At 39.1% G+C, this 72,089-nt stretch overlaps 4 protein-coding genes across 6 annotated transcripts in view; 2 read left to right on the plus strand and 2 right to left on the minus strand.

Moving 5' to 3' along the window:
• LOC109205248 (serine hydroxymethyltransferase 3, chloroplastic-like) overlaps positions 1–3,494 on the plus strand; it is a 4,765-nt gene extending 1,271 nt beyond the window's left edge. For both annotated transcript variants that reach the window (XM_019367928.1, XM_019367930.1), the window contains exons 3-12: positions 181–376; positions 477–651; positions 738–855; positions 949–1,061; positions 1,160–1,282; positions 1,940–2,044; positions 2,215–2,301; positions 2,386–2,493; positions 2,748–2,820; positions 2,901–3,494. In XM_019367928.1, the coding sequence (XP_019223473.1) occupies positions 181–376; positions 477–651; positions 738–855; positions 949–1,061; positions 1,160–1,282; positions 1,940–2,044; positions 2,215–2,301; positions 2,386–2,493; positions 2,748–2,820; positions 2,901–3,175 (1,373 nt within the window). In that variant the 3' untranslated portion in view covers positions 3,176–3,494. The remainder of the gene's footprint in view (positions 1–180; positions 377–476; positions 652–737; positions 856–948; positions 1,062–1,159; positions 1,283–1,939; positions 2,045–2,214; positions 2,302–2,385; positions 2,494–2,747; positions 2,821–2,900) is intronic.
• A 15,332-nt stretch (positions 3,495–18,826) lies between these two features.
• On the plus strand, positions 18,827–20,733 carry LOC109205250 (anthocyanidin 3-O-glucosyltransferase). Its single transcript, XM_019367933.1, has one exon. The coding sequence runs from the start codon at positions 19,149–19,151 to the stop codon at positions 20,562–20,564; it is 1,416 nt and encodes a 471-aa protein (XP_019223478.1). The 5' UTR covers positions 18,827–19,148; the 3' UTR covers positions 20,565–20,733.
• On the minus strand, positions 20,577–28,907 carry LOC109205249 (serine/threonine-protein kinase MHK-like). 2 transcript variants are annotated; one of them, XM_019367931.1, is made up of 19 exons: positions 28,641–28,907; positions 27,569–27,804; positions 27,337–27,415; positions 26,013–26,081; positions 25,786–25,875; positions 25,430–25,568; positions 25,220–25,322; positions 25,073–25,125; positions 24,106–24,172; positions 23,706–23,814; positions 23,503–23,568; positions 23,352–23,420; positions 23,180–23,240; positions 23,000–23,104; positions 22,394–22,440; positions 22,223–22,268; positions 21,962–22,028; positions 21,308–21,458; positions 20,577–20,663 (listed from the first exon to the last, which is right to left on the minus strand). In XM_019367931.1, the coding sequence occupies exons 2-18, from the start codon at positions 27,721–27,723 to the stop codon at positions 21,329–21,331; spliced, it is 1,455 nt and encodes a 484-aa protein (XP_019223476.1). In that variant the 5' UTR covers positions 27,724–27,804; positions 28,641–28,907; the 3' UTR covers positions 20,577–20,663; positions 21,308–21,328. The 2 variants fall into 2 exon arrangements, with proteins under 2 accessions (XP_019223476.1, XP_019223477.1); XM_019367932.1 differs by having other exon boundaries at positions 27,508–27,804.
• Positions 28,908–43,985: 15,078 nt separating this feature from the next.
• LOC109205252 (putative quinone-oxidoreductase homolog, chloroplastic) lies at positions 43,986–50,109 on the minus strand. The gene is made up of 4 exons (XM_019367934.1): positions 49,959–50,109; positions 46,887–47,028; positions 45,065–45,156; positions 43,986–44,850 (listed from the first exon to the last, which is right to left on the minus strand). Exons 1-4 carry the CDS (start codon positions 50,022–50,024, stop codon positions 44,161–44,163), a joined length of 990 nt encoding a protein of 329 aa, XP_019223479.1. The 5' UTR covers positions 50,025–50,109; the 3' UTR covers positions 43,986–44,160.
• Between the last annotated feature and the right edge of the window lie 21,980 nt (positions 50,110–72,089).

The following is a 72,089-nucleotide window of genomic DNA, read 5'->3' on the forward strand; positions in this document are numbered from 1 at the left end:
GTGTCAGAGGAGATTTTCATTGAACATTTTTAGTTTGCTTTTTCATTTCTTTGCAAGGCAAAAACTAATCGGGGCTAAAGCCAGTCCCGTTGGTTAAATATCCCTCATGAACTTTTATGATGACATTTACTTTCTTAGACTTAATTCATCTACTCATGGTTGTCAACTGCAATTTTTTAGGTGCTAAGAGCAGCTTTGAGGACTATGGATTGAGTGAAGCTGATCCTGATGTTCGTGCTATAATTGACAAAGAGAAGAAACGTCAATTTAGGAGCTTAGAACTTATTGCATCTGAGAATTTCACATCTCGAGCAGTGATGGAAGCAGTTGGTTCTTGCCTTACAAACAAATACTCTGAAGGGCTTCCAGGCAAAAGGTGAACCTGATATTAATCATACATTTCTTCTTTGCAGAAAACTTGTCTTCTTTTATGTAGGTTGTTTAATGACAAATTTCTAGTTCTTAATTTGTGTCAGATATTACGGTGGGAATGAATACATTGATGAGTTGGAAACTCTCTGTCAAGAAAGAGCATTGGCTGCCTTTAGCTTAGATGGAAAGCAATGGGGTGTGAACGTTCAACCATTATCTGGTTCGCCAGCAAATTTTGCAGTCTACACAGCTGTCCTTAATCCACATGACCGGATTATGGTTAGTTTTAAATTGTAAGCAGTTTTTTATTACTAGTTTTTAGTTGCTGCATGGAATGACATTTATATTGTGCGATTGTACCTTAGGGATTGGACTTGCCTCATGGTGGCCACTTGTCCCATGGATTTATGACTCCTAAACGACGAGTTTCAGCCACCTCTGTTTACTTTGAGTCCATGCCTTATCGACTTGATGAATCTACAGGTAACAGTGTGCTACTTTAAGTCTTTAACATATTGGATTTGGACTGTTAACTAGAATTATTAGCTGATGGAAGTATGTCTTAACTCTAAACAGGTATTCTCGATTATGAAATGCTTGAGAAAACGGCGAATCTTTTTCGGCCGAAACTTATCATTGCCGGTGCTAGTGCATATCCGCGTGATTTTGATTATCCTCGTCTGAGAAAGGTACAATTCTATAATAATTGGATTTGTTATATTCATAACAACTTCTTGTTCTCTTTTTATTTGGCAACTAATATTGTGCTTCTGATATGTCCTGAAAGATAGCAGATGCTGTCGGAGCTTTCCTGATGATGGATATGGCTCATATCAGTGGGCTTGTTGCTGCCTCTGTGCTTGCTAATCCATTTGAATACTGTGACATTGTTACTACTACTACTCACAAGGTACTGTGATTCCTTGCCGAGCTAATAGTTTTGTGCTCAGCACATCCCTCCCTTCCCTGCTCCTTAAAAGAAATGTTAAATAGTTATATCAGTTGTATTTTCATTGGGCTTTTCTCTCTTTCTTTCTCCAATGCACTTCTGCTGTTAGATTTCCAAAAATGCGTTAAGTCTGTTTTTTCTCTTTTCAATTCTTCAAAGTAAAGATATAACAAGAAAAAGAATTCTTTAAAGTAAGAAATATGAGATTAGCCTGGTTTTAAAGTTATACAATAAGGCGGAGAATTAGGCCCTCCGGACAAGCGTGCTCTTTGAGTATTACAGCTTACAAAACTTTGCGCAGAAGTCCATGTGTGGAAGATGTTCTTATTATTGGTGGAACTGTAGTGTTTCTTCTTGCGAATAAATGATCAAAATCCAAATTGTACAGTGAACTAGATCGTTTTGCATAGGAAAGGAAAATGAAGATGTTGTGTTATGTCTGAGGAATGTGTGCTGCATCATGCAGTCTAAATTAACTTATAGATTGAAATTTTTTGGGAAGACTACTAACTCCATCTTTAAACTCCAATATTTTAGTAGTCACAGACAAGGTTTCTTGTGTGCTATTATATGTTACTATATGATGAACTATGGCCTAACTTGGACTTGTCCGTTCAGTCTCTTAGAGGTCCTAGAGGTGGAATGATCTTCTTCAAAAAAGATCCAGTTCTTGGTGTGGATCTGGAATCTGCCATAAATAATGCTGTTTTTCCTGGTTTGCAGGTAAGTTCATTTTTCTTTTAATTATCCATCCTTTTATTTTCCTTTTCGGAATAAGTTTCATGATTCCTAATACCTTACCAAAGATAAGAACAACTTTTCCCTTTGGACTCTATATTATATAATCTGGATTCTTCGAATTGAGCTAGCAATATTATTGTTTGTCTCTGCAGGGTGGTCCCCATAATCACACAATTGGAGGACTAGCCGTTTGTTTGAAACATGCGAAATCACCTGAATTTAAGGCTTATCAGAACCAGGTAGGAATTTTTGGCCTCTTTACCCAACACTGTCTCCATCTCTAGTGGAAATGTCACTCCATCTATTATGTATTTATCTTGTAGGTGGTCTCCAACTGTAGAGCTCTTGCAAGCCGGTTAACGGAATTAGGCTACAAGCTGGTCTCAGGAGGGAGTGACAATCATTTGGTTCTTGTGGATTTGAGGCCTCTAGTGAGTTTTCCGGGTTATACCTTTTCCATTTTCCTTTGCGTAAATACTCAATTATTAGGATGGACTTATATTTTGATGGTACTTAAGAAACTATCAGATTAAATTAGTAACATCAACGGCATCCTATACTAGTTTGGTTAAAGTAAATTTTCAGAAAAATTATGGTTAGTATTAATCTTTCTGCGCTGCTGGCTGTAAGCACCAGAATTATCTGATAAACTTGCATAGATTAACAGTGTTCATATGTCAATTAGGGAACTGATGGTGCTAGAGTGGAGAAAATACTTGACATGGCATCAATCACTCTCAACAAGAATTCAGTACCTGGTGAGTGTAAGCTTATACAGTTAATTGTCATTTTGGAAGTTCCTTTTGTATTTACACCGTCAAATAAATCGAAACTATAGGTGATAAAAGTGCACTAGTACCTGGTGGCATCCGCATAGGCTCACCGGCCATGACCACTCGAGGTTTTACAGAGAAGGAATTTGTAGCAGTTGCAGATTTCATTCACGAGGGCGTGCAAATTACTCTCGAAGCCAAGAAGTCTGTCTCTAGTACCAAACTCCAAGATTTCTTGAAGTTTGTTACTGCCCCAGATTTTAATTTGATTGACAAGGTGTTGGACTTACAAAAAAGGGTCGAAGCTTTCACGAGCCAGTACCCATTGCCTGGTTTATGAAGTGGTATTGGAAGGCCGAATTGCCTGATGATAATACAGCTTGCCGCTTCCTATTTCATGACGCCAAGAATTTTGCAATGTGCTGTTTAGGATGTTTTAGGATGATTCAATGCATTGATACCTATACCAGTTTGCTCTCTGAAAATCATCTATGTTTGTTCTTCTCCTGGAAAAATGAGCAGATTTATATTCTGTGTTGAAGCAAAAAATAGGAGTTGGGTGTTGTAAACAATTGAATTTCATCCGTCATACTTGAAAACTGCATGGATATTGTAGTTCAGTTTTGTCAGTCTATTGGAATTTTGAACGTCTAAAAAGATTCGTATGTGTTTTGAACTTGAAGCATTATTCCTGTTAATAGAAAAACTTTGATTAATACAAAAACTTATTAACAGATTTAAGTTGATTTTATAACTAATGAATTCACTGTTGTTACAAACTCTTCTGGATTGAAAATGTGAGTCGCAACTCAAACATAGTAAGAAAAGAAATTTAAAGGATTTCAAGTTAAAAAAAATAATCTATTTAGGTATCGTAAATGTGAAGCAACTCAAATACAGCAGTTATACCCTTTACCACGTTGAGATATAAGGCAAGGCTCTTCAATTATCTACAATTTTTGTTTGCTCGAAGTTCCACCAGTAGAGGGGCAAGTGCACAAATAACCTATTCTCATGGATGTTATTTAGATATTAGTCGGTATTTATTTTGTTCTGAATTTTAAAACTAAAAATTTTAGCTTCAGAATACTTTTTGTCCAAAATTTTGAACTGAAAACTGAAATTAACGACACACTGGTTAATTCTTAAATAGCAGGCCTTTAGGCCTCATTTGTTTGCACTTAATGGAGGTCTGAATCTAAACCATTCAGATCACACCCATTAAGTGTATTTGTTTTTAAAGTATGAAATTTTAATTATTCAGATCTTAATCATTAAGTGTGTATGTTTTTTTTACTTCACAGCCACTTAGGTCTGAATAGGTCTGTATGATTAAGATCTATAATATGGATTTAATTTCATTAAGATGTTATCACATATTCATTATTAACTACCGTCACCGCCTATCATTATCAACTATCACCATACTCAACTACCACACCACCACTACCACCTCCACCACCACCACGTCACCATCATCCTCAATCATAGCCGCCACCATTATCGACCATCACCACCCACTATCCCCACCACTCCGGCCACCATTATTCTCCCCCACAATCAACACTCATCCACCTCAACTACCACAACCGACCACCCCATCACCATCAACAACCACAATCGATACTGCCCATCATTACAACCTACCTCCACCAACCCACCACCTTCCTCAGTCACAACTACTACCACCACCCGCCATTATTAACTATCACCAACCACGCCACCACCATCCTCAATCATAATCGCCACCACTACCAATTACTACTAGCTACTAGCATGAACCACCATCATCAACCAAAACTACCACCAACCACCGCCTCTGTCGGCATTCACCCGTTAGCCATCACCACCAACAACTATCATATGTCAAAAAACTATATAATTTATAGAATATTAGATTAGTTATTTAATTTGAATTTTATGTTTATTAATTTCCAAATAAAGATAAATATTATATATTCAGATGTTAAAAATCAGACAGTCTTAATTATCTCTATTCAGATCTTAATACACATCTTAATATATTCAGATTCACATGTCTTAATCTTAATACACATCTTGATATTCAAATGTGTATTCAGATTCAGACGTCTTAAACTTAAAAAAAGAAAACATACGAGGCCTTAGAGTGGCTACCTGGTGTCATTTCTACCAGGAGATGGTCATTTGTTTGTAAATAAGTGACACTTCAAAAAAATTTAATGGGGGCATTTTCATTTTTTATCCACTTTTGGGGCCACCATTGAAGTTATATCCGTAATGAATAATATTTTGCAAAGTATACCTGCTCGGATCTTAAGTAGTTCAATCTCTTTAATGCAACTTCAGAAATCAAATATGAAGTTCTTCTATCTTTTAAATCCTCAGAAATTCAAACTTAAGTAGTTCAATCTATTGAATGCAACTTCAGACTTCGAATCTTAAGTTCTGAAACATAAACTTGTTCTTCGAATTTCAGCAATTCGATACCCGATTCAATGGTCAAATCTACTGCAAATGAGCTCAAATTTGAAACATAACTTTCAAATATCATAAAAGAACAAATCTCAATCATCAAATTGTCAAAACAACAACAAATTTAACAACCCGATTTTGCATCTAAGAAGAAGAAGTAGAAGAAGAAATTCTAAGCACAAAGAAGAAGAAAACAATATAGTAAAGAAGAGAAAAGTGTGTGTATCTGAAGTGACCCACAAATTAGATATCAGTTAAACTTTTTTTATTAAAAAGTAGGTACAAATTTAATGGGTAGCGTAAAACCGGATGTCACATGAAAATTTTACAATTTAAGTAAGAATTGAATTAAAATTTAAATGCCAGTTGCAAAATTACCTATATTTTAAATGGGTGAAAATCATTTTCCCCTCAAATATTCGTGTTAAAATTAAACTCCCTAACTTGAACTATAACCCTTCTTTTCATCAGGTCATCTAGGACCCGTTTGGCCATGAGTTTTGCCAAATATATTTGGGATTTATTTTCAAAACTCATGTTTGACCATAAATTTTGCCCACATTTTGGCAAAATCCCAAATCCCAATCCCCATTTTGGGAAATATGTTTTGAAAACGTATGTCCAAACACATTTTCTTCAAAACCAAACTTTACCCAAATCAATTTTTCAAAACTAATTTCGGATCTATGGCCATATGCCCTTTGACATTCTCACTCCACACTTCCATGTAACGTTATTTATAGAATTTTGCCCTTGAAGGTTGTGAAAATGTTTAAATTTGTCTCCATTAATAGTTAGAGTCAAACTTCTGCGGTTATAAGATTGATCCAAATTTGCCTCTTTATACTAGCAGCGGAAGCTTTCCAACATATCAGCCTTTTGTACAAGAGATGATCAAATTTGCCCTTGAATTATGCAAAAAGGTCCAAATTTGTCTTTGAATAACGAAAGACCCAGCTCTCTACTGTCACGACCCAAACCCCGATCCGGTCGTGATGACGCCTCTCGTGAAGACAAGGCCAGCCAACCAACCCATTTCGCCTTCTCAGAATAGATAAATATTAATAAACAGTTTAGCATAATTAGATAATCACAGTCTAAATAAGGATTTCTTTATTAAGTGCGGAATACAACCCAAACACAGCCCAAACCGGGGTGTCACAAGTCACGAGCATCTATCAGAATGTAAATCCACTACAAGGTCTCTAAAATACAAGACCGGAATAACGAACAAAAGAGAGGAAAATGGTGCTGCGAACGCTGGCAGTCACCTCTTTAACTCATATAACTCTGCCTCTGATCAGCCAAAACCCGCTACCGGGTGAATAGATACCTGCATCTGCACACAAGGTGCAGGGAGTAAAGTGAGTACTCCAACTCAGTGAGTAATAAGGGTAAATAACAACTGAGCAGTAAGAAATCACGTAAAACAAACCATCATGCTATACAGGAGCAGTGTAAAACCCTTTGAGAAAAATAGTGAAGCTGTGAAATCTTTAGAAATATCTTAGCTCAGTTTAAAACCTCTTTTGAAAATGACTTTTTCAACAGTATGCAAATGAATGCAATTCATATAGTGCAGATAAGCACAGAAGTCCGCCCCTCGGGCACCACACTCAATTAACAGATAATGTCAGGCAATCCAATAGATATCACATGAAGTAGCACAAACAACAGGTAAAGGCAAGCAAATAAGATAAAGTAAACACACAGAACAGTACTAGTACCGCTGCGTTGTGCAGCCCCCTCCACATATCGCTGCGGCGTGCAGCCCGATCCATTTATCGTCGACGTCGCTCACTGGGGGGTGTGCAGACTCCGGGAGGGGCCCCTTACGGCCCAAGCGCAATAATAAGCCATCTCGTGGCATTAACTAGGCCCTCAGCCTCATATCAAAATCAATATCATACCGTTGCGGCGTGCAGCCCGATCCCATACTCAGTCCAAAAATCACATAAGCCCCTCGGGCACAATCATATAGAAATATTCAGCCCAAACTTCATTAAAAATATTAATTAAGTTTCAAGTTTAAGAAAGGGTGGCTGAGTTTGCAAAACAGTATTAAATACTAGGACTGAATTCAATGATATGCACAAATGGTAAGAAACCAGTAATAACAATCCCTGAAGGATTCAATCTATTGACACGAAGCCCAAATATAGGAATCAGCTCAATTAAAATGATAATAAGTGAATTTCAGTCAAATACGCAGTATATTCATCTACCGGGACGGACTAAGTCACAATCCCCAACGGTGCTCTACCCCACGCTCGCTATCCGGCGTGCAAGTCACCTCAATATAACACTACGATGTGCAGATACGGGGTTTCAAACCCTCAAAATATCATTTACGATCATTACTCACCTCGAACCGGCGAAATCTCTAGCTCGCGACGCCTTTGTCTCTCAAATCGACCTCCTTGCGCGTCGAATCAGACCAAAACCACAACGAATACGTCACAATATGCCAATGGAACAATACCCAATCGAAGACAATCGAAAAATAGCGAAAATTTCGAAATTAGCAAAATCCGAGCCCCGGACCCACTTCTCGAAAATCAGAAAATTTAACATCAACGGACTCCTTATATCGCCACGAGTCTATACATATAAAGATTACCAAAATCGGAGTCCAAATGACCCCTCAAATCTCAATTTGAAATGTTAAAACTCAAGCCCTATTTCTTCCCCTTTTTGCTAAGTTTCCATGGATTTCAAGGTCAATTTCACAATAAAATCGTGTTTTTAGTTCATAGGGCTTACCTCCAATCAATCCCAGTCGAAATCCTCTTCAATTCCCGTCCAAAAGCTCTCAAGGATGCTCAAAAATGGTGAAAACAGGGCTTAGCTCGCGGATGAAATATTTATTAAAACCCTTTTGGCCAGCTGACATTTCTTCTATGCGAACGCGAGGGCCGTCTTGCGTTCGCGATGCACAAAAATTCCACTGGCCAATTTTTCCCTTCGCGAACGCGGTGACTTTAGCTGCTACCACTACGCAAACGCGAGCCTTATGCCGCGTACGCGAAGAACAAATATTACGGAACCTCAAATCCTCTTATGCGAACGCGGCACACGTCACGCGAACGCGATGCATACTCCCAGGGCCCTTCGCGAACGCGATGATCTATACGCGAATGCGAAGCACAAAGACTCATGGACCCAACTCTCTTCTACGCGAACGCGTGCTCCTCACCGCGAACGCGATGCTCCAGGACTTTCCCTTACGCGAACGCGGGCCTACCTTCGCGAACGCGAAGGCCAAATCTGGCCCGCACCTGCTGCTGCATTTTCTGCAATATTTTCCAACTCGAAACTCCCCGTTAGCCATCCGAAATCACCCCAAGGCCCCCGGGACCTCAACCAAAAGCACTAACACATACTAAAACATCATCCAAACTTGTTCCAATCATCAAAACACCTCAAACAACACCAAAACTATCAAATTACATCGGATTCAAAGCCTATGTTCTTCTAAAACTTCCGAAACACGCATTCGATCAAAAACCCAGCCAAAACACCTCCGAATGACCTGCAATTTTGCACACACATCACAAAATGACATAACGAAGCTACAGCAACTCTCGGAATTCAATTCCGACCCTCGGACCAAAATCTCACCTATCAACCGGAATTGCCAAAATACTAACTTCGCCAATTCAAGCCAAATTCTACACCGGACCTCCAAAACCAATTCCGATCACCCTCCTAAGTCACAAATCACCTAACGAAGCTAACCAAATCATAAAAACTCCGATCCGAGCTCATATACAAATAAGTCAACTCTTGGTCAAACCTTTCAAATTCAAAGCTTTCAACTGAAACTGTTCTTTCAAATTCATTCCAAATTTTCCTGAAAACCAAAACCAACGATCTACATTAGTCACAATACATAACACGGGGCAAGTCATGCCCGAAAACTGGTGATCAAAGTGCAAAAGCTCAAAACGACCGGTTGGGTCGTTACACAAGTTATAACATGATATATCAAAAACAATTCCTTTTCAGAGGAAAAAAAACTTAAGGTTTCGTTTATGTCCTAATTTTGGAAGAAAATATTCAAATTCAACTCATATATTCTACTGACTATTACAAAAGTATGAGGAAAAAAAACAGGAAGACAACAATCAATATTGTAGTTACAATTAGTGTTCGATAGATGCATTTTTTATTAGGATATTGAGCATGAAAACCCAACAAAGCTAACGAATATAACGCTGATGAATTAGCATTTTCTAATTCCTTATGCTATTCAACGGGAACACACATCATACCTACTTTTGAAATTCTACTCCCTATCAAGTTTTAGTTTTTAGATATCTTTTTTTTATAATTTTCAAAAAGTACACAATTACTTTAAAACAACTTACTGAAAATATATTTAAGAATACAAAAAACAAAGAGCGAATGAAAAGTGGTTGACAAGAGTCAATGACAATGATATTTTTCTCAAAAGTAAATACACATATAAAGATCCAAAAGTAAAATATTATATCAACATTTCCCTTTCAGAATGCAATTTTTATTGCATAATATTATAATTAAAGTTAAATTTACTAAAAATACGGATGGACTAATATATGAAGAATTTGAATGAAAAAAAACTATTTTCTTTAATGCTGAGAACAAATAATTAATTTGAATTAACTAAGTAATAGAAGAGTTTAATTTAATTATTTTTTAAAATCCATTATGTCAATAAGTTATTTTTCAGGCTGACAAAACTCTTAGGATACATTAATTTTGTCTACATAAGAAGAGCAGTGGTGGAGAAAAAACTAAAATAAACAGAGCAAAATTAGTTATAGCATAGTATTAAGAGTCAAATTGGTAAAAACGCCAAACTTGAAGTGATAAGGATAAAACAGTAGAAGGAATAAATATATATTCTATACAAGTTGTCATTAATTATTTTTATTATTAGTAGTAGTATTTGAATGTATTCATACCATATATTCATGAATACAACGTAATAATAGGTCTTTCCAATTGTTTAATAACGGAAAGCTGCTAACTTAACGGGATACACTCCTAATATAACTCCCTTAAATCAATTATAATACACAACATTATCAATCTAATTAATGAGAAGATTTATGAGACGCTAAACACCAAAAAATAGAGCATTCTTCATAGTTTCAGTCCCTCTTTTTTCTGATACAGTTCGAATTTTTTATTCTTTCTAAACATTGTTCGAGGTTCTACTCGGAATTGATACAAATATCTACAGAAATACTTTGAAATTCGATTTTACGTATATGAATACATCATGTATTTATGCCGGATACAACTTGTAATAGTAACCTACTGCCGGCATATTTCATAATAAACCTAGTGCTTGTATTCTGTTGTATCTAACAATTGTGTTCAATGTATTCAAGTTTATTTTTGTATTCACAATATTTTATTTATTCCTTATACATGGTATTACTGCTTTATTGAGTATATTTCATTAGTTGTATTCATTGATTTTCTATTTGTATTCAGAGTATTTTACTGCATTCCACTTCTATAACAATTAACCCACGACCCGGTTCATTTTATCCGACCCACCCGTATATCAATTGAAGAACACCCCAAAACAGATCGGTCCTCATTCCTTCCTTCAACCATGAGACCAAAAGTTAGGGTTATTCAAGAAAGCCTTCTCTTAGTCGATACTGCCGATTCAAGAATCAATTTTCTGAAAAGGTATGTTTACTCTGCGTAATATTACTTGTTTATCTCCCCACTATGTGTATTTGTCTTAGTTTATTATTAGGGTTTGATGCTCAAATCGTTTTGGGGCTTTAATGTATTTTGTTTTCTTATGTCTTAGTTTAAAATGTTATTTTCGACCTTTTTGTCTTATTTTCTTGTGTGGAATGTCTTTGCACGTGTTTTGTCTTAGTATTTTCTGAATTTTGTAAGCATTAAAGTTGGTGAGATATGATAATGTGGGGTTTCATTTGTTCCTTTTAGCTGTTTTCTTATCTGGCATATGTCTGTGCTGGGTGTGTTGAATGATGTTCCCTCACAACTGAAATCTGTGAATATTTGAAAAATCATAGAAGACATTATAAAGCTTATTGGTGATTCATAAAATGTTAGTTACTAAAAAAAAACCTCAGCTTACTTGAAAATCAACCGTTGGAGTACGTACATATATATATATATATATATATATATATATATATATATATATATATATATATATATAACTTTAGCTTATATTGATGATACATTTGTTGTACTTCATGTCAAATAATTGTGCTCTCAAACATCTTCTCGTTCTAGTTTTAAAAATTAAATATTCCATGGCTAAAGCAAACAAGAATGAGGACAAAGGCTCAGCTAGCTCTCTATTTATCAAGATAGAATAGCTCACACTATGGATACATGATGATATCCACTGGCTACAATTGTGAAATTAAATTTTATATGATATTTAGGACTTTGAATACAATAATAAAATTTTAAGATGACTATGATTGTGAAATTAGAATCCTACTAAACTTTTCTCTAAAGGCAAGAGAATCCATTGTAGTAAAGAAGTATTGTCTTTAGAGGCTGGCATCTAATAATTTATTTTAAGCAATCCACTAGGCAGGGCCTAGGGCTAGTTTTTATTTATAATAAAAAATAAAATAAGGTAGTGTGTTGTCTTAAGAAGTGTAAGACCGTAAGAAATGACAACTATATAGCTCCTATTATCAATTTTGAGCATGTTATACCTAAAATTGATATTACACAAAGAACTATTACTAAAATGAATTATAAAGTCTAAAATTTGAATAAAAACTAGCCACTTGCGTACATAGCCATATGAATCCAGTCCATGAGGCCCATAATCTTTGTGCTGGGCCCTTTAAACTCCTGTGCTCATCCGCTGATTACACAAATAGCCCATTATTTTTGCAAATTAAGCACTGCCAAATACTATTCACTTACACTACTTTCACGCTCATTTCTGCACAATATCCTAATGAGTTATGGTGATGTCTTTGCAATGAACCCATCTTGTGTTATCCTATTTTCGTGTCGCCTTAAGAAGTACCCCGAGTTTAGTTCAAACGTATCCAAAAAGTATTGCTAAAGTTACCTAGTGGATTGCCCTATGCACACTCGAATAAACAGTTACGTCAGGTACGTGCTGAAGATTAAGTTAGCACGTACATATTAGCGAAGATTTTCCTACTATGAGTATGTTTAAGTTAAATAAGAAATGTTTATACACGTGCACGTGTTTGAAACAACAGCAGGTTCGATAGCCTCTGACTTCCCAGGCAGTGTAAAACAACAACAGACATCAAAGAAAACAGGTGGTCGAACAAGTCCCTCTCTGAGAAATAATAACACTCCACTTGGTACAAATCTGGGAAACGCACTAAAGGAACTTAGTATCTCTAACTCCTTTGCTGCTTTAGTAAATGAACCTGTAGTGGATGGCATTGGGAAGAGAGTGCAGCAGATTGAATTTGAGGCAGCCTCAAAATTCTGTCATTCAAAGACACCAGACAGTTCTGTGATAATGAGATATACATGAAAATTCCCGAGGGATTTAGAATGCCTAACGCACATAATTCAAAGTCCCGGAAAATATTTTCAATCAAATTGCAAAGATCTTTGTATGGTCTAAAGCAATCAGGACGAATGTGGTATAATCGTCTTAGTGAGTATTTATTAAAAGAAGGTTATATAAATGATGTCATTTTTCCATGTATTTTTATAAAGAAAACAACATCGGAATTTGTTGTACTTGCCGTATATGTTGATGACATAAACCTTAATGGAACTCCTATAGAACTCCAAAAGGCAATTGATTATTTAAAGAAGGAATTCGAGATGAAAGATCTCGAAAAGACAAAATTATATCTTGGTTTGCAAATTGAACATTTGGCAAACGGAATTTTGTTCATCAATCCACCTACATAGAAAAGGTATTGAAACGGTTTTACATGGATGGAGCACATCCATTAAGTACTCCGATGGTTGTTCGATCACTTGATGTGAATAAGGATCCATTCTGACCTCAAGAAGAGAATGAAGAGCTACTTGGTCCTGAAGTACCATATCTTAGTACAATTGGTGCACTAATGTATCTTGCTAACACTACAAGGCCTGACATAACTTTTTCAGTTAATGTCTTAGCAAGATATAGCTCTCCTCCCACAAAGGAGACATTAAAATGGAATCAAACACATATTGCGGTATCGATAATATGGGCACGTGATACATATTAAATTTGAAGAAAAACTAGCCACTTCCATACATAGGCATATGAATCCAGTCCATGAGGCCTATAATCTTTGTGCTGGACGCTTGAAAATCCTGTGCTCATCCGCTGATTACACAAATAGCCCTTTTTCGCCAAATACAGTCCAATATTAAGATTTTTTTGAGAAAATATATTGCGGCAAATAGTGAAATTACTTAGTCAAGTTATAATCTTTTCTTTCGCATGATACAATACTCGTTTACTCACATGATTAAGCAATATACGAAATAATTAAGTTAGTGCTCCAGGTCCACAAATAGAATGATTGTAAAAGAATAAGAGTATGTTTAAGTTAATTGATTAAATTAAAAATAGATAATCAGCATCAAATTATGTTTAAATTAATTTTATAATAAGTTATCGCAAATCTCTATAGTCTAATATTTCCCTCTCTCACGATTTTTTTTTTCTTTTGACAAAATTTAAATTTACCCTCAATTATTCTGGGTGAATCATGTATATTTTAGTGCCCATTAAAAAAACTTCAGCTTCTTTGGTTGCATGGAATAGGATGTGTACACCTACATCAAGTGGGGGTTTAGGTTTGATTAACCTGCAATTGTGGAACAAGGCAGCTCTAGCAAAAATATGTTGAGATATAGCAAGTAAGCAAGACAGATTATGGATAAGGTGGATTCATACTTTCTATATCAAAGATAAGAAGTTGGAAGATATGGCAATTCCACAACAGGCAAGCTGGATGGACAGACAGATCTTAAGTGCCAGAATAATTCTACAACAAGTGCAAAATAAGCAGCATGTCAAAAAGAGTATGGTTAGTCAGTTTTACCTCCAGCTACTGGGAAATAGGCCTAGAGTCACTTGAAAGTGTCTGATGTTCCAAAACAAGGCTAGACCAAAAGCTATATTTAGAATGTGGCTACAATTGCATGGGAGACTCTTAACAGCTGATAGGTTGATCAAATGGGGGGTCACTGTGGATTCAAAATGCTCTCTATGTCAGCATTATGATGAAACCAGAGATCATTTGTTTGTAGAATGTTATTTTACCAAGGCAGCCTGGAAGAAGGTCCTACAATGGATGCAAAGGCAGGATGTAGTTCGAGACAATTGGGAGCAACATGAACAATGGATGATACACTGTGCCAAAGGAAGATCCTATGGAGAAAAATATGTAAATACAACAACATCAGCTCAAGGTAAAGGCACAAACGTATACACGGGAAATAGATATCACATCATAATGCATGCCCATCGTCCTCACCTGCACGGAAACACCCTTCGTGACATGACCTCACAATAACATACAAGCATAACAATATAAATGAAATGGCACGGCATCACCCTTCGTGCTTTTACTCTCAAATGATATGGCACGGCATCACCTTCATGTTTTTACTCTCAATAATATGGCAGGGCATCACCCTTCGTGCTTTTACTCTCAATAATATGGCATGACATCACCCTTCGTGCTTTTACTCTCAATAATGTGGCAAGGCATCACCCTTCGTGCTTTACACTCTCCCTCACATGATAATGTATAAACAATGGCACGTCATCACCTTTCGTACTTTTACTCTCAATAATATGGTACGGCATCACCCTTCGTGCTTTACACTCTCCCTCACATGATAATGTATAGACAATGACACGGCATCAACCTTCGTGCTTTACACTCTTCCTTACCAAGCATATATATATAACAATAACAAACAAGACAGGAAGCATAAATGACATCAGAGAGAGTGTTTTAACGGATATTCCAAACAATTCCCAATCACAACCTTCCAAGTCAACCATGATTCAACAACCCTCACGAACCGTATTATTCAAATTCTTCCACAAATCTCACAAATAATCCACAACACAATTATAGAGTCTAGTGTCTCAAGAATATCGACCGTAGCAATGTAGTAATGATTACGCATAGAGATGACCAAACTAGACACATAAATGTATTCTCAGAATTCTATCAAATTCGATCAAGTTATATTAGGCTAAGTCTTGATTACTACCATTTTATACTACATTCTTAATAATGGTAAATCAAGTAATACATGAAGCAAGGGAGTTACGTAATTCTACAAGATACAATTAGAGCACAATCTGCCCCCGAGCATGACTAACCCCGGCACATACATATATGCTCGTCACCTCATATATGTATCACCCCCGCATGTAGCAAACAATGACAAATAGGAGGAAAAATTCCCTCAACAAAGTTAGGCAAAATACTTACCTCGATTCGGCTAACTCAACACTCAACTTAGCCTTTTCCTCTACAAATTCGCCTCCGCTCAACTCAGTCTAGCCAATGACGACTTGAATACACCACACAATGCAAGAGAAAACAATTTCAATTAATAAAGCTATAATTTTTATTCAATTTCTAAAAAGTCAACAAAAGTCAAAACCCGGGTCCAAAGGTGGGTCTTGACTACCCATAGCCCCACGAGTCCAAATATGTATTTTGTTTTCAAATCCGAGTCTTATTCGACTCTTAAATCTCAAATTTTTATTTTTCAAAACTTTGACAAAATTCCCAAAATTTCCATAGATTTCCCATGAATTTGATGTTAAATCTTGTATAAAATCATGAAATATAGTTGGAAATTTATTAAAGATACTTACCCAATGATTTGATATGAAAATCCCCTCTCAAAATTGCCTCACCTCGAAGCTAGGGTTCAAAAATATGAAAAATGAAGCAAAAACTCGCAATTCTCAGCACTTAACAGGTTGCAGATGTCGCATTTGCGACAGGGGGTTCGCAAATGCGAAGACCGCAATTGCGAAAAACTCATCGCAATTGCGAATCTGAAGGATTTCTGCTGAGGTCGCATTTGCGACAAAAACATCGCAAATGCGAAGACCAGCCTTTGCAAATGCGGCTGGTTCATCGCAAACGTGAATAGCTGCCCAGTCGCCCAGGCTTTGCAAATGCGACCAGAACCAGAAATCAAAAACTATGCAAGAACATTCTGAAACTCACCCGAGCCCTCGGGACTCTCCAAATCAAATATGCACACGAGTCTAAAAACACAACACGAACTCGCTCGCGCGCTCAAATCATCAAAATAACTTCTAAAACCACGAATCGGACACCAAAATGCATGAAAATCAAACTAAACTTCAAGGATTTCTAGAATCACAACCGAGCATACGAACCATATCAAATCAACTCCGATTGACCTTAATTTTCGCACACAAGTCACATTTGACATTACGGACTTATTTCAACTTCCGAAATTGAAATCCAACCCCGATATCAAAAGTCCACTCCCGGTCAAACTTCCCAAAAATCAAACTTTCGCCATTTCGAGCCAAATTCAACTACGGACCTCCAAATCACAATCCGAACGTGCCCCTAAGTCCAAAATCACCCAATGAAGCTAACGGAACTGACGAAACTCCATTCTGAGGTCAAATGCTAAAAGTCCAACTTGGTCAACTCTTCCAACTTAGTACTCAACTCTCGAAGTTCATTCTTCCAAGTCGATTCCGGATAACTCGAAAACCAATACCGACGATTTACGCAAGTCATAATACATCCTGCGGAGATACTTGAACCCTCAAATACCGAGCAAAGTGCAGATACTTAAAATGACCAATCGGGTCGTTACATTAGTCGAGCCGTCAAATCACATCAAATAATGCTAAAAACATGAATCACGCCCCAATTCAAGCATTATGAACTTAAGAAATTCCAACTTCTACAAACAATGCCGAAACATATCAAAACATGTCCGATTGTCCTCAAATTTTGCACACAAGTCATATTTGACATTACAGACCTACTCCAACTTCTGGAATCGGAATCGGAATCCGACGCCGATATCAAAAAGTCCACTCCCGGTTAAACTTCCCAAAAAATCCAACTTTTACCATTTCAAGCCTAATTCAACTACGGACCTCCAAATCACAATCCAGACATGCTCCTAAGTCCAAAATCACCCAACGAAGCTAACGAAACCGACAAAACTCCATTTCGAAGTCGTCTTCACACAATTCTAACTACGATCAAATTCCTAGAACTTAAGCTTCCCTTTTAGGGACTAAGTGTCCCAATTCACTCTGTAACAAAAAACAAATCCTCTTGGCAAGTCACATAGCATAAAAAAATATAGAGGAAGCAGTAAATAGGGTATCGGGGCTAATACTCTCAAAACGACCGGGCCAGTCGTTCATTCTCCCCCTCTTAAAACAATTATTCATCCTCGAACGAGCATACAGACATACCTGAAGTGGTGAAAGATGAGGATAACGGCTGCGCATATCATGCTCGGTCTCCCAAGTTGCCTCTTCGACCGGCTGACCGTAGGAGGATGATACTTCTTGTACCTCTCGAGCCTGAGCTGCTCCTCTCCTAAAAATGATGCACTACCCTCGGGCCGAACTGGGGCTACTGGCGAGACTATATTAAACCTGCTTGTAACTGATAAGTACAGACGTCTCTGTACCGATATGCGAGACTATATTAAACCTGCTTGTGACTGATAACACCTATGAACCTAGAACTCTGTTACCAACTTGTCACAACCCAAATCTCCCTCCGTAACATGTCGTGACGGCACCTAGTTACATAGTATAAATAACTAGGTAATATTCATCAGGTACATAGAAACAGATTAATCAAATTTTTGCTAATAGAAGAGAGTCTTAAATTGTATTCATTGTCTTGTAAGTCGTGGTTATCAAATCTCCTAATTGTGTATCACATGTATATCCATGTATACCTGTGTGTGAAATACATGTGTTATACATGTTTGATACATGCGTCGCAGAAAAAAAAAAATTAAACTCAATTTTTACTGAGATTTTTGATACCAAACCACTCCAAATCACCTCCAATCTTGCTCAAGTTATGCATATTGTCTCATCTATATGTTTTCGACGAATTCCAACCATACTCATTGGGGAAAAAAAATCCTTTGTTGCCTATTTTTTTAAAATATTATTTATTATTGATAATGAATTTTAACTCCAAACTAATCTAACTCACCCTCAAACTTCGTCAAATTTTGTATATTGCCTTATCAATGTGTTTTTAATGAATCGCAATACCACCCATTGAAAAAGATCTTTTTTTCCTATATTTTATGAATGCTGTATATTATTGGTAATTTTTTAGGCTATTTTTGGTAGCTTGACTAAAATGACTAGTAGTGTCTTTTACACGTAACTTACAAAAAAATAAGCTATAAATTTAACACCTAAATAAATACTAGTAGTATTTAAATGGTACATAAGATATAAGAAACCTTTGTACCAAACAACTACTATTACTCGTTAAAGTGGCGGTCATTAAAGCGTCATTAAATGGTTATACTAACCTACAACAGAATACCGCAAGTCTTAAAATATTCGACACCTTGTCCACGAGGCCTAAAAATGCTCATCGGCTCACCATTCATTCTACCTACCATTCTACATCCTGCTTTTGTCCTGTGGCCTAGAAATGCTCATCAGCTCACCATTCATCTACCTACCATTCTACTTCCTGCTTTTTTCCTGTGTCTTTACTCTTTTTGGTCCTACTCCTACTTTGGCTTCTCCACGTCTTACTATATATGAAAGTTCCGATTATTTGCATAGCTAACACTACAACACACTCATAATTATACTACAGAATCAATCAATTATGGAGAATGAGAAGTCAAATGATGTTCTTCATGTAGTTATGTTCCCATTTTTTGCTTTTGGTCATATTAGTCCTTTTGTGCAGCTTGCTAACAAGCTCGCCTCTCATGATGTCAAAGTTTCTTTCTTCACCGCATCTGGCAATGCGAGCAGAGTCAAATCTATGTTGAATTCTGCTCCCACTACTCATATAGTCCCTCTCACTATTCCCCAAGTTGAAGGTCTACCTCCTGGTGCAGAAAGTACTGCTGAGTTGACACCAGTAACTGCTGAACTTCTCAAGGTTGGTTTAGACCTTATGCAACCACAAATCAGGACTCTACTCACCCATCTCAAACCCCATTTTGTTCTTTTTGATTTTGCTCAAGAATGGCTCCCAAAAATGGCTGATGAATTAGGGATCAAGACTGTCTTTTACTCTGTTTTTGTTGCACTTTCCACTGCTTTTCTTACTTGTCCTGCTAGAGTTCCTGAACCCAAAAAATATCCAACTCTGGAAGACATGAAAAAACCTCCACCTGGATTTCCTAACACCTCTATCACCTCAGTTAAAACCTTTGAGGCTCGAGATTTTCTATACATTTTCAAGAGCTTCCATGGTGGTCCTACTGTATATGACCGTGTACTCTCAGGACTCAAGGGTTGCTCTGCTATACTAGCCAAGACTTGTTCTCAAATGGAGGGCCCTTATATAGAATATGTGAAAGCACAATTCAATAAACCTGTTTTTCTTGTAGGACCAGTAGTCCCTGATCCACCTTCTGGTAAATTGGAAGAGAGATGGTCTAGTTGGTTAAACAAGTTTGAAGCTGGAACAGTCATTTACTGTTCTTTTGGAAGTGAAACTTTCTTGAAGGATGAACAGATCAAAGAACTGGCTTTAGGTCTGGAGCAAACTGGGCTACCTTTCTTTCTGGTCCTAAATTTTCCTGCCAATGTCGATTTCTCAGTCGAGTTAAACCGAGCTTTACCAGAAGGGTTTCTAGAAAGAGTTAAAGACAAGGGAATTATTCATTCAGGTTGGGTGCAACAACAGCATATATTAGCTCACTCTAGTGTAGGTTGCTATGTGTGTCATGCAGGGTTCAGTTCAGTGATAGAGGCACTAGTGAATGACTGTCAAGTGGTTATGTTGCCCCAGAAAGGTGACCAGTTTCTGAATGCAAAGCTGGTGAGTGGGGATATGAAAGCTGGGGTGGAGGTAAATAGGAGAGATGAAGATGGGTATTTTGGTAAAGAAGACATTAAGGAAGCTGTGGAGATGGTGATGGTGGAGATTGACAAGCAGCCAGGTAAATTAATTAGGGAAAATCAGAAGAAATGGAAGGAGTTTCTGTTGAACAAGGATATACAATGCAAGTTCATTGAGGATTTAGTTCAGGAAATGATGGCCATGGCTAAGGTTTCAAGTACCTAGGATATTTCAGCGTTCGTCTCACCTTTCAGTAGCAAGTGGCTACGGATAGTATAGTTGGCATTATTACAATGAATTGAGCATTTCCCAATGTACCTGTACCTGTACCCGCACCATGTCAAATTTTCACCATTAGGTCACTTGAAATAAAACTACGTAACTTTTTATTAAAGTATTGATTAATAACCTAAAAAAACAATACTGTACTAAATAACTTCCTAATAACAGATTATATCACATTAATAATATTGTCACATATAACTAAAATTCTTTAAATTTTAACCCAAAATGCAAATAAAAACGGGAAGAAGAGGAATCTGGCATGCATAAAATTTTCCATGCAGAAATTAAGGTTCCACGATTCAGTCAATGTTATCAGCAATCAGAAATTGGCTGTGAAATGCTATTAGCTTGTCAGATAAGGTGACGTATCATTTCTTTTCAGTTTGTTGCACAAATAAGCATATATATGCTCAAATCAAGACTGGTCTTTACTAGTTATATTAAAATAAAGAATAGTGATAGAGTTTCTTTCTCCTCGTCTTTGATGCTTCATACACAGCTGAAAACACATTTCAGCTTAATTCCCATATATTACACCAACTAAGCCACACAAGGGGCATGAATCATCTACGTTTTAGAAGAAAAAACTTCTAAGAATTAAAATAGGGATTGTGATGATCCGTAAAAGACAATTATAATTTTTTATGTGGGCAATAACATTTACAAACTACAACTGTACTCACCTAAACAGCTGAATCAGTTGCTCAAACACAATGTCTCTGCTGGAAGGAGGAAGACATGGCTAGAAAGGGGTGGTCCAAGAAGTTAGACTGCAGAGATGCCAAGGGGAATCCCCTCGATTGTGGTAATCCCGCAGTTGTGTGTAGAATTGAGCTGTCAAAAGATAAAAAGAATTTATTGTGTGCATCTACTGTTTACACAAGTACAGTATATGTTCCGCATTTTTCATATCATGTGTATGATTATTACCATTATCGTATTATCTTAACCTTCGATTTTATTACTACATGTTGTTTTCCTTGTTTCGGTTTCTCATTGCCCTGTTATTTTGTTGTTGCTATTATTCTTGTCTTCATCGTTTTCAACCTGCCTTCTTCACTATTGTTTCTCTTTTTCAACCTGCCGAGTATTGCTTTTCTTGAGCCAAAGATCTACTGGAGACAACTTTTCTACCTCCACAAGGTAGGGGTAAGGTCTGCGTACACATTACCCTCATCAGACCTCACACTGTGGGAATATACTGGGATATTGATGTTGGAAACCTTAGTAGTGTAGAAATTCGTAAAGAGAAGGAAGATGTATTCCTTTGCCGTACTCCATATATAGAACACTATTAAACAACCGACCGAAGTTTAATTAGAAGAATAGTAACTGACCTGAATGATGACGACTCCATTGGCACAGAGGTTTGATGGTGATCAGGAGGAAGCAATGACCCAAAAACTGTTAAAAAAGAAATTAAAAATAAAAGGGCATCAGCAATGATAACATTGAATATTAAGGTCTAAATGCTTAAAGAACAGAACCCAAAGATGTCCTGATGGGGTTATTATATGCAGCGAGGACAAGTCCCATAAATTTCTACAATGGTCAACACAATAAGGTATTAAAGATATCAAGAGATGTACACAACCTACCTGATTGCTGTAGGTGACCCTGAAAATCAGAACAAAACAACATATCCTGCCATTTGTCGCCAGAAAATTATTCAGGCCAATGTAACTGCTATGTGATCAGGAGCATCGTAAAAGAAAACCCTAAAAACAGTGAGTAAAGCTACTGAGAAAAGAAAACACAATACAACTTACCGTTCCTGTGCCTCGACTTCTACTTGTCATTTCCACCGGAAATAAATCTATATAACATGATCAAGGTAAAATAGTTTTAGAAAGGCGCAACTAGAAAGAGAAAATAGAAAAGTAAAAAATTTGAAATTTAAATTCAAGACAGAAACTAAATGGGAACAATCACTTCTACTTGAAACAAAAATAATCTCTGTCACTTGAAATAGAAGTTAATTCTAATGACAATGATAGTTTATTTCTTTAAGGATTTTTTTTTATTTGTGTAACTCTTTTTACTGGGAAATTTTTTTCATTTATTTTTCTTTTAAGGGAGTATGGTGGTGTAGGCATCACTTATAAGAGACAAACAGGGAAGAATGCACCAGTTATGATAAGATCCAGGATTAACATCAACCAAACTGCAATTTTTGTTAGCAAAGTTGACTCTTAGGCAGACATGTAAATGCAGTTTTTGCAACAGATTGAGTCACAGGCAGATGTGCATCGCAGCAAAGACATGAGACTGTTGCGAATTTATATTTCACGTCTGCAAAAGGTATCATGAAAAAGAAAATGGAAAGCATATTGCCCTGCAAGTAACAGGAATAATGAAAAATATAAAATACATACCCAAGCTAGGAGGACTTGGGTTAATTGCCAAAGTTAAACCAAGAAAATGATCATCTTTTTGTCTCCCAAAGTCCCAGAGGTTCAACTCAAGATTTGGCTTAGGTCCTGCAGAAACAGAGGTTAGCTTCACAGACTTGTTAAAGATAACACTAAGGCTAAAACTGTTTTGTGAGTTCTTACCACCATTGCTTAACTTAAGCTGCAGCGGATCCTCTAGTGGCTCAAGTATCCACTTACCAACCTAATTTATTAGCAAGCAGTAACTTATTCAACCATTACGGAAAGATGCCAATCATGCCGCTAGCAAATTCTAATTAGAGTAAGCAAATGACAAATAAGAGAAATATCTTACATGGAAAAAAGGGTGCTGCAAGCATTGTTCAGCAGTTGGCCTCCTTAAAGGGTCCCATGAACAGAGTTGCTATGATATGAAGGCATAAATTGTTAAGTATTTTCTAATTCATGGGAAAAATGGCAATATGGTAGAGATTACAAAGAACAACCTTGACCAAATCAATAGCTTCCAAACTTGCATTTGGAATGACATCAGACAGATTGACTGGTGAAACCTGCCAAAAAGAAAGGATAATAACAGAAGGAAAGAACTAATGTGTTAGTGCACACATCAGCATGCGAATGCACATATCAGTAAGAGAGATCACATGAAAATGGAAGGAAACTTGCAATAGGTTCAAGTTAGACTTACATTTAAATTACTTATATCAACCAATCGTGAAGCACTTCTCACTTCTGGGAAGATAGTCCAATCTGGTGGTCCAAGAATGCAGCATATCTTATACAATTGATCAGTTTCACTGACCATAGGAAAAGAAGATTAGAAAGCTCAAAATTTACAGTTCTCCAAATAATTTGACTTAATATTCAAATAAATCAAGCTTCAATTTACTAGCAGAAAAGAATCTTGCAACATCAGAATAATGCTGGGTAATTGACTATGAGAGTACTTCAAGATATATCAGTATCTCTTTAAATTTTCACGAAAGCAACAAGCATTCTAACTATATGAGGTAAAAAGAAGTCTAAGCTCCAAAAGAAGGAATATAGCACATCATTTTCACGTAACTAATTATGGGCCATGAGATTACCTTTCACCAGGGAAAATTGGGCACAAAGTGAAAAGTTCAGCAAGTATTGCACCAACTGCCCACATATCTGTGTTGGTTGTTTACATATGTTACACAATACCAATAACAAAGAATAACGGTATATAAGCAAGAAAACATCAAGGAACTATTCAAAGAAGCAACCAATAACAACAATTGACTGGTTATTTCTGCCAATTGTAGAGCTTATAAAAATGAGGCAAGGAACAGATTGCAGAACAAAGGGTATATACCAAAAGTAATTGCAAAACTAAATCAAGTTCAAACTCTCGAATACCAACTCAACTATCTACAAACTAGACCTTAATCATTAGTTTTGGGTGCCTGTGCAATTTTTTAGTTATACTCTTATTCTATGTGCCAATCAAACTAAGATTACAAAAAATGGGATGAAGGCAATAAGGTTGTACTAGGACAAGGTTTTAAGCGGAAAATTTGTTCCTTCCAGCTTTTATTATCCTAAGAAGCTATCACTTTCAATCATAACATTAATGTACTCGAGTCAGGCATTTTGAAATTAGTTCAAGGAAATTATTGGAATTGTCTTATTTATCTTCATATAACCTTCCAACTGATTAAAGCTTATTTAACCTTATTAAGAGCCGTGACAGCTAACAAAATACTATTCCAATCAAACTCACCGGTAGCCTTTATCTTGTTCCAGTATAAAACTTCACAAACGAATTTATGCCCAGTCATGTACTGAGAATTAATCTCAATAAGGCCAAATATAAAGCTACTGACAATAATATTCAAGATTGTAAACATTTTGCTGTTGATAAATAATACTCAAGATCAAGAACGTAAGCAGAGCACAATGGTCCAAGGCAATATCTGAAATAATCAAATTTTAGCTTCTAAACATACAGCATCTGGCTGGTGTCAAATAAAAACCCAGTGCATTACTCAAGAAGCCTCTGGAATAGAACAGTGAGTGGACAGTGCATACCAATGGCAGGTGTGTATGAAGAAGATTGCAACAAGATCTCTGGTGCTCGATACCTTTTAAACATATAAACACTCATCCCATCAGAAGCAAAATATTTAGTAGCACATGGAGAGGAATAATGCACTGAGAGTAGAGGAGATAACTCACCAACGAGTTGAAACATAATCAGTGAAAGGTGGCATTGATGACAGTTCTCTAGCCAATCCCAAGTCAGCAATTTTAATTATGTCATTTGTCACCAATAAATTCTCTGAGACAGAACAAAGTTTACTAATTAAGGTTCACACTGCCGCAAAGAAAAATATCCGTAAGCTGCATGAAATACAGATAATCATTTGATAGCTCAATAGTCAATACCAGGTTTCAAGTCCCGATGGAAATAACCATTTTTATGCATGTGAGCGAGTCCTTGCAGCACCTGCAACATAAATCCCCGGATCTCCTCCTCTGAGAAGGGTCTTTGTCGCTCTTTCATTGATTGGTAAAGATTACATTCCTAGATACAGGTCAAAGGGAGATACTAAAGAGGTTCACATCGACATAATATTTCAAGATTCTGAAGCTAAAAGCCACTTAATTTCTATAGTGACATAAATGCAGCCTATGTTAATTGAAATTGTTGCATTCACAAGTATTTAGAGATTTTACTGCAAAGACAAAGAGGAAAAAAAGCTAATAAAATAGAAATTATAGCTAAAAGTCTCAAATGCTACCATGTATTCAAATATGAAGAAAAGCTCATTGTTTTCCATCACAATCTCCTTCAGCTTGATTATGTTAGGATGATTCAATTTCCGAAGGGACTGCAGAGAGAAACACTAGAAAGTCAGTGAGACCAAGTTAATACACGTAAGCAACTCTAACAGTATTAAGCCTTGTTAGTCGACAGTCTTTTGTCAATGTTTCTAGTCAATTAAGTGTTGAGAACAAAGCCACCCACCTTTACTTCACGTAGATTAATGCATTCTTCCCAAAAATAGAACTTCCTCTTCATTTTCTTGACCGCAACCTGCAAAACATTAGTTAATCTAGCTAAGCTACATTCTTGGATAAGAAATAGCATCCTATGGAATTCCAAGCATACAGATATCCATATTGGGAAATAGTATACCTGTACACAACTAGACATAACTCCATCAGAAGTAGGGGAAGCAGAGACAAAATTAGTGGTAAGAAAACACTTGCTCATTCCAAAAGGTGAAGACAATAGAGCAACATCTCATCATCGTAGACAAGAAACCTAAGTTGCTCGGACTCGGGTGCAGGTGTCTGATATGGGTGCGGATCTAGAGGTTAGATTCTTCATCATCTAAAGTTTAAAATTCGGGAATACGAATCCAAGTATGAATATGGGTGTGGCGTTTCGGTTAATTCAAATATCTAAAATAGAGTTATAAAAATGTCTAAATTATGAGACACTAGGTGGAAAACTTACAAGGTATTCCGAGAAGGAGAAAATATTAATCAAGAGGAGAAACCGAGACGGAAATAAGAGGAAAAGGACTGACATAGAAATTTCTATATATAAGGTATTCCATTTTCTTCAATGTCACCCTAATTATGAGTCTTGCTAATTGTTACATGAAGGTAACATTTTTTTATCAGGTGGTTTGAACCTAACATGCCCATCAACTCCCAAAATGTACTACCCAAAGCTAGGCAATCTAGGAATTTCCATGTGTAATTACTGGTGCATATGAGATGCACCCATGTAAATGTATTATGAAGGAAACCAAGGACAAGTAGCAAAGTTAGTTCTACCATTACTTCTCAAGTCTTTGATATGTTAGGCGCTAGCGCTTAAACTAACGGGTTTTCATTAATTCAAGCACACAACTCCCAAACATGCACACACAGAATAACTATTACTACTACACTCAATCCAAAACTAGTTGAAGGCGCACAAACAACAACTTCTCTCAAAGATCAAGCTTCACAGTTAGGCCTAAATTTTGCAGAACAAGATCCTGGAACATGCTCTTATATCAACTACTCCCTCCATCACAAGAAAGAATGGCGGGATTCAAAGTAGGGGATCAACGCATCTACATATAAATGTCTAATCTAAATATTGATTCTTAATTTTTTTATTTGACAAGTACATATTAAGGAACAAATATTTAAAAATGTTTGAAACATCCTATTCAGACCATTTCTGAAAGAATAGTAGTGCTTTCCTCTTTGAACAGAGGAAATTAAAAAAAATGATTCGGATACATGGATAAATGAAACAGTAAATTTTAGTAAAGTAAATAATCACTTACAATCTCATATGTTTCCATATTCAGAGCCTTATATACATTTCCGCAGGTTCCATCTCCAAGCTCCTTCAATATTCTATATCTGGGATAATAAAGTCGCACATAAGAAATGGATAAATCACAAGGTTGAAACAACATTTAAGTATCTAATCGCCATCCAAACAAAGACCTTACTTTTCCATCTTTAGATTTACAAATGAGTGACAGACCAACTCTTGCTCAATGGACTTCTCACCTCTTGATAGAGGTTTCTACACTGTAAAAACAGTGCTCTTCTTGTTGTTGTTGACATAAATCAGGCTTTATATGTGGCATATGATACAGTATATTGTAAAAAATCCACTTCTCATTGAAAGAGTAATTGAAAATGAACTGAAAACTTATCAACATGCTTAAATGCAGCCTTCACAAGCTGCAAGCAGTGGTTATCATCTAAAAACAGCCACTATTTTCTGTCAATTCCTAGCATATCTGTCAAAAAATTCAGGAAAAAAAAAATCAATAGAACATAAAAAATCATGCTACCTTCAATCGTTTAAATAGATAAAAACTGCGGGATTAAACACGTAAAAGAGAAGCAAAAAGAACTTTTCTTAGTTGTCCGTTACACACACGGTGAGCCAGAAGATGACAGAAATGATAAAAGAAACAAGAGAGGTGATATGGTTAGGCTGCTCTTTTATACACCAAATGCTCTCTCCCCTTGATATGATCTTTTTATCAATAAAACTCGTGAACGTAATAATAAGCATTTAGGTATTCACTATTCCGTCAATGTTATTATGATTCTTTAGTAACATTTGTGCGCTATAAATAGAAAATCACCATTTCATGATCAAATTTGATTTTTGTTTGTTATCACTAAGAAAAAAGATAAAATGGAGAATCAATCAAATCAAATCATCATAAGGTCCAATTATAGGGCGTGTGTTACTACATATTCAAAAATACACATAAATGCATTGGTTCAAATTCAAACCGCTAGGGAACAAGTTAGGAAAATTGTATAGCTGTTGTCTGAAGATAAATCAAACAGCACATTTTAACTTAAGAAAAAAGCAAATAAAGCATCTTCGAGTCCAAGATTAGTATAATCGGCACTCTACTAATTCAAATCAGCAACAAGAAAAAAAGAGACGAAAAATGAGCTCGAAGAGATAAATACAAAATGCAATAGAATTCGCTCAAAATTTGCTAACTGTAACCACAAAAGAAGATTCTCGAGCCACAGAGAAAAGCCTATGATATATCATATACTCATGAAAGGAAGTGCAAATATAGAGAAATTTGGAAGAGATGAAACTCACCGGTTAGTGCAGGGGAAACGGCATCAACCTGGGAAGATGTAGAGAGAGAAAGTATAGGGAGAATTATAGAATATTCGAACGAATAATGTACCAGTGTTGTCGTTGAAAACAAAGAGGAAATATGAAGAAAGAGAGTAGAGAACAAGGAATTGGTTAACAGAGAGAGAGAGAGAGAGAGAGAGAGAGAGAGAGAGAGATGGTTTTGCTGGTATTTGGCATGTAACAGCAAAATTCGCTGAAGAAGCAAATAGTAGAGACAGAAACCAAAAAAAGATTGTAGGATTTTTTAAAGAGGAAATACTATTAATGTAGTGTGTACCTTTTTTTTTTTGCTCTGTCGAAATAGTTTTTACTGATATATTTTAAATTAATGAAAAATCGGCAAAAGATGTTGGGTGGATGTGGGAAAAAGATCCGTGGGTCCCACACGCGTAAGTTTACCCCATTGCCCCTTCTCCAGCTCATTTTTCTAGCTTATCCATATCTGTTTCTCTCTTATGACTAATTCGCCATGCTATCGTTTATCCAATTGCTCTTTTTACCCCTGGGAGCCTAGGATGTATTTGATACTCCCTCCTTTACAATTTATATGACATTAGTTGAATCCTCAAAAAATTTTAAGAAAAAATATACAAATTAAATTTATAATCTGGAACATAATATAGTATTTATGTGGCTATATAATATTAAAAACTTGTGACATTAAATTAAACATGGTATATCATTTGTGTAATTAAAATAATATTGAGAGTTAAATAATTATTGTTTAGCTTAGTGCTTAGCTGATTGTATCGCAGTTAGTAAGTAGTTAGGTTAACAATTAGTTATGTGTCAGCTGGTGCCAGCTCATTAGTTGGTTAATTACTAGATATTTTTCTTTTGTCTCAAATGGGTATATAATATAGTGGGCGTTTGGGCATAAGAATTGTGAAGTTCCAAAAAAAAAAATAAAAAAAAAAATTTCAAGTGAAAATGGTATTTGAAAATTAGAGTTGTGCTTGTACATGAATATAATTTCGGATTGTTTTTGAAGTTTTGTGAGTGCTCTGAGTGAAAATTTTGAAAAATAGCTTTTTGGAGTTTTTCAAATTTTCGAAAAATTCCAAAATACTTCTTCAAGTGAAAATTGAAAATTTTATGACCAAATACTGATTTCGAAAAAAAGTTAAATCTTTTCGAAAAAAAAGTGAAAAATTTCTTATGTCCAAACGGGCTCATAGTCATTACATATAATGAAATACTTTCCCAAATTAAGTTCTTCTTCAATCCCTTCAAGAAGATGGAAGAGATTATTAATTGAAGCTCAACTATAGCTCAAGTAGCATCTTATAACTGTAATTTGATATGGTATTAGAAGTTCTAATTCTTTCTCTTTCTATGTTCGATCTAAACATGCAAGCTTTATTTCAGTTCAAATCACTAAATTTTTGGAAATTCGTGAATTTCACTCAAAATCTGTTATGAACTCTTTTTCAATTTCATAAATCAAATTGTTTTGTCATGCCTATTATGAAAATGAATAATTCACTATTGAATCGAGTAATCAATCTATTGTTGACACGAGTATATATTCACCCCTCTGATAATTTCGGTGTGACGTTATTACAAGTTCCTTGTATAGAGTTGAATACTGATTCTAGAGATGAAGAGGATTGCGAGTATTACTGGCCAAAAATAAATAATATTTTATTAATAGAGAGTGTAAAAGACTCTCAGAATCATCGAATTAGTATGGGAAAGGCGCGATGATATGGTGACCTCAAAGATTTTGATTTTCTTAGCTAATGAAATTGCTGATAGTATTGAGTATGTAAATGATACAGTCGAGATACAGAAGGAACTTGAGGATTGCTATGATAAGACTAATGGTACAAAATTATGTCAAATTCGAAGGAAATCAATGACATGTCACAAGTAAATCTTAACATAACTGGTTATAATACTGGGATGAAGAAGTTATGGGAAGAGTTGAAAACTTTAAGTGCTAAAATCTAGTACAGATGTCAATGGAATATGGAGCCATGAGCATATACACAATATTGAACAAGTTTGGGACCGATATAATTTCTCATAGGGTTGAATGAAGTATACGCTTGTAACGATTTGGCTGGTCGTTTCGAGAGTTTTAGCCTCGTTCCCTCATTTACTGCTTCTTTTGCGCTTTATAGCTATTATATGACTTACCTGGTTAGTCAGTTCGGGTCTGGGGAGATTTCGGGGTGAGTTGAGACACTTAGTCTCATAATGGAAAGCTTAAGTTGAAATGGTTGACCGGATGTTGACTTACGTGTAAACGACTCCGAAATAGAGTTTTGATCGTTCTGTTAGCTCCGTTGGGTGGTTCTAGAGTTAGGAGCGAGTTCGGATTGTGATTTAGAGGTCCGTAGTGGAATTAGGCTTGAAATGACGAAAGTTGAATTTTTGGGAAGTTTGACCGGGAGTGGACTTTTGATATCGGGGTCAGATCCCGATTTCGGAAGTTGGGGTAGGTCCGTGGTGTCATTTGTGACTTGTTTGAAAAATTTGGGGTCAATCGGGCATGATTTGATAGATTTCGGCATCGGGTGTAGAAATTGAAAGTTTCAAAGTTCATTTGGCTTGAATCTATGTGCGATTCGTATTTCTGATGCTGTTTGAGGTGGTTTGAGGGTTTGACTAAGTTCGTATTGTGTTATAGGACTTGTTGGTATGTTTGGTTGAGGTCCCGGAGGTCTCGGGTATTTCGGGTGGTTAACGGATCAAGTATTGAACTTAAAGAATTGCTGAAGATTTGCAGTTGCTGGTGTAGTCGCACTTGCGGAATGGGCACCGCAGATGCGAGCTCGTAGGTGCAAGCTGGGATGCACAGAAGCGAAGCTTGGGTTGGTGGACTGTGGAGCGTAGATGCTTTCCGCAGGTGCGGACTCGCACCTGCACGTAGAGGATCGCAGAAGCGGAATTGGCTTGGGAGCCACTGGTCCGCAGAAGCGGAAGGTTTGTGCAGATGCGCACCCGCAAAAACGGGATATGGACTGCAGAAGCAGTTGGTCGCATTAGGTGATTTCCGCAGAAGCGGATAAGGGACCGCAGAAGCGATGCCACAGAAGCGGAAAGCCTGGGCAGAACATATAAAAACGAGGGTTTCGAGATTTTCACCATCTCTAACATTTTGAGCTCGGACTTAGGCGATTTTTGAGAGGGTTTTTGAAAAGATTCTTGAGGTAAGTTCCTTGTGCTCGTTTTTTATCAATAATCTTGTTTCCCCATTGATTTTCCCACCTAGTTTGTGTATTTTTTAGGTGTAATTTGGGGGTTGAGGCTTGGGATTTGGAGAGTTAATTTTGGGAATTTTGAGTGGCGATTTGGTGTCGTATTTTGATGAATTTGGTATGGTTAGACTCGTGGTTGAATGGGTTTTCGGATTTTATGACTTTTGTTGGATTTCATGATGTGGGTCCGGGGACCAGCTTACAGTCGATTTCGTATTTTTGACTTATAATCTCGTATTTTGTTGTGGAATTGATTCCTTTAGCCCGTGTTGATTGTATCATATTGTTTGTGGTTAGATTCTTGGCATTTGAAGGCCAATTCGCGAGGCAAAGGTGTGTTGGAGTAGAGATTGGCACGGATTGAGGTAAGTAACAATTCCAAATCTGGTTCTGAGGATATGAAACCTCGTATTATGTGTTTTCTGATTGGTTTGGAGGTGACGCACATTCTAGGTGACGGGCGTGTCGGCGTGCACCGTAGGAATTGTGACTTGGTCCATTCCATGGAACTATGAAGTCGAATAACTTGTTGTCAGCTATATGCTCTCCATGTGTTATAGAAATTTGACTGCAAATTATGTTAGAAATCATGTTTAGGCTATGTGTTGGTACTGTTGGGACCCACAGAGGCCACGTTACATGTTGAATTACCTGGTAATTGTTATTCGTACTCAGTCTCAGTTTTACTTGCATATCATATCTTAGTCTCTATTATTCCTTGTTGATACATCATATCATTGTTGTTTGGGCTGATTTTCATGATTTTTGAGAGCTCGAGAGACCGGAGAGGTTGATGACTAAGTGAGGTCGAGGGCCTGATTGTGAAGATGTTTATAGGATCCGGTTGCACGCCGCAACATATTTTATTGATTTATACCATGATTGGCCTGATATAGCGCTTGGGCTGAAGGAGCCCCTCTGAAGTCTATACACACCCTAGTGAGCGCAGGTACCTATTGAGTGCGAGTGCCGAGCAACTGAGAGTAATGAGTGACTGTGAGAAAATGAGTGATTGTGATGTTGGAGTGAATGGGAGGACTGAGTGATTGTTACTCTGAGAGGATTCATTTGATTTCCTTATTGTTGCACTTAGCAACCGTATATCACTGCTTTGAAATTTCTGAGAGATATTATATCCGGTTTTAATTGAACCTGACATGAATAAACTGATTTGACTTAAATTGCCGAATTTGAAAGCATGCCTATTTTCTCCTTGTTAAGACTACTGAAATTGAACTATAACTGTGTAGCTCGTCACTATCTTTAGTTCTTTATTTAGTCTTGTTACTTACTGAGTTAGTTGTACTCACGCTACACCCTGCGCTTCGTGTGCGGATCCAGGTGTTTCCAGATACGGTGAGTGTTGATACTCTACACAGTTGACCTTGGAGACTTCGAGGTAGCTGCCCGGCATTCGCACTCCTTGTTTCTCCTTCCCTATCTTTCCTTTTATTGTATTTCATTTCAGATTATCTTAGACAATATATTCCTGACTTGTGATCTTTAGATGCTCATGTACTCTGTGACACCCCGATTTGGGAGTTTTCCGCATTGTGTTTGGATCTTTCTATCTTGTTTATGAGAAGTTGTTATTTAAACTGCTTTAAAAATCTATTTTTGTTAAAATTATTGGAGTTATTCGTAAATATCGGCTTTCCTAGCACCACGATAGGCGCCATCATGACTGGTTATGATTTGGATCGTGACAAGTTAGTATTAGAGTCTAGGTTACATAGGTCTCACGAGTCATGATCAGGTTTAGTAGAGTCTTGTGGATCAGTACGTAGACGTCTGTACTTATCTTCGAAAGGCTTCCGAACCCTTAGGAAACTTCACATTCTTGTATTTTTATCGTGCGGATTTGTTGATTCCGGTAACTAAACTTCTGTTATTCTATTCTCTCACAGATGGTGAGTACACGTTCTACCGGACAGGATGGACAGCCACCAGTACCACCAGTTAGGGCCGCGAAAGGCCGAGGTCGCGGTAGAAGTCGCGATAGGGGCAGAGGTGCAGCTCGAACAACAGCGAGGGCAGCACCTACAGATTCACCAGTTACCCCAGTTCAGGAGCAGGTTCCAGTTGTGGATGAGCCAGTAGGCCAGCTCAGGCACCAACTGTGCATCGTGATTCCAGGCCTTCAGCAAGTCTTGGCTCAGATTCTGACCGTGTGCACCAGTCTTGCTCAGGCGATCTCTGTTCCGACCGCAGCAGCCACTTCTCAAGTCAGAGGAGGTACTTAGACTCCCGTCGCCTGTATACCAGAGCAGGTGATACTGGGACTCCAGACACCAGGGGCATTACCAGCCCAGCCGGTTGCAGCTGTTCAGGCCCATGTGGTCCCTGTGATGACTTATGATGAGCAGAGGAGATTAGAGAGGTTTGAGAGGCTCCACCCTCCATCATTCAGTGGGGTAGAATCGGAGGATGCCCAGGGTTTCTTGGACAAGTGTCAGAGGATTCTTCGTACGCAGGTGTTCTGGAGATCACCGGGGTCTCGTTCTTTACTTTTCAGTTCACTGGGGCTGCCTTCAGATGGTTGGAGGCTTATGAGAGGTATAGGTCGGTCGGTGCAGCACTACTAACATAGCAGGAGTTCTCCGTTCTCTTCTTGGAGAAGTTCGTGCCGCAGTCTCGCAGAGAGGAGCTGCACAGATAGTTTGAGCAGCTTCTTCAGGATGGTATGTTTGTGATGCAGTACGAGATGAGGATTTTTGAGTTGGCCCGTCATGCAATTTTGTTGGTTCCCACTGATAGGGAGAGGATCAAAAGGTTCATTGATGGCCTCACATATCAGATGCGGTTGCTTATGACTCGGGAGAGGGTTTCTGGTGCTACTTTTGATGAGGTGGTCGACATTGCTCGATAGACACAGATGGTCCGTAGTCAGGAGCGGGGTGAGAGGGAGGCCAAGAGCCTCGTGGATCGGGAGGTTTCAGTGGTGTTCCTTCTGGGGGTAAGTTCTACCACGGCCAGGGTCGTCCTTATAAGCATGCTCAAACGGCTCGTCCGGTTCACCGTGGTGCATCATCCAGCTATAGTTCATACAGTGCTCATCAGGGTCAGTCATCTCTTAGTGCCCTTCCAGCTCAAAGTTCGTCCCGTGCTCCATCGGTTCAGGGATCATCTACGCCAGGTCCTTCTACCAGTTATCCCGGTGCTCGGGCTCCCTTCAGTCCCCACCACTAGCGCCGGGGAGTTGCTTCGAGTGCGAAGAGTTTGGGCATGAGTGGAGGTAGTGTCCTCGTCGTTCGGGAGGTCCAGTGCAGCAGAAGAGTCAGGCTACGACTTCTACACAAGTTACTACACCACCCGCTCAGCCAGCTTGGGGTGGGGCACAGTCAGCTAGAGGTCGCCTTAGAAGGGAAGGCCGATTAGGTGGCGGTCAGGCTTGGTTCTATGGTATTCCTGCCAGACCAGATGTTGTTGCTTCAGATGCAATGATCACAGGTATTGTCTCAGTTTGCCACAGGGATGCCTCTGTATTATTTTCCCCTGGTTCCACTTATTCTTATGTATCATCGTATTTTGCTCATTATTTGGATATGCCCCGTGAGTCCCTAGTTTCATCTGTTCACGTATCTACACCAGTGGGTGATACTATTATTGTAGACCGTGTATATCGGTCATGTGTAGTGATCATTGGGGGTTTGGAGACTAGAGTTGACCTTTTGTTGCTTAACATGGTTGATTTCGACGTGATCTTATGTATGGATTTGTTGTCTCCATGTCATGGTGTTCTGGATTGTCACGCTAAGATTGTGACGTTGGTGATACTGGGATTGCCACAGATTGAGTGGCGAGGTTCTCTAGACTATGTTCCCAGTAGAGTGATTTCATACATGAAGCCCCAGCGGATGGTTGGGAACGGTTGTTTATCTTATTTGACCTTTGTGAGGGATGTTGGTGCTGATACCCCTACTATTGATTCCGTTCCAATGGCCCGAGATTTCCTGGATGTGTTTCCTGCAGACTTGTCGGGCATGCCTCCCAACAAGGATATTGACTTTGGTATTGACCTGGTGCCGGGCACTCAGCCCATTTCTATTCCTCCGTACCGTATGGCACCGGCTGAGTTGAAGGAATTATAAGAGAAGCTTCAAGAACTTCTTGATAAGGGGTTTATTAGGCCTAGTGTGTCACCTTGGGATGCACTGGTTCTGTTTGTGAATAAGAAGGATGGTACTATGAGAATGTGCATTGACTATAGGTAGTTGAACAAAGTCACAATCAAGAACAAGTATCCTTTGCCACGCATTGATGATCTATTTGACCAGCTTCATGGAGCGAGAATGTTCTCCAAGATTGATTTGAGGTCTAGGCATCACCAGTTGAAGATTCGGGACTCTGATATTCTAAAGACAACATTCAGGACCCGTTATGGTCATTATAAGTTCCTTGTAATGTCTTTTGGGCTGACCAACGCCCCAGCAACGTTCATGCATCTGATGAACAGTGTGTTTCAGGATTATCTCGACTCGTTTGTTATAGTGTTCATTGATGATATCCTAGTGTACTCTCGTAGCCAGGAGGAGCATGCCCAACATTTAAGGATTGTGTTGCAGCGGTTGAGGGAGGAGAAACTTTATGCCAAGTTCTCCAAGTGTGAGTTTTGGCTCAGTTCAGTGGCGTTCTTGAGGCACGTGGTGTCCAGTGAGGGGATTTTGGTGGATCCGAAGAAGATAGAGGTGGTTCAGAGTTGGCCCAGGCCTCAGCTACGGAGATTCAGAGCTTTCTTGGGTTGGCTAGTTATTATCATCGCTTAATGCAGGGTTTCTCATCTATTGCATCGCCCTTGACCAAATTGACCCAAAAGGGTGCTCCTTTTAGGTGGTCGGATGAGTGTGAGGATAGCTTTCAAAAGCTCAAGACTGCCTTGACCACAGCTCCAGTTCTAGTTCTACCTTCAGCTTTTGATTCTTATACAGTGTATTGTGATGCTTCTCGGATCAGTATTAGGTGTGTCTTGATGCAGGATGGTAGAATAATGCTTATGCTTCGCACCAGTTGAAGCCCCATGAGAAGAACTACCCTGTTCATGATTTGGAGTTGGCTGCCATTGTTCATGCATTGAAGATTTTGAGGCATTATCTCTACGTATGTCTTGTGAGGTGTTTACGAATCATCGGAGCCTCCAACACTTGTTCAAACAGAAGGATCTATATTTGAGGCAGCGAAGATGGTTGGAGCTGCTAAAGGACTGTGATATTAATATTCTGTATCATCCGGGGAAGGCCAACACTTGCATTCATATCTATTGGTGAGAGACCTCTTGCAGTTTATGTTCAGGCCTTGGCCAACCAGTTCGTGAGATTAGATGTTTTGGAGCTTAGTCGGGTTCTAGCCTATGTGATTTCTCGGTCTTCCTTGTTTGATCACATCAGAGAGCACCAGTATGATGACCCTCGTTTGCTTGTCCTCAAAGACAAGGTTCATCACGGTAATGCCAGAGATGTTACTATTGGAGAGGATGGAGTGTTGAGGATGCAGGGCGAATATGTGTGCCCAATGTAGATGGGTTACGTGAGTTTATTCTTGAGGAGGCCCACAGCTCGCGGTATTTCATTCATCCAAGTGCCGCGAAGATGTACCAGGACCTGAGGCAACATTATTGGTGGAGGAGAATGAAAAAGGATATAGTGGGGTTTGTAGCTCGGTGCCTTAACTGTCATCAGGTAAAATATGAGCATCAGAGACCGGGTGGATTGCTTCAGAGGATAGAGATTCCAGATTGGAAATGGGAGCGGATCACCATGGATTTCGTAGTTGGGCTCCCACGGACTTCGAGGAAGTTCGATGCTATTTGGGTGATTGTGGATCGGCTGACCAAGTCCGCGCACTTCATTCCAGGTGGTACTACTTATTCTTCGGAGCAGTTTGCTGAGATTTACATCCGAGAGATTATTCGCCTTCACGGTGTGCCAGTGTCCATCATTGTAGATCGGGGCGTGCAGTTTACATTGCAATTTTGGAGAGCCATGCAGCGAGAGTTGGGCACCCAAGTTGAGTTGAGTATAGCATTTCACCCTCAAATGGACGGACAGTCCGAGGGCACTATTCAGATATTGGAAGACATGTTACACGTTTGTGTCATTGATTTTGGAGGTTCATGGGATCAAATTCTGCCGCTCGCGGAGTTCGCCTACAACAAGAGTTACCAATTCGAGCATTCAAATGGATCCATATGAGGCTTTGTATGAGAGATGGTGTAGATCTCCGGTGTGTTGGTTTGAGCCGGGTAAGGCTAGGCTATTGGGTACTGACTTGGTTCAGGATGCATTGGACAATGTTAAATTCATTCAGGAGCGGCTTCCCACGACACAATCTAAATAGAAGAGCTATGCCGATAGGAAGGTCAGCCAGTTGAGGAGGCTACTTGGAAGACCGAGGGGGAGATGCGGAGCAGATATCCACACCTATTTGAGGCTCCAGGTATGTCTCTAGACCCGTTCAAGGACGAACGTTTGTTTAAGAGAGGGAGGATGTAATGACCCGATCGGTCATTTCGAGAGTTTTAGCCCCGTTCCACCCATTTACTGCTCTTTTTGTGCTTTATAGCTGTTATATGACTTACCGGGTTAGTCAGTTCGGGTCTGGAGAGATTTCGGTATGAGTTGAGACACTTATTCTCATAATGGAAAGCTTAAATGGTTGATCGGATGTTGACATATGTGTAAACGACTCAGGAATGATGGTTCTGTTAGTTCCGTTGGGTGATTTTGGACTTAGGAGCGAGTTTGGATTGTGATTTTGAGGTCCGTAGTGGAATTAGGCTTGAAATGGCGAAAGTTGAATTTTTGAAAGTTTGACCAGGAGTGGACTTTTGATATCAGGGTCGGATTTTGATTCTGGAAGTTGGGGTAGGTTCGTGGTGTTATTTGTGACTTGTGTGCAAAATTTGGGTTAACCAGGCATGATTTGAAAGGTTTCGGCGTCGGTTATAGAAATTGGAAGTTTCAAAGTTCATTAGGCTTGAATCTATGTGCGATTCGTGTTTCTGATGTTGTTTGAGGTGATTTGAGGGTTTGACTAAGTTCGTATTGTGTTATAGGACTTGTTGGTATGTGTGGTTGAGATCCCGGAGGCCTCGAGTGGATTTCGGGTGGTTAACGGATCAAGTATTAAACTTAAAGAATTGCTGAAGATTTTGCAGCTGCTGGTGTAATCGCACATGCGGAGTGGGCACCGCAGATGCGAGCTCGCAGGTACGAGCTGGGATGCGCAGAAGCGAAGATTAGGCTGGGGGACTGTGGAGCGCAGAGGCGGGAAGAATTCCGCATGTGTAGACTCGCACCTGCGTGTAGAGGATCGTAGAAGCGGAATTGTCTTGGGAGCCACTAGTCCGCAGAAGCGGGATTTGGACCGCAGAAGCGGTTGGTTACATTAGGTGATTTTCGCAGAAGCGGATGAGGGACCGCAGAAGCGATGCTGCAGAAACGGAAAGCCTGGGCAGAACATATAAAAACGATTTTCACCATTTTTAACATTCTGAGCTCGGGCTTAGGCGATTTTTGAGAGGGTTTTTGAAGAGATTCTTGAGGTAAGTTCCTTGTGCTCGTTTTTTATCAATAATCTTGTTTCCCATTGATTTTCCCACCTAGTTTATGTGTTTTTGAGGTGTAATTTGGGGGTTTGAGGCTAGGGATTTGGAGAGTTGATTTTGTAGATTTAAGTTCCTTACACTTTGTGTGTAGATCCAGGTATTTCCGGACACGGTGGGTGTTGATACTCTGCACAGTTGACCTTGGAGACTTCGAGGTAGCTGTCCGGCATTCGCACTCCTTGTTTCTCCTTCTCTATCTTTCCTTTTATTGTATTTAATTTTGGACTATCTTTGACAGTGTATTCCAGACTTGTGATCTTCAGATGCTCATGTACTCTGTGACACCCCAATTTGGGAGTTTTTCGCGTTGTGTTTGGATCTTTCTATCTTGTTTATGAGAAGTTGCTATTTAAACTGCATTAAAAATCCATTTTTGTTAAAAGTGTTGGAGTTATTCATAAAAGTTGGCTTGCCTAGTACCACGATAGGCGCCATCACGACAGGTTAAGATTTGGGTCGTGACAACGCTGTACTTCGAGAAAGTTTTCTCATGATGAATCCAATATGCTCAATAATACTAGCTTTTTTAATGATAATTCAAGAAGATCAATAAAGAAATTAGGCCAAGTAACCAATTTGGTTATTGAATCTACATTACTAAATGTGAATACAGCAAGTCCAAACTATTTCAGAACATATTATGCCCCAAACAATAAGTATAACTACACTAACAGATCTAGACCTTTCTATGACTATTACATAAGTGTTGGTTCCCAAAGTACATACAAAATATACAAGGCCCATAATAAAGTAACTCGAAAGCCGAATATCGAACGCACAAACACTTCGTTTAATCACTACCTAAGCTGGCAAAAATTTATTATCGGTTCAAGGTTATCAAAGAGTGGCGGTTGTGACTAGACTATTATAGCAAAAAATAAACAAATAATTAACTAACAAGAATGTAAGTATTTATGATTATGACTTAACCAATTGAGATGAAGATTCTAGGGTTGTGGTCAATTTATCAATCCTAATTACACCCTATTAATCCAAATTATCTATGGTTACTAGTTAACTGGACCATTTAACGAATAGTATGCTCCTGCAGTAATATTTGCCTATTCATAATATATCAATTATATATCCCTATGGTATTGAATCTATTATGCACGGATATAGTACGACATTCAACCTAGCCAGACTTCTAGATATTTCTCTATCTTAACCGCGGAATCTTTTTTCGATACGTGATTTCCAAAACAAGCCCTATTTAATTGTAGTCTAATCTAAAATGATAGCATAAATAACAGATAAATTGGTAGCTATAGAATTTACAAATTAAATAATAATTCATATTAACAAAATAGTAATCAACAAGTGTCAATAATTATGGCAACCACAAATGAGAATAAAAGTATTTAGTTACTCATAACGCGGTTTTCAAAATAATAGCTAAAATTCATAAACGAACAATGAAAGAAATGGCTGAACTCGTTGCCCTTATCTTGTGCTCTTTGTATGTCTACCTCAAAAGATGTGACCCTCCGTCCCAAGATGTTTCATGGATATTTATATGACATAGGTCATCTAGGAGGTTGTCTAATGCAATCCAATTCTGTTTGGAAATCACTGAGAGCGCGTCTAGGTCTTGCGCGATGCGAGCCCTTTGAACGAGCTGTAAATTTCTTTTTCTTTTTCTTTTTCTTTTTTGTCTTCTTTTCTCGCGCAGGCTCGCACAATGGACCTCATGTTACTGTTTTGAGTGAGCGCTGACTCCTCTGATTCATTTACTTCTCCATTGACACACATCCTTCGGGTGAGCTGCCTTCAACTCTTTTCATGTGTCTTCACTTTCCATTTCGCACGATTTCATCCTCTTTTGATCCACTTTTCCAAACTCATACCTACACTTAAGAAACATACAAGGAGTATAAATCACACAAATACTCATAAAATCTTCATCAAATCACACAATATATAGGATGCAAATATATCTAAAATATGTACTTTTTTTCAATTATCACCGCTCCACAGTTAAACTCTTTCTCGTCCTCGAACAACTTTAAAATTAATACACAATGTCAAGAAATAATTTCAAAATTCAATCAAGTATCACACTAATGGCATTAGCTTATATCAACGTTTAAAACCCAACATATGCACTATTGACACTTTTTCTCATGTTTTATTCATGCATTGATTATTTAAAACATTCGAGTAACTTCTTCTAACATACTAGCCTAAAAGATTTACTCCACATTTCATTCTACAAATTGACTAAAAAAGGTCTCACTAAGGGTCAACGTGAATTGTAAAATTATTTATTTTCAGATATACAAAAATTTCTCACTTTTAGCTAGGGCGAACTAATAAAGAAATAGTATCAGATCCATTAAAGTTTATTTGATTCACACAGTGTGGAGGCAAAAACTAAATATCAGAGACGTCTTCATGGAGGTTGCTTAGGCTTCAAAGCTTGAATTCATCACCGACTTGGGCTTGAACAAAGTTCCGTCTAGTTTTCTCTAATTTTAATGGGAAATTTACCTAGTTATACAATAATAGAAACTTATTTACCATTTTTCTATAGGTTTCTTAAAAATTATATTCTCTATCTATATTTACTACTTATATAAAAAACCTTAATAAAGAGAGTATCCCTTAAAATTAGGATGTAACTGAAATAGCCCTTTTCCCCATCCCACGTTACTACCCCCCCCCACCCACCCCAACCCTCGTATATATACAAAGCCCCTAAATCACGTTGCATCCCATTTTCATAAAGATTTCAAAAAATTCTTAAGCTTCATACAAATCAACCCAAATCTCTCCCTCTTCACACAATTTCATGAACATTATTTCCAAAATTGTAGCAACAAAGTATTCTCCATTGACAACCATTAAAAAATTTTGAATTCAATATTTGAATTTTACGGATTTGTGATTTGTTTAGATTGTGTGTTCTTGCAAACGATTGAGAATATACCTTGGAGTTTATATCTCAATTTTGAGGGAGATTGGTTAAGTTTAGATTTATTTTTAGGTAATATTTCAGATTGAAACTCGAAAAAAGAAGAAGTTTCAGAACTATATCATGATTGTATGATAATTGTATCACAATTGTATCAATATTAGGGTTTTATGAATTTTGTGAATTGTTTTGAATTGGGTGTTCTTGCAAACAATTGAGAATATACTTTTGAATTTATATATCAATTTTGAGGAAGATTGGTTAACTTTAGAGTTGGTTTTAGGTAAAACTATATCGAAACTCGAAGAAGAAAAGTAGTTTTCGAATTGTATTACGATTGTATGATAATTGTATCGTAATTGTACCGGATTTATTTCATAATTATATCACAATTGTATCAAAGTTGTATATGATACATCAATACCTAAAACAACACCTGATACAATGCCAATACAACTATAATATAATATTGTATCAGACTTTAAGTTTAGAGTTGTGATTGAAACTTGAAGAAGATGAAGATCAGAATTATATCACAATTTTTAAGAATTGTACCATGATTGTATCATAATTGTTGCAAAAATTGTATGATAATTGTATATTAGTTGTATATGGCTATGAGCAATTGTAAGTTTGTGTCCTATTTCACATTTGGATTTGTACGGGCAATTATCCTATTAATAATAATTTTGCTAGAGTTTAAGGATTTTTGAATTGTCCAAGATACTTGGTTAGCAAATGAATATTTTTTATATCGTGATATTTTCGTGTGTATAGATTTTTAACTGCACAAAAAAAATTTTTTGTTGCTATTCTGGAAAGCAGTCCCGTGTTATTGGAATTGTTAGATTAGGGATCACTTTCTTAATATTTTAAGAATAATAGGAACATAAAATTTTCCTTTACGACGTTATATCCAGTATTGGATGGTTCCAACCAAAATCATTCGACAATGAAGAAAAATTGCCAGCTTTTTGTTGAAGACGTACAACTATCAAAGAGAGAGAAAAAGAGATCTACTAAAGAAATTAGGATGCAAGGAATGAGGAGAAGAGAGAAAAAAGGAAAGGATATAATTAAATCTTTTAATTATATTAATGGGGTGAGAGTCTTTTAAGGAAGGAATATATATAATTTGTAAATAAAATTTAGATACTTTTTGAAAACTACAAAACCTAGAGAAAGTAGGTAAATTAGTTCCTATTATAGTATATATAGAAAAAATTCCCAATATTAATTGTTTTACTTACCCAAAAAAATCTTCAAGTTAAAACTGATGGGTCCATCCCATGGTCCATGCTTTGAGGAAGATGTTTTTCTTCCTTTGACAAAGACTACAAAGACTACTAATGTAGGCAGCTTTTATAGATTTGGCAGCCGACGTTTTGATTGTTCACATTGAAAAGTTTGAAGTTTCCATCTTTCATTTGGCGTCAATAATGACATCTACAGGAGTATTGAATCTCTATAAATCTGTATTTCTCTGGTCACTGATAAAATTTTGCTCCATCTATAAACCAGCCTCAACAGTATATGCAGGAATTACTTGAAACTGCAGGATTGGGAGGGAACAGAGAGACTACTCAGTAAAATACAAGTCATTAAACAACTCCCAGAGAAATAAAGATTTATCACACAACATACAAGGCAAATGAAAATTGTTATCGCTGGGTAGATTTACCTGTCATAATATACATGCCTCCCATACCTTTTATTACACACCTATATAACATTAACATCATTTGAAAGACTACTCTATGGCTCCACAATAATCTTTCCTGTTGCATGTCCATCAATGCTCCTGCTCCAAGCATCTTCAGCCTTGCTCAGGGGATGTTTGGAGTCGATCACTGTTTTAAGTTTCCCTTCCTTCACAAGCCTAACAACCAAGTCCAGGTCCTCCTTCTTGGGAATTAAAAGCAATGGCACCAACTGCTTCTTTGAGAAGGTTAGTTTCTTTACCGCATAGGTCCACATCGCACTAGGTCCAGGGGTAAGGTCAATGACCTTCCCTTTCGCACTTAAATTAGGCTCAAAGGTAGACCAAGGAATGCCTGTAGTACAGTGAATTACTGCATCATATTTTTGGCCTGATGGACTCTTAAGAGCTGCTCCCTCTGGGGTCTTGTAATCAAGAACCTCATCTGCTCCTAAGCTCTTCACAAAATCAAAGTTACGGGCTCCACAGGTAGCAGTAACATGGGCGTTACCAAGTTTCGCCAATTGCACAGCATAGTGACCGACACCACCGGAGGCAGCTGTAACTAAAATGTTCTTCCGGGGTCCAGTTCCATCGAGCTTGACCTCAGCAGGATTTACAAGGGCCTGAAGAGCTGTAACACCTGCAACAGGAAGACCAGCACCTTCAGCAGCTGATACTTCGGCTGGTCTCGGAACAGTCAAACTCTCCTTAGCCACCGCATATTCAGCCAATCCACCTCCATTCTGCATCAAAGCTCATGAAGATCCAACAAGCATAAAGGGTAGAACACCATATTATGGTTCAAAGTGAAATGGTTAAGCAAAAGAAGGAGAAATACTACAAGATAGGACAAGAGCAGATTGCTCTCGTCATGTGAGTCCACTTCCAAACAAGAGATCAGGAATTTGAGTAACTTGGAGGACTACTGTTGGCCCATGGAAAAAGAATCGGACTTACCAGGGTATTAAGCATAGCCACAACCTTGTCACCGACCTTGAAATCTTTTACACTAGATCCTACCTCTACTACCTCTCCTCCCACGTCGGTAGCTGTTATGATCAAAATTTGTTTAGAGCACCAAAAATCACAAGTATAAAATGTGCATATTGCAATGCATCAATGCAAGTACTCCCTATAATTAGATAAAAGTGAATTGGATTTGGGTGTAATTGAGTGTATTACACAGTTTGGTCTGTTTGTTTGGCCAAGTAATCACTTGGTTAGTCGGGAATCACTTGGTCGGTTAGATTTCAATATTTGATCAAATTGTTGCTATTCCAATAATAAATTCATTGGTATATTATTCTGAAATCTAATATACCTGATGTCCGTATCATTTCAACTCATTAATAATCTATCAAAATAAGAAAGCTCTTTTGTTCTTACAAATTAGCCTAAACCTATCGTAATACCTTATGATATTATTTACCAATTTATAATTATTTAATATTTTCAGAGACATATTTATTTTAAATACCTCATAATAAATTAAAATTAATATTGATATTTCTTATTTACATATATGTTTGTCACACGGTAAAACTAATATACAAATTAATCTGGAAAAAAGTTTACCATATAATGACAGTTGTCCAACCAAACATGACAGTGGGAATATCACTGTAATTACTTTTTGCCAAACAAGCAGTTTATTATAATTACTATACTGTGTAAATACCATGTAATTACTACCTAGTAATTACACATCTAGGTAATTTCACATGGCTTTCCAAACCGACCCTTAAAGATAATGGCCATGATGTCTTGAAGTTCAAGAGTTAACTTCCTGTTCAAGTACATTACCAGTAACAATAGTTGATGTTATTGAGCAAAGCTGATCTTTCTGGCAGCTTCACACGTTAGTTCCTTTTATTTTCGGAATCCAACCAGTTCAGATCAACTTACTCATTAAATGCTACACAAGCAAAAAAAAATCCAATTCTAACAACTTTATAACCTTAAATCCTTTGCCAATCAAATTCTTCACCTTTTCACGCCGTCATTCTTAATCTCTCAGATACTTAATACTGATTTTGTCTCCTACTCTGGTTTAAAAATTCATATTGTATAGCAGTATAGCTTCTATGTAAACCTTTCTACCACATTTCCTGCAATTCATGTTATCCCTATTGCTGTGAAATTTTTTGACAGGGTCTTCACTTTGTCCATACAGCTTCAAGATAAGTTGTTGACTAAAATATATTGCATGTGGATTTATATGTAAATAGTCCAAGAAGATTATTAGTATCCTGATTTTGAGTGTTTTGGGACCTCTACTCTAGGCAAATGCATACATGCCAGGAATGAGCTTTAAGATATATCATCTGCAGTGAAAGAATTGAATATCAATAAGCTTCTAAGCGAACTCTATCAGTTCCCTGAGTTAATCGCGATTTTTTTTTTTGTGTGTGCGCGAGCCTTGTATAAACCTAACAGCCAAGTACCAAGGCATTTTTGTTTTGTTGGCCAGACAAAACGGGCAATGAAAGAGTTGCTCAACGTAGGAACACCCATAAGAAATTCTCTATTAAATCAGCCCAGGGTTCTAGAAAAGGGAACAAGAAGACAAACTATTTTAAATTGTCAAAGGAGATGATTTTTGATAGGTAATACATAGTGTTTGAGAAAGCCTAGCCAAAGACTCTCATACTAAAGCTGATGCGAAAAACATTCAAGAACATGAAACACAAGGCAACCACTACCAAAATCAAAAATCACTAAAAACAGTGTGCAAGGAAATTCTGACAAAATTTCTGGATGTATTGATGATTGAACTTACTAGGAATAAAAGGAAACTTGGGAGGCAGAAGAGGACGAAGCACGCCCTTCTGAATTTTCCAGTCAACAGGATTTAAGCTTGTAGCCTCCAGTTTTAGCAAGACCTCATCCTTCTTCGGTGTAGGCACAGGAACTTCGACATGCTGAAAGAAGTAAAGACGTGCATACAATGGGAAAGGTTCTAATATTAGATGAAATCTTACCAGGAGTATATGAGCAGTCTCATTCGCAAAAGTGCTTAAAACAAATTACAGACAAAGGGAATAAGACAAAATAATATACGGGAAATAACAGCAATTCATTAAACAAGAACTGTATCTCCATAAAGACGCAAAATCCAAATGGTGACAAAAGAAAACTTTACTTAATAAACATCAAATGAAATTTTATATGTATACTACACTCAATTTTTCTACTCAAATGACCAATTCGGGGATATTAGTTACTAAAATACGGGTAATCACCTAGAAAAGGTCTTTCATGCTTCATGGTTGGTGAAGTTGATCTTTTCTTCCTTCATTTTCTTTTTCCTCAAAGTAACGCTCAATTTAGGAAGTTATTTCCAAAGATAGTACTTGTCTAGAAATAATAACACAATCAAAGCTAGAAGATATGCTACTTAAGAAAAAGCCATCTTAGACTTTTCAAAATTAACTTTTATTTATTAAAATATTTTAACAATCCTCCAAATCCCTTTGCCTTGAACCATGTATCCTACACTCCAATATCTTCCTATCATCCCATAGCCACAAATAGTGGGTATCTTTAGTACTCAATGGTTGTAGCTAAGAAATCTACTATTACAGAGTCTACTATATTTCAGAGTTATGATAATTTGGGCTTAGATATAAAATTAAGCAGGGGAAAGAGGATCTTTTGTTTCTTTGCAGGTTGATATGCTGGTTGGGAGGAACAGATAAAGGAAGGGAAACTAAGTGGGGAATAGTGAGAGAAGATTTTTAAAATGAGCCCATTTTTGAAGCTGCATGTTGTCTAGATTGAGATTTTTGTAAGGAAATGATTTTTGAATAGTGTTATCTTGGAAAAATAGACTGAGTTAGTTAACCTTGTTTTTAGTTGGCATTGGCCCGGTTAATTTGCAAGTTGCATTACCTAATCCTTATTTCCATACTAATTGACCCCATATATTATCACACCGACATTACCCAAATTTCAGTATATTCTCGTTGGTATTGTGGTTTGATAGTTTGACTTGCATTGACTGATAAAATTACACTTTGATTAAATATTTTACGTAGTTTCATGCTTAAACATCAATTTCCCCGGAAAGCATGCACGACCCTGTATGTATGCAGAGCTACGTAGCAGAAGGCATTTTTCAAGCTCTCCTTACAAATACAAGGAGAGAATGAATCTTTTTTCATTTCTCCTTTTTGTCGAAAGCAAATGTAAAATTGTTTTGTCAAAAATAGCACCCAAGCTGAACGCTACCCACTGTTGGAAAATCATGTAACTAATACTCCCTCCGGTCCACAATAAGTGACCAATTTGCTTGGCACACCCATTAAGGAAATACTAAATTCTAGACAAGAGTAGGTAGTATGACTAAACTACCCTTAATTAAATGTTGCAGCATAGTTAATGTGAGGAGTAAAAGACTTTTTAGGGATACGTACATGAGGATAATTTTGGAAAAACAAATTGAATTGTTTTTTGGTTATATAAATGAACACTTATTTTGGACCAAAATAAAAAAGCAAATTGGTCACTTATTATGGACCGAAGGGAGTAATTACCAAGTACATTCGCACGCGTGTATGTGTGTGTTGCACGGAGACATATCAAAAGGCATTTTGAGGCTATTAAGAGATAGCTCCTTTTTAGAATATAATAAAAGGTATCTGAGGCCTATCAAATCTTAATATCCCGGAAAGGCCAAGGCCACGAGGAAAATCCAAGCCCAACTCTACTGCTGTCCAACTACTGCCTTAACAACAGCTGAATTCTGAGGTTACCATTTCAGCACACGACTGAACTGTTGGATTAAACAGTTTTACTAGGAGAAAGACATGAGAGCAAACAAATTTAAGGGAATAGTAGGATATCAAGCTGCTTGGAATGAATCAGCCCTTTTAAGATTAATTAATAACTCTATAACATCATCTAAGAAATACAAGTAACTTTTGTTTATAGGAATTTATTCCATCTTAACCAAACCACCATTTACCATAATCCTACTTCTTTGTCATTACTTTTTTATCTGCTTAAGGATTATGGTATTCTGGAAATTCAAGAGCTTAGAAGACTCATCGCTTTCCCCTTAACTCTTGCACCTTCGCATTATGAAGTTCCACTGCATACACAACTGAAGCAGAAAATAAGCTGGATTATTCAACTCTTAAAATTTCCTCACCTAAAGTTTTATTATCTACTCAACCATGAAAATTCGAATACATGTGAGGATGGTTATCAAAATACATAGGACAAGAAGTAGGAAGCCTTCTAAAGTTTAATAGCATCAAAATAAAGCCCTTCTGTATGCTTCTGTTACTAGAGTATTTTAAATCCCTTTTTGTAAAAGCTACGAAGCAAAAACTTAATTTCCAGACCAGTAAACGGGAAATAATGATAAAGTATTATACTCAATTCTTAACTAATGGCAGATATCATCTTCTCACATCTAATTCTACGCCTTTTTGTGATACCCAATCCCCAACCAGAAAAGTTTCCTATAGAGTAGGTAATTATCATTTCAAAAATAATTTTTTCTCTTTAAACTTCAAATAAATTCAAGCATCCTGCCAATTTTAAATTTTGAGTCTTAAGAATACAATCGAAGAATTCTAAATTTCTAATGACGTAAGTTTAACAGTCCAAGGGCCAATTAAATAGGTTTAGACGACGGTCGTCATCAAGAGCCCTCTTCAAACAACTATTTCTGCAATTTTCTAATGAGAAATGAGCCTATTAAAATACCTAACTGTAACCATGTTGAAGACTCTGTCTTCAGTAACGTCCCAAAGAATCAATAGAATATGTAAACACTCAAAAATAGTAACTGATATGTCAAATGAATGCAAAAAAGGAAAGCGAAGAGCGGAAGTGAGAATACCTTCAAGCCAGCGGCACCGCCGCCATAAGAGTTGTATTGGAGAGCATGCATCACCTTCCCAGCCATATCAAAATCACGCCTTTGGCAAAACCTTTCTCTGAATTCGGGGAAGGAGCGAAACCAGCGAGGCGATGTAGTACTTCCATTTTATTCTTTAATTAATGGATATATATCGCCGCTAGCCTAATATCTTTTTGGGGACACGTGGATCGTACAGGACTTCTTCTCGAACTAAGAAAACTAGGTGGCATTTATTTCGAAAAATGATGAAATCTTTTTTTCTGGAAAATGGAAATAATCTCGGTAAAGTTATTAGAGCGAACCGATCCTAAAGACTAAAGACAATGAATGATTAAAAATAGTAGTACGTCACATCAACGAACAGATTTGAGAATGTTCCATTGTTCCTATTCTTGGATGGGATTATCCCATCAAAATCACTTTTATTTTAGGATGAATACACACGGAGACACTTAAAGTTTGCACGATTTTTCATTTAAATACCTGAACTTAAGGGTATTTCTATTGAGCATTTATACTATTCGAAACTTAGAGCCTGTTTGGCTTAGCTGATTTAGAGTAGCTGATAAGCATTAGATGCTGAAAAACATTTTTAAGTGCTTAAGCTGATTTAAAAAATAAGCAGTTACGTGTTTGGATAAAAGTGTTGAAATTATAATGAGGAGCTGAAGAACTGGGTATACCAAGAGTTTTGTTTTAAAAAGAAGTATTTTATGGATAGAATAGTAAATATTTTGGTCAAACCTAAAGTGCTTATAAGCTGAAATTTGATAAGTTAGGGGAGACCAACTTATGGCTTTTGGCTTATTTTTGGCTTATAAGCACTTTTAATTTTACCAAACGCGTAGATAAGCCAAAAAGTGCTTATAAGCCCGTTTGACCAGCTTATAAGCTTAGCCAAACACCCTCTTATTCCAATTGAGCACTTCTTTGACAATCAGCCAAACTTACAAAGTTTGTGAAATGCACTCAATACTGACGTGGCGAATGACGAATAAAAAAAGAACATATATTATTTTGAGTAAAAAAAAAAGGAAAAACTATGTTAAATCTATTTAATAAACAAAATAATTAGTGGTCTTGGTGTTCTTCACGATTTTTATGTGTGTTCTTATTCCAAGCACGGTTTTAATCCAAATTTTTAAGAGAAACTCCTCCAAATTTGTTATAACTTCAGCTAAAGATTCCCCACGAAGACCCGAAGACAACCCCAATATTAATTTTCCAAACTTTCATCAAATCAAGTAACTCATTTTAAACCTTCAAGCTTTTTAAAGACCCTATTAATGGTGGCTTTCATTTAGTCGCAGTTCTCTGCAACAAGATTTCAACAATTTCTTGCTTGAACCCGGGAATCTCAAATCCCTCCAAAAGCTTCTCCTCTTCCACATGATTCCCACTCGCCCAGATGATATCATTAAACCGGATGGAATAATCCACGAAATAGAACGCGTCTTGATACCCAAAATCAGTGCAACAAAATTTCAACAATTTCAGCCTTCTTCATTTCAGTTTTAATCAAGGGTGGAGAGAAAGAAGGGGGTGCAGCTGCTTCTCTCCGGCCAGCGATGACCCGAGCAAGATGAAGAGGCGGCTGGGTTGGAGTTCTGGCGGCTATGGTCTTGGAGATGGGTCGCTAGCCGCCGACGATGAAGTCCAGCGGCAGCGTGGTGGCCGGAAATCTCTTAGAGCAGCCTGGTTTGTTGCGGCGGCGGCTGGAGATGAGGAGATGTGGTGCAGCTGGTTTCTTAGGGTTGAAGAAGAAGAGAGGGGGGCTCGTTGGTTTTTTGGAGAGGATGAGGCCGCCGATTTCTCTCGCTGGATTCCGGCAGTGAAGAGACAACTGGCAGATCTGTTTTGCTTTTGAGGGAGAAGAAGAAGGAAATAAAAAAGAAAAAAATAAAAAATCTATTGATTGGGGTCTTCACGCGCCTATATCGGTGAAACTCACTTTATGTTCCAACTCAGCAAGAAGTGCTCAATTGGAATAAGTTTCGGGTAGTATAAGTGCTCAATAGGAACACTCTTGAGTTTAGGTGTCTAAATGAAAAAGCGTGCCAACTTTAAGTGTCTCCATATGTATTCAGCCTTTATTTTATTTAGGATAATAAGGTTACTTAATAATACCTTTTTGACTTAAAAAATAAAAGGCTATATTTGGTATATACCATATCATATTAAAATTTTATTTTTTATTAATAGAATTAATTTAACCTATGATCCAAGTAATTATCAAACTGTATACGGTCAAAATCAGGTGTCCCCGATTTTGTAGGCTCGAGGGGTCGCGTCGAGAACAAGTTTGATGTGGACCGGGCTCGAGCCCTATGGCAGAATACATGACTCGAAGATCGTAGTGCTCGATGAACACCGGGGTCGAATATTACCAACCTCGAGATAATACCGTTGTGGTTTTATAACAGAAAGAGCAAGATTCCCGCGGTGGCCCTAAGATCACGGCGTAAATTCCGAAACGGATTTGTACTAGGCGGTTAGACAACTGTATAAAAAGATTTTGAGTAATTAGAAATGTACCTTATTTAGGATTCCCCACTATATAAAGGGGGTCCCAATCATTTGTAACACACGAATCGTTGAGAAGAGAATATACATGTTTTACTTTCTTGCTTACTGTTCATCTGACTTGCCTTATTATTTTATTGTTCTTATCCACCTACCTCGAGGTTGCCATTGTTCAAGGTCGAGGTTTGCTTATACGTCGGTGTGACTTACCTTACTCTTTAAATTTATACATTAGATTCCTTGTTTATCAATTAGTATTGGATTAAATCACATATATTTAAAATCACAATACAAGTTTAATTGTTACTCGGATTTTAGGGTAAATAGTTTGGTGCCCACCGTGGGGCTAAGGATAATAGTGATTGTTTCAGTACTGATTATGATAACACACATTATTTTCACACTCGTTCTTGTCAACAATTTTTGTTCTCAGGTTGAATCATGTCAAACTCGCAAAATGCACCCGTACATGGCGATGATGGTCTTGGACTTCACGTGGAAAATGATAATGTAGTTGCTCCAGGAGCCGGTGTGCCACCGATTAACCCTGGGGAAGTGCCGATTGCAGAATCAGTCGATGTTAGTTCGCACATTGCTTTGAATGCGGATTCAGACGCGGACCCCGGAGGAAGTGTACGTAGGGAAGTCCGATCTGGGGGCCAAGGAACACAGGGTGTAGGAGACGGGGGAGTTAGTCTCTAGGTAATATTCGAAATGCTACAAGCTCAGCAGGTTGCTATCGCTCAGCTTCAAAGTCAACATAAAACTCCGAGTGTGGTCGAACCAGAAATCACTCGCCGTACTGAGCCGGTGCCAAAAAGGTCGAACAGTATTAGATCGGGGACTGATCCTGCAATTATGAAGATGCTCGAGGAGCTCACCAAGAGAATCGACTTGGGAGAAAAAAAATCAAAGATAACGACAAAAAAATGGAAACATATAACTCCCGTGTTGATCAAATACTGGGAGCACCCCCGATCTTAAAAGGTTTGGATGAAAAAAAGTTCTTGCAAAAGCCATTTCCTCAGAGTGCGGCCCCGAAGCCCATTCCTAAGAAATTCCGTATGCTGGATATACCTAAGTACAACGGGATGAGCGATCCTAATGAACATATCACTTCGTATACATGCGGGATTAAAGGAAACGACTTAAATGATGATGACATCGAGTCGGTTTTGTTGAAATTTTTTAGGGAAACTCTGTCAAAGGGAGCAATGATTTGGTATCACAACTTGCCACCGAATTCCATCGACTCGTTCGCTATGTTAGCGGACGCCTTCGTGAAGGCTCATGCCGGGGCCATAAAGGTCGCAACACGAAAATCAGATGTTTTTAAGATAAGACAGAGAGGTGATGAAATGCTAAGGGAGTTCGTATCCCGATTTCAAATGGAGCGAATGGAATTACCACCGGTCATAGATGATTAGGCCGTTCAAGCTTTCACCCAGGGATTGAATGAGCGGAGTTCGATAGCATCATGGTAGTTGAAGCAAAATTTGATCGAGTATCCAGCTGTAACTTGGGCGGATGTGCGTAATCGTTATCAATCGAAGATCAGGGTCGAGGACGACCAACTAGGAGCCCCCTCGGGTTCAGTTCATCCAAACAGATTGGCAGTTAAAGCCCCGAGGGATACCGACAGGGAACCAAGGTCGAATAGAGACGATATCAGCCATATTTCACAGATCGGAGAAACAATGGTCCGGGGTGCAACCCTCCACAAAACGATCGAAGAAATGATCGAGGGCAAAATTCTAGGGGGCTTATGAGTAAGAATGGTTTGGACAAACATACCGATCCCGCGGAAGCACCTTGGTTATCGGAGTATAATTTCAGTGTCGATGCATTTGGGATTGTATCAACTATCGGAAGGATCAAAGACACCAGGTGGCCCAGACCTATACAAACTGACCATTCTCAAAGAAACCTGAACTTGATGTGTAAATATCATGGCACGCATGGCCATAGGACCGAAGACTGCAGACAGCTGAGGGAGGAGGTAGCTCGATTGTTCAACGAAGGCCACCTTCGAGAGTTCCTCAGTGATCGAGCTAAGAATCATTTCAGAGAAAGAGACGCCAACAGAAAGAATGAGCAGGAAGAACCGTAGCATGTAATTCATATGATCGTTGGCGGGGTCGATGTTCCATAAGGGCCTATATTCAAACGTACCAAGGTGTCAATCACCATAAAAAAACGGACTCGAAGCTATGTGCCCGAAGGCGTCCTATCATTTGATGACGAAGAAGCGGAGGGAATTTCTTAATCGCACAACGACGCCCTGGTAATTTCTATTTTGCTAAATAAAATTCAAGTTAAACGTGTTCTAATGGATCCAGGTAGTTCAGCAAACATAATCAAATCGAGGGTCATAGAGCAGCTCGGCCTGCAGGACCAAATTGTGCCTACATATCGAGTCCTAAACGGCTTCAACATGGCAAGTGAAACAACGAAAGGGGAGATAATCCTACCAGTAAACGTGGCTAGGACCATCCAAGATACAAAATTCCATGTCATTGAAGGTGACATGAGATATAATGCACTACTCGGGAGGCCATGGATCCACAACATGTGGGCAGTACCGTTGGCCCTTCATCAAATGATGAAATTCCCGACAGTCGATGGTGTGAAAATAGTTTACGGGGAATACCACGCTATAAAGGAAATGTTTGCAGTCGATGAGGTGATGCCGATATCAGCGCCTTCGACCTCAAAAAAATCGAGCACCGAAGATAAGCAGATGGCCAAATAGCAATCACCATCACCAGCTTCGACCGAATCGGAGAAACAGGTAATCGAAGAAGAAGAAGAGGATTTACTTACTCCTCGAACTTTTGTTGTTCCCGAAGAATAACATGCAACTAAGTCAACGGTCTAAGAGCTGGACCAGGTGATACTGATCAAGCATCTACCCGAACGAAAGGTATACCTGGGAACGGGGTTAACCCCCGAGCTCAGCAAAAAAACTCATTCAGTTTCTTATCGATAACATGGATTGTTTTACTTGGTCCTATTTATACATGATAGGAATCCCACCGGAGATAACAACACACCGGTTAAGACTCGACTCCGGTTCAAACCGGTGAAGCAAAAAAGAAGGCTCCAGTCCGAGGTGAAACATACATTCATAAAGGATGAGGTAACTAAACTTCTTAAAATAGGGTCCATTCGGGAGGTAAAATACCCCGAATGGTTAGCCAATGTAGTCGTAGTCCCTAAAAAAGAGAACAAACTTAGAATGTGTGTAGATTACAAAGATTTAAACAAGGCATGCCCTAAAGACTCTTTTTCACTGCCTAACATCGATCGCATGATCGATGCCACGACTGGACACGAGATCCTTACCTTTCTCGATGCCTATTCCAGGTATAATCAAATTCAGATGAACCCGGAAGACCAGGAGAAGACCTCGTTTATCACTAAGTATGGAACATACTGTTACAATGTAATTCCCTTCGGGCTAAAAAATGTAAGAGCTACATACCAACATCTAGTTAACAAAATGTTCGAGGAACAGATAGGTAAATCAATGGAAGTTTACATTGACGATATGCTGGTTAAGTCCCTGCGCGCAGAGGACCATTTAACTCATTTACAGAAAACATTTGAGATCTTGAGGAAGTACAACATGAAGCTTAACCCAGAAAAATGTGCCTTCGAGGTCGGCTCAGGCAAGTTCCTTGGCTTCATAGTGTCAAATCGGGTAATCAAAATCAACCCCGACAAGATCAAGGCCATCGAGGATATCACCATCGTAGATAGCGTGAAAGCCGTACAAAGGCTAACAGGACGGATAGCTGCCTTGGGCCGATTCATTTCGAGGTCATCAGATCGAAGCCACAAGTTCTTTTCCTTACTCAAAAAGAAAAATGATTTCGCATGGACCCCGAAATGGCAGCAAGCATTGGAGGAATTAAAGCGAAACTTATCGAGCCCACCTCTGCTTCACACTCCGAAGGTGGATGAGAAGCTGTACTTATTCTTGGCAGTGTCCGAAATATCGGTAAGTGGTGTGGTAGTTCGAGAAGAGCAAGGTACGTAGTTTCCTGTCTATTACGTAAGTCGGACTCTAGGAGATGCTGAAACTAGATATCCACACTTAGAGAAATTGGCACTTGCATTAATAAGTGCATCTAGAAAATTAAAACCATATTTTTAGTGTCACCCCATATGTGTACTAACCACTTATCCACTCTGAAAAGTTTTGCACGAGCCCGAATTATCGGGCCGGTTGGCCAATTGGGCCGTCGAACTTGGCGGGTACGATATCGAGTATCAACCCCAAACGACCATCAAGTCTCAAATTTTAGCAGACTTCGTGGCCGATTTTAATCCAACCCTCGTACTCGAAGTGGAAAAGGAACTTCTACTAAAATCGAGTACATCATCGGGAGTATGAACCCTCTTCACGGACGATGCCTCGAATGTGAAATGGTCCGGGCTTGGCATTGTTTTGAAGCCACCAACATGCAACACTATTAGACAATCTATCAAAATTCCCAAGTTGACTAACAATGAGGCCGAGTATGAGGCCATGATTGCAAGTATCGACCTAGCTAAAAGCTTGGGGGCAAAAGTCATTGAAGCCAAGTGTGATTCTTTATTGGTGGTAAACCAAGTAAACAAAAGCTTCGAAGTTCGGGAGGATAGGATGCAAAGGTATTTGGACAAGCTACATGTGACCTTACACCGCTTCAAGGAGTGGACTCTAGACCATGTACCTCAAGAACAAAATAGTGAGGCCGATGCATTTGCAAACTTGGGGTCGTCGGTCGAATATTATCCCGGGGACTGTCGTCCAATTAACGAGATCTGTGGTCGAGGAAGCTCATACCGAGATAAATTTTACAAGTTTGACTTGGGATTGGAGGAATAAGTATATTGAGTATTTAAAAGATGGAAAGCTCCCACCGGACCATAAAGAGTCGAGGGCCCTACGAACCAAGGCTGCCCGGTTCACATTGGATGAAGATGGAACCTTATACAGGAGGATGTTCGATGGACCATTAGCGGTATGTTTAGGGCCGGGGGATACCGATTATGTCTTACGAGAGATCCACGAAGGCATTTGTGGAAACCACTCCGGCGCCGAGTCTTTGATTCGCAAAATTATCAGAGTAGGGTAACTAGGATAAAATTAAAAAAGACACTAAGGAGTTTGTTAGAAAATTTGATAAATGTCAAAGGTTTGCACCGATGATTCATCAACCCAGAGAGCAACTTCATTCAGTCTTGTCCCCATGGCCTTTCATGAAATGGGGAATGGACATCGTCAACCCTCTACCAACGCCTCCAGGTAAAGCTAAATTCATTTTGTTTATGACTGACTTATTTTCTAAATGGGTGGAAGCACAGACTTTCGAGAAGGTTAGAGAAAAAGAAGTTATAGACTTCATCTGGACCACATCGTGTGTCGATTCGGGATACCTGCCGAAATCGTATGTGATAACGGGAAGCAATTCATCGGCAACAAGGTAACGGAGTTCCTCGAAGCACACAAAATAAAAAGGGTCTTATCAATGCCGTGTCACCCGAGCGGAAACGGACAGGCCGAATCGACAAACAAGACTATCATTCAAAACTTAAAGAAAAGGTTGAACGACGCTAAAGGGAAATGGAGAGAAGTTCTACCCGAGGTTCTCTGGGCATATTGAACGACATCGAAGTCCAGCACGGGGGCAACCCCGTTCTCTTTAGTATATGGCTCCGAGGCCTTAATTCCAGTCGAGGTCGGAGAACCCAGTGCCAGATTTCGACATGCATCGGAGGAATCAAATCATGAGGCTATGAATACTAGCCTCGAGCTATTAGATGAAAAATAGGAAGCTGCACTTGTTCGGATGGCTGCACAGAAGCAAAGAATCGAGAGATATTATAATAGAAGAAGCAACCTTCAACACTTCGGAATCGGGGACTTAGTTCTAAGGAAAGTCACCCTCAATACTCGAGACCCAAATGAAGGGAAACTAGGCCTGAATTGGGAAGGACCATACCGAGTCATCGGAGTCATCGAAAAAGGATCTTACAAACTTGGCACGTTGGAAGGCGAACAATTTCCAAACAATTGGAATTTATCGCTACTCAAACGATATTATTGCTAAGGTATGACCTTTTCCCTTTTTCCATTTATATTTGATACTAACTTATTGCACGTGTTCGATCGAAGACGTCGAGAGAACCCTTCTACACGAAGACCTTAGGTGATAGATCTTAAAGACTCTTGCCTTATGTTTTGATGATCTAACAAACTTACTGTTGAGAACCAGATAGGGAACCTGACCTACTTGAACTGCTGTAAGCTTTAACGGATTCCAGCTAAAGGTCAACTGCTACAGCTTCAGGAGCTGGGAACCAAAACAAGGACCTGATGCACTTGTCGTTTCCTCATAGCAGTACAAAGTCATTGGGACACAGCTGGAAATGAAGTGACTGACGACACTGTTTCTGCCGCACTGCACTGCAGTGTCCGCCCACTCATTCTCTAACCAAACAAAGTACTCACATCACTTCAAGTGATGTGATCAAGATGTACCCACAAGGAGCTTTATACAAAACATGACTGGAAGGCTTCTGTTTCTCATTCAAGTCTCTTGCAAAGATAGAAAAATCAATCCTCACAAGCTTGAAGAATAAGGTTGTACACTACTACGGACCAGTTCCTAAAAAGATAGATTGTTGTTGTCCTAGTTGAGTTGTAACCTTGTTATTGTACTTACTGTATCTCCTAAACTGCTTACCTATAAGCATTTTGATTAGGAATCCTCTTGTAAATCCGTAAACTCCTTGAGTTTATGTTGTGACTAGATTTAGTCATAAGGAAAAGTCTTTGTAATCGTAGAGTTACAAAGTGGCTTGTGGTGATAGCATCACAAGTTTGAAAAAGCCTATGTAACTAGGATAGTCACAAAGTGGCTTGTGGTAAAGGTACCACAAGTTAGTTGAGTAAATCCTTTGCAATAGGAAGTATTGTAAAGTGGCTTGTAATAGGTAGATTACAAGTTAGTGAAGTTAAAAGCCTACAGGTGTAGGTCATGATTTTTTGATCTCCTTGTGGGGGATTTTTCCACGTAAAAATCTTCTGCCTCATTTACATACTGTTTTATTAAGTACTCTCAGTAGAACCTTATAGAGGAACAGGTACTCTACGATTTGGTGGACCCATACAAACTAATAATTGGTATCAGAGCGGGTTCCTCCTATCAGGCTAACACCTAAGAAGGATCCTCATGGCTGCTCCACTAAATTTTGAAGAAGGTCAATCCACATACCAACCTCCAAAGTTTGATGGAAAATGCTACTGGTGGTGGAAAGCTAGAATGCACGATTTCATCATGTCTGAGGACTGTGAGCTATGGGATATCATTTGCGATGGTCATTACGTTCCAATCAAAGTAATAGATGAATTTCCTTTTTCAATTGAAAAAACTAGCAAAGAATACACTGAAGAAGACAAGAAAGCTGTGGAGAAAAATTTTCGTGCCAAGAAAATTCTAGTATATGGAATGGAACCTAAAGAGTACGACAGAATCTCTACCTACGACACAGCAAAGGAAATATGGGAGGCTTTGCAAACAACTCATGAAGGAACTACACAAGCAAAACAACATAAACCTAATACTTGTGATAGTTTCATGATGGCAGCTGAAGGCGAGAAGATTGGATATGACTCAACGTTAGCTTTGATGGCTCAATCAGATGATGATGAAGACAATGGCGACAGAGAGGTAAACTTCAGGGATGTTCAGAGAAATCTCAAATCCTATTCTCCAAAAAAACTCATGTGTTTAGCTGATGTTTTAATAACTGCCTTTTGTAGTCTTGCGGAGGATAGGGATTCCCTAATCTTAGAACTAGAAGAATTTGAACGCACTAGAGAAGACTTAGTGGCTGCAGTTACTGATCATAAGAAAACCACTGAAACTCTTAGAAAAGAAAAGAACGATTTGTTGGCAAAAATTGCAGACCAAAGGGAAACAATAGTAAAACCATCTACTAAGTCTAAACCTGAAAGTTCTGTAGGAGGAAAAGAGATAGCAAGTGAGGAATACCTTAGGCTTGAAGATGAGGTGAAAGCTTTGAGATGTAGGATGAATGCTGAAATTGAGAAAAACGAGCTCCTCCAAGCAAATCTAGAAAAAGTAATGAATGATCTTGAAAGGTCTCTAAAGTGGACCTGGTCCTCCGAAGCTACCACTGGCTTACTTACAAATGATAGTAAAAAGAGGCAGGGAGCAGGGTTTCAAAGGGAGAAAACTTCTCACAACCCTCACAGTAAGAGAGTCACTGTATCTGATAACTGGCATCATACCCAATGTGGGAACACTGGGCGCTTTAAGGAAGGTGTCCAAGCCAAGAATCAATCAGTTCAGAAAGACAAAGTGGCTGCTGAAACCGTGACCACAAAAGAGGAACCAGGTTCCACTCACAAAAAATGCACATTACCTGCATGGACCAAGAGAGCTCTTATTCATCCTCTTGCTTACTACAAGGGACCCAAACTTGTTTGGGTTCCTAAAACTAACTCCTAAATCTCTTGTGCAGGGAACAGTGAAAGGAAGCGGTCAACAATGGTTCATGGATAGTAGATGTTCAAAACACATGACTGGGAACACCACAAACTTTCTTTCAATAAAAGCCCTGCAAGGAGGGAGTGTATCCATTGGTAATGGCAAAAAGGAGTACATTCTTGGAGTTGGAAAAGTTGGGAAGTCACTCACTCACTCTATTGAGAATGTGTACTATGTCAATGGGCTTAAGTACAGTCTCCTGAGTGTTTCTCAAATTTGTGATAAAGGAAACAAGGTGGAATTCTTGTCCAAAATATGTACAGTCACTGACCTTGTGACCGGTGAAATAGTACTGGTGGCCAAAAGATACAAGAACATCTATGTTGTTGATTTTGAATCTTTACAGAGTGGTGATCTGAGTTGTCTGAAGGCTGTTGACGATGATGTTGAACTTTGGCACAGAAGATTGGGCCATGCAAGCTTTTCTCTTCTGAACAAACTAATTCAGAAGGACCTGGTCCATGGTCTGCCTGTGTCACAATTCAAGACTCAAAAGGTCTGTGATGCCTGTGCTAGAGGAAAACATGTTAAGTCCTCCTTTAAGTCAAAAAGAGATGTGAGCACCACAAAGCCGCTCGAGCTCCTGCATATGGATCTGTGTGGACCTATGAAGGTGCAAAGCAGAGGAGAGATACATTTTCGTGATTGTGGACGACTATTCCAGATTCACATGGACTCTGTTTCTCAGAACAAAAGATGAAACTGTTGAGGTATTTGTGGCCTTTGTGAAGAAAATCCAGGTAAAGATGGAGTCTAGAGTTGTTTGCATCAGATCAGATCATGGAACAGAATTTGACAATGTCAAATTTTATGAATTCTGCAATGAAAATGGAATCACTCACAACTTCTCAGCTCCCAGAATTCTCCAGCAAAATGGAGTAGTAGAAAGGAGGGACAGAACTCTGGAATAAATGGCAAGAGCAATGCTGATTGACAGTGGACTTGCAAAAAATTTTTGGGCTGAAGCTGTCAACACTGCCAGCTATTTAGTGAACAGGTGTATGATCAGATCACTTCTGAATAAGACCCCTTATGAATTGTTGAATGGAAGAAAACCCAAGCTGACTCATCTAAGAACATTTGGATGCAAATGCTATGTTCTCAACAATGGAAAGGATCAGCTTGGTAAATTCGATGCCAAGAGTGACGAACGAATATTTCTTGGGTACTCTTCTCAAAGCAAGGCTTACAAGATATATAACAAGCGGACTCAATGTGTTGAGGAGAGTGTCCATGTTATCTTTGATGAATCTTATCCATCATGTGAGGAGAGTGCTAAGGAAGATCAAGATGGAGAACCCTTACTTGTTCTTGGTGAAGTCATTAACATGACAAACGGAAAGACATATATGATGAGTTAAGTAAAGGAGCCAAATGAAGACAATGCTGCCTCATCATCAACAGAACCAAGCACCTCAATCACAACCACAGAAGCTGAAGAAAGGGTGGTTGATGCAGTTCAGGGAACTCCACTAGCACCTGAAAGAAGGATAGAGGAAAATCAGCCAAACATACTTCCCTCCTCTCAGAGTGAACCTCAGGCGTCTAACTGGAGACACCAAAGCTCTCAACCTATAGACAACATCATCACTCCTCTAGACTCTAGAGTACAAACCAGGTCAAGAGCTAGAAATTCACTAGCCTTCTCAGCGTTTCTCTCCCAGATAGAACCCAAAAACATCAAGGAAGCTTTGAAAGATGCAGACTGGATTACAGCCATGCCAGAAGAGCTGCATCAGTTTGAGAGAAACAGCGTGTGGCACCTGGTACCCAGACCCCCAGATAGAACCATTATAGGAACCGGGCGGGTGTTCAGAAACAAGCTTGATGAACATGGAATTACCACAAGGAACAAGGCGAGGCTAGTTGTCCAAGGCTACAATCAGGAGGAAGGGATTGACTATGATGAAATGTTTGCTCCAGTGGCTCGGATGGAAGCTATCAGAATTCTAATCGCTTTTGCATCTCATATGGAATTCACCTTGTTCCAAATGGATGTCAAAAGTGCATTTTTGAATGGAATCCTTAAGGAAGAAGTCTATGTGAAGAAACCCCCAGGGTTTGAATGTGATGAGCACCCTGAATATGTGTTCAAGCTGGACAAAGCTCTGTACGGGCTAAAGCAGGCTCCTCGAGCTTGGCATGAAAGATTGTCAAAATTTCTCTTAGAAAATGGTTTTAAGAGAGGGAAAATTGACAATACTCTTTTCTTAAAGAAACGAGGAAGGAACCTGCTCATTGTTCACGTTTATGTTGATGATATCATTTTTGGGGCAACAACTGACTCGCTGTGTGAAGAGTTTGCAAAACTTATTGGAAGTGAATTTGAAATGAGCATGATGGGAGAATTGAACTTCTTCTTGGGTCTTCAAGTAAAACAGTCCCCAAAGGGTACTTCCATTTGTCAGCAAAAATACATCAGGGAACTTTTGAAGAGGTTTGACATGGAAGCATCGAAGTTGATAGACACTCCCATTGCAACTGCCACTCGACTGGACATGGATAAAGCTGGAACTCCTGTGAATCAAACAATGTATAGAGGCATCATTGTGTCTCTCCTCTATCTCACTGCCAGTCGACCTGATATTGTTTTTTGCGTGGGGCTGTGTGCAAGGTTTCAATCAAATCCCAAGGAATCTCACTTAAAGGCTGCTAAAAGAATACTGAGATATCTCAAAGGAATGCAGGACCTGGTGCTGTATTATCCATCAGGTGACAGTTTCAATCTAATTGGGTATCCTAATGCAGACTATGCAGGTTATCTTATGGACAGAAAAAGCACTTCTGGAATGGCTCACTTCTTAGGCTCATGTCTTATCTCTTGGGGTACAAGGAAGCAAAATTCAGTGGCTCTTTCAACAACTGAAGCTGAATATGTAGCTGCAGCATCCTGCTGTGCTCAACTTCTGTGGATCAAGCAACAACTAGAGGATTTTGGGGTACTCACTGAGAGTGTGCCCCTCCTATGTGACAATACTAGTGCACTCAACATGGCCAAGTATCCAGTTCAACATAAAAGGACAAAACATATTGATGTGAGGCATCATTTCCTTAGAGATAATGTGGAGAAAGGGTTGATATGTATGAAGTTCTGCAGCACAGAAGATCAAATTGCAGACATTTTCACCAAAGCACTAAGTAGGGAACAGCTTGAAAGAAACAGAGTAAAGCTGGGAATTTTGAAGCCAAATTAAAAACCTGATTCCTCTTTGGCTGGCTCGTATCCTTAAGAAAAATTGGCTCAAAGTGTTTTCTGGCCCTATCTAACTCACTTCAATACCGTTGCAGGTAAACACGCATGATGAGCATAGAAGCGATAGATGCAGTGCATGACTGATAAAAGAGGATTGATACTTTTCAAAAAAAAAAATCAAGAACCAGGTTCTTGTACCAAAGGTTAGTAGCTTTGTGCATCGTTTTAATACACATCTTAAAAAGGGTACAAAAATACAACTGCCATGTCATCAACTTTTCAAATCCTGTTGTCACGTCCCTTCAATTCAAAACGTTGCATCTCCCTCTGAAACATCGCAATTCTCCATGCCCAACCGCCATTTCAGAACTGGTGCCTATTCCTCTCCCCTCATAATTATCCTCTCCTTTTAAAAACCCTCTCCACTTCTCTTCCTAACCATAAGTCCTACTCTAAAAATCACCCAAAAGAGAAGGATTGTCACACCACTTCTTCCAATGGCTGAGAAAACTTCCGATCTTTCTGCCTCAGCTATGACTGTTACTGACCCATATATGGAACCTCCTACTTTTACTGAGCCTTCATTACCCTCCAACACTCCTGTGACTGAAGTCATACCTTCCCTAGTCTCCCAATCTCTTCTTAACTCATAAATCCTTGAAACTACCACTCCGTTCTCCCCATCGTCTGTTGTTCCCACCAGTTAAACCCTAAGTGGAGAACAAGGTCACAATACTGAGTTCACAGAGGGTTCTGCCATAGTTATCGTCGATTCCATGGTGTGGAAGCATCGGTTGAAGAAGAGAAGGATGTCGTAACTGTGTTTGTAGTATCCGCTGATGGGATATTGCACAAAATTACTTCCCAGAAAAATGAGTCACTCAGTGTGGGGGAAGAAGGGGCCATTATGGCTGTTGAAAGGGATGCAGTAGCAGATACTACTGAGGCACCACATGAGGAACCTGATTCCTCTCCGGAGAACCCAAGTCAGTTCTCTCAATGTAAACAAAGGGTTGCCTCCACCCCTAAGTCTGAAATCAAGCGACCTACTACTCAGACTTTAAGTCAAAGTGGCCTACGACTCTGCTCTCCAAAAGAGCAAGAAGAGTAGTAAGAAGAAAAGACGAAAGTTGGTAAAGGATGGGGTACCTGTCAATTATGAAGCTATTCCTGTAGTGGAGGTGGAAGAGGGAACTCCTGAGGAACCTGGTTCCCTTGTTAGGCGATTCTCGAAAAGGGCAGAGCATGGTGCGACGGAGAAAGGGTCAACATCCAAGTCCAAAGTGAAGGAGGCAGTGAGTGATGAAGATATACTAATCAAGTCCAAGGGCAAGGGGAAAGTCAGTGGAGAAAAGTTTAGGAAACGCAAGTCTGAAACTATTGAAGAACCCAGTTCTGGGAAGAAAGCAAGAAGTGAGGTCAGCCTTGGGTCTGAGCGGCTAAGGCATCAAAAAGTGCTGCTGGGTCGTACGTTTGACCCAACAATCTTTGAGATGGCCGGAATGCGGCAAATTTTGGAAATGCTTGAGTTTCAACAATGGGTGCATCTATTCCACATTGATGCACCTAAAGTGTATGAGGAGGAGCTACAAAGTTTCTTCGCTAGTCTCTTTCCAGTTGATACTGACCATGTCTGTGCTTTGGTCAATGGGGTAGATATCGTCTTTGATGTGAAATTACTTGGCGAGATTTTGAACGTTCCTACAGTTGGGGTGTCGAGTGTGCGAGATGTTTGTCAGTATAACTTCAGAAATGCAGTGGTGAAAGACAATGCTAATCAGAAAGGGGACCAGATACATAAGAAAGCACTACTTCCTATATATCAGTTGCTGTTTGAGTTGGTTAACGAAGTCCTATTGCCTAGAGCAGAAAGGAGGTCTGTGACTTCTAAGTCCGACCTATTCCTAATGGAGCAACTGGACGGTTTCAACCCTGTGAATCTGCCTGCCATAATGATTGAACACATGAAGAAGGTTACCAGTTTCAAGGAAGGTAATCATGGGCTTCCCTATGGATTCTTGCTTACTTTGGTGTTCAAATTCTTTAAGGTTCCACTGGGAACAAGTAAAGTGGGGACTCAAAAGCAGACATTCACACAGACAACCTTGGAAGAGTGCGAATGTATTGAGAAGTATGGGGGGATAGGAAGTACATCAACAGTTTCTCAACTGATCAATGCCTAGAACTCAACAGCTGAGGAAATTCGTCGGTTGAAGGCGATGAATGCTATCCTGGAAGGTCAGCAAGCCCGAGGGGTTGCTATGTCCAATGATGAAGTGGTTCGTTTGACACAGGAAAATGCTGATCTCAGGGCGCAAGTTGAGAACGTGAAAGCTGAACTGCTCAATGAGCAAAAGTCGGGTAGCGCCCGAATAGACCTTGTTCTCCAGACACTTGCTGCAGCTACCAAGCCATTTCCTCCCAGTGCCCCCTAAAAGACCCCTTTAGTGACCAGTCTTCTGGATATGCTTCTTTTTTCTTGTTGATGGATGGTGGATGTTTTTTTGTTTTCTTTTTGATGGTTGGGATGTACTACTGCTGCTCCTGTTAACAAGTCCAATGTTGCCTCCTCCTTTTTCCAAAGGCAGAGGCATATTTAAAAATTATTAATATGAATCCTTTTTTTATTATGTCCTGTTCTCTATTATGTTTGTGTGCACATATGTGGCATGAGTTAGCTTGGCTCGACTTCTTTGTGCTGTTATTCTTTTTTATGATGCCAAAAGGGGGATGAATACATTGGATATAGGACTCAGGGGGAACAAATTGGGGAACTGGTTACTGGTTCTTAAATTACTGAGTAGGCATAGTCTCAGGGGGATGTCAGTTCTAAGTTTGTCATAATCAAAAAGGGGGAAATTGATAGATCTTAAAGACTCTTGCCTTATGTTTTGATGATCTAACAGACTTACTGTTAAGAACCAGATAGGGAACCTGACCTACTTGAACTGCTGTAAGCTTTAACGGATTCCAGCTAAAGGTCAACCGCTACAGCTTCAGGAGCTGGGAACCAAAACAAGGACCTGATGCTCTTGTGGTTTCCTCATAGCAGTACAAAGTCATTGGGACACAGCTGGAAATGAAGTGACTGACGACACTGTTTCTGCCGCACTGCACTGCACTGTCCGCCCACTCATTCTCTAACCAAACAAAGTACTCACATCACTTCAAGTGATGTGATCAAGATGTACCCACAAGGAGCTTTATACAAAACATGACTGGAAGGCTTCTATTTCTCATTCAAGTCTCTTGCAAAAACAGAAAAATCAATCCTCACAAGCTTGAAAAACAAGGCTGAACACTACTACGGACCAGTTCCTAAAAAGGTAGATTGTTGTTGTCCTAGTTGAGTTGTAACCTTGTTATTGTACTTACTGTATCTCCTAAACTGCTTACCTAGAAGCATTTTGATTAGGAATCCTCTTGTAAATCCGTAAACTCCTTGAGTTTATGTTGTGACTAGATTTAGCCATAAGGAAAAGTCTTTGTAATCGTAGAGTTACAAAGTGGCTTGTGGTGATAGCATCACAAGTTAGAAAAAGCCTTTGTAACTAGGATAGTCACAAAGTGGCTTGTGGTAAAGGTACCACAGGTTAGTTGAGTAAATCCTTTGCAATAAGAAGTATTGCAAAGTGGCTTGTAATAGGTAGATTACAAGTTAGTGAAGTTAAAAGCCTACAGGTGTAGGTCGTGGTTTTTTGATCCCCTTGTGTGGGATTTTTCCACGTAAAAATCCTCTGCCTCATTTACATATTGTTTTATTAAGTACTCTCAGTTGAACCTTGTAGAGGAACAGGTACTCTACGATTTGGTGGACCCATACAAACTAACATTAGATTTTAAAGCATGTGTTGCACTCTTTTTCTCTTAGATCGGATTTTATCCACATGGGTGTCCGGCGAGGTTTTTACGAGGCAACAACTATGTGCTACACTAAAGAGAATTCAAACAGTATCCAAGGCTTCTTTTTCAATCAAACCTCGAATACTGGGGGGCATCACCTTCGGAGTTATATTTTTGAGAAAAATACTTCACGCCATAGAGGGCCTCGATAGGAAAACTTTGTAATGGCCAAACAGTCAGATGAACCGTGTCCATGTAGAATAGTCAAGCCCCGATGGCAAAACATATACGCATGTATGAATTATTCAAAGAAGCATTCTTTCTATATCAAACACTTTGTGTCTCAAAGAAATTTGCTATTATACGAGCTCCATACTTGTGATTCTGTGAGAAATGGCTCAAGGCTAGAACGCAAATACATCTCGAATACTCGGGGACTGTAACACATTCGAGTTGTCTAAACTTGAATTCATAAGACATCAAAGAGGCACCCCTCGACGCAAAGGCCAAGGCCATCATACTCGGGGACTAACATTTCGAACAAGTTCGAGAACCCGAAGGCTACGACCATAATAAAGGTTACGACCGAAATAAAGGCTATGGCTGAAATAAACGCTACGTCCGAAATAAAGGCTACGGCCGAAATAACACGGCTCGGAGACGTCCGAATCCCGCAATAAAAATAGGCCTTCGAATCTCTGAAAATCGGTTAATAAAGGCTACCCTCGGCAAAATAATCAACGGGCTTCGATAAAATCAGACCTCGAAAAACCTTTAGAGGTACCAAAATATTCAAATACAAACTTGTGCTAAGGCACAAAAAACAAAAGGGTTCCGATCGACATTAAACCCTCAAAAAAACCCATAGGTAAAAAACGCATGTCAAGGCGTAAATAAATTTTTACAAGTCTCTAAGCCGAAAAGGGAAAATATAGCCATCTCTTAGAGGCCATAATGGCCCGATCTAAAAGAGCCTAAGGGACGATACACTTAGGGTTCGAGATCTTTTTCTCGCCCGATCCAAATCCAAGGGTTCGATTATCCCGAGCCTAAATAAATAATAACTTGATTATGGCTCGGGGATTCACCATTATCCGGCACGAGCCCTTAAGGGTCTATGCCCCAAAGTTCGAACCTTATTCGAACTCGACCACGGCAACTTCAAAGATATCGTCCAAGATAAAATCTCGAACATACCGTTCAAAGAATGAAATTATTACAAGAATTTTGTAAGGCAAGAAACATTGAGAAAACGTTCAAGGAAATTCTTCTTTTATATACTTGAAAAAGGATATGTACAAGAGACCGACAAAAGGTCTTACAAAAAGAAAAATACAAAAAGAGAAAGGAAAATCCTATCTATGCCCAGGGCTGGTCTCTCCCTCGGGAGAAGCTTCCTCTTCGGGCCCATCTTCATTATCGGACCCGCCTGGGCTGCATTCGTCATCATCGTCGTCGTCGGAGGAGACGAGAAACTTGGCATCGACTTCGAGCGCCTTTGCTTGAGCTATCTCTTCGGTGAGGTCGAAACCTCGAGCATGGATTTCTTCGAGGGTGTCCCTCCGGGATTGGCCCTTGGCCAAACCATTGCTCTATTTATCCCGGTCGGAGGCTTCCCGATCATCTCCAGTTTTGGCTGCAGTTGAGAAACTGAAATGTTAGCCTCCACTGTTGGGTCGAGTAGACCATACCCTTTCAAAATGACAGTTACCTGCTTGTCTAGCTCAGCCTCATTTTTACGAGCTTTGGCCAAGTCAGCCCGAAGGTCCTTGAGCTCCTCCTCCTTTTGACTGCAAAGGAGTTTCAGGGCCTTCCCTTCATCCGAGGTTTTCTTGAGCACGGCCTTGCGTTGGCTCAGGTCGGCCCTAAACCTGGTAAAGGCCTATGCAGAAAAAGAGATGTCAGTTAGGATAAGTGGAGAAGAAGAAATTGCAACGGTAGGGATTAATACTTACTTGAGAGTAAAGACGTTGAGCCTCTTCGAAGAGAGTAGATGCATCGTTGAGATCGGCGGCATCATCGACCCCAGTAAAGAAATCCCGAAAAGGATCATCTTCACTGGGAACTCCGCTTAAGTCAGGCATTTGCAGAGCTCGGGCTTCCCTTATTGCCTCCTCGAAATAAGCCGGTAGAGGAGGAGAGTGACCTATTGTCATGGTCCTGAGAAAATTGCTCGGGGCGCTCTGTACAGCTATATATGAGGATTTTGGAACCTGTCCCCTTTGGTGTGTTTGTTGATGCTCGAGGAATAACCTTGACCTCGGGTGATTCACGGGCTTTGCCCACATCTTTCTTCGGAGTCTCCTCACTACGAGGCAGGGTCTCCCGATCGGAGGGCTTGGCAGCTTCGATTGGTTTCCTGGTTTGGGTCACCAGCGCCGATTCTTCGCCCTCGTCTTCTTCTTTATCGTTCAGCTGGTAGACTGAGTCTATGTGCACATGGATAAGATTCCTCCTGCGTCTTCGAGTAGGACCCCTTCCATCTTGGGGTTCTTCGGGCTTTGAAACCCTTTTTCTCTTATTATTTTTCCTCGATTTCGGAATCGGGGACTCGGTCTCCTCCCCGGGCGGGGCTGGCCTCATTCCAGAGACATCACCAATGCCTATATGAATGAAAATAGGTATGAGCAAAGTAACGTATCCAATAAAAGGGAAAGCATTGAAAACTTGTGAGAAGAACTTACTGTGGTGTTATGCTTCCCATCTGCCCCTCGCCAAGTCACGTTATCAACGCTCGTCATACGAGGAGGTCGCAACTAATTTATGGACCCAGTCCTAGAGGTTGGCAATCGCATGAGGCATCCAAGCAACTGCTGCAAAAAAAAAGATAAAGGCATCACACAATGCGAAAACGGAATACTAGAAGCTGCTAGGGAAAAAACTTCACTTACGATCGGGGTTCCACTTCTCCGGGAACGACATTTTTCCCTCTGGGATGACATTAGAGTTCCTCACCCGTACGAACTGGCTCATCCAGCCCCGGTCCTTATCCTCGTCATTGCTAGCGAAGAAGGCCTTGGTCAATCGGCGTTGGAGCTTGATCAACCCTCGAAAAAGCTGAGGCTGATACAATCGGATGAGGTGATTGAGGGTGAACTCTAGCCCCTCGGCCTTGCTGGGGAAATAGCGAAGCATAATCACTATAAACCAGAAACAAGGGTGGATCTGGCCGAGTGTGACCTGATACCTCTTGCCGAAGTCAATCACAATTGGATCGAGGGGACTAAACGTGAAGGGGTAAGTGGAAACACTTAAAAACCCCTCCACATGAGCAGTGATACTCTCCTCGGGGGCAGGGATCTGTACCACGACCTTATCCCCCCAGCCATAGTCCTTCTTCATGGCGTTGAGGTGCTTCTCCGTTATCGAGCAAATATACCTCGATACATGCTCGCATCGACCAAGAATCACGAGGGAATTTTCAACTCTGAAGTCTTTCTTTACAACACAGGGGCCGGGAATATCGTGAAGGGCCGGCGCTTTATCACCGGTCGGCCGGGAAAAGGAGGAGGAAGCTTTCTTCTTTTGAGGAACTATTTTGGAGGTTTTCGCCATTGGTTCGAGTTAGAGGAAGCGGAAATAGGCGGAGCTTGATATCTTTTGGCACTAAAAGGGTGATAGTAACAGGTGATGAGAGAGGAAGATGAAGAAGGGAAGAGGTTAAGGAAGTTTGAAGATGGAAGTAAAGTTTTTTATTCAAATTTGAGCCTTGTATTTATAGGCAAGCGGAGACGGTTCGACGGCGCTAGTGGCCGACCACCACTGGTGAAGCATTTAATATTTTGGGGAAGCAAACCGACGGGACGTTTCAGTTACTTCGAGCGCCTACGTCATGGGAATAATGTCATCATCAAGGACTCCGAAAAATCGAGGCTCAAGTCGTTTCTTATCATCTTATTCTAAGAAACGCGAGGACTATCTGTATACGGTCAAAATCAGGTGTCCCCGATTTTGTAGGCTCGAGGGGTCGCGTCGAGAACAAGT

This window comes from Nicotiana attenuata, unplaced genomic scaffold, assembly GCF_001879085.1.
Source record: "Nicotiana attenuata strain UT unplaced genomic scaffold, NIATTr2, whole genome shotgun sequence".
In the NCBI taxonomy this organism is placed as follows: Eukaryota; Viridiplantae; Streptophyta; class Magnoliopsida; order Solanales; family Solanaceae; genus Nicotiana; species Nicotiana attenuata.

Excerpts from the sequence above, each read along its gene's own strand:
- LOC109205250 (XM_019367933.1), top strand. The coding sequence starts at position 19,149 with ATGGAGAATGAGAAGTCAAATGATGTTCTTCATGTAGTTATGTTCCCA.
- LOC109205249 (XM_019367931.1), bottom strand. The coding sequence starts at position 27,723 with ATGTTGATAAGTTTTCAGTTCATTTTCAATTACTCTTTCAATGAGAAG. Across the intron at positions 27,416-27,568 it reads GTAGAAACCTCTATCAAGAG|ATATAGAATATTGAAGGAGC; the intron begins GTGAGAAGTCCA and ends TTATTATCCCAG. Across the intron at positions 23,105-23,179 it reads GCTTAAGTTAAGCAATGGTG|GACCTAAGCCAAATCTTGAG; the intron begins GTAAGAACTCAC and ends CTGTTTCTGCAG.
- LOC109205252 (XM_019367934.1), bottom strand. The coding sequence starts at position 50,024 with ATGGCTGGGAAGGTGATGCATGCTCTCCAATACAACTCTTATGGCGGC. Across the intron at positions 45,157-46,886 it reads CAAGTTTCCTTTTATTCCTA|CTACCGACGTGGGAGGAGAG; the intron begins GTAAGTTCAATC and ends TGATCATAACAG. Across the intron at positions 44,851-45,064 it reads TGGCTATGCTTAATACCCTG|AATGGAGGTGGATTGGCTGA; the intron begins GTAAGTCCGATT and ends GCTTTGATGCAG.